Source organism: Juglans microcarpa x Juglans regia, chromosome 3D, assembly GCF_004785595.1.
Source record: "Juglans microcarpa x Juglans regia isolate MS1-56 chromosome 3D, Jm3101_v1.0, whole genome shotgun sequence".
Classification (NCBI taxonomy): domain Eukaryota; kingdom Viridiplantae; phylum Streptophyta; class Magnoliopsida; order Fagales; family Juglandaceae; genus Juglans; species Juglans microcarpa x Juglans regia.
The window spans coordinates 10,172,523-10,244,611 of NC_054598.1; the positions used below are offsets into that span (position 1 = coordinate 10,172,523).

Below are 72,089 nucleotides of genomic sequence, written 5' to 3' on the forward strand. Positions count from 1 at the left end.
AAATAAGTTTTTTCTCTATGGAAAAATTTTCAAAGCTTTGAAGCATATATTATCACTTAATTCTTGGGGTGGGCAGTGGGGGCCCACCCCTCGCTACCCCGCCCCGTCCGCCCTAAACCCCTACCCTAAAGGGAGAATACACAGCTGGGGCGAGTTGAGCTCAATGGAGTCTCATTCTGCCTCCCGCTCCACCTCCCTTATGTATAAAAAATTAAATTTTAAATATTTATTAAATAAATATATTATATCTAGATATATACAATTTGTTAAAAATTTAAAATTGTATTCAAGTTACTAAATTGCCTTAAGCTCTTTTATAAAGGTTGGTTTATGAAGTCAAGACAATATAATATACAACACTAATGAATTTAAATTCTTTTTATATTTACAAAATAAGAAAAAAAATTAAACAAAAAAATAATTTTTAAATCCAATGAGTCGTGTGGCTTAGGCAAGGGGCAGGACGGGGTACGGTTTCGATCCCACCCCTAACACTAGGGCCCCTCCCCCTTCCTCTTATCCCACATGGTGCGAGGCGGGGTGTGGGTAAGGGTCCACTTCTCCCACGCCATGCAGGTAACATCTCTACTTAATTTAATTTCAAAGGACAAGTTAAAACTATAAAAATAGAAATAAAAAATAATGCAAAAATATAACCCACGGATCAGCATTCTGTAGAGCTTTTTTTTTTTTTTTTTTTTTTTTTTTTTTTTTTTTTCCAGCTACTTAATCATCTTTCATCTTTCTTCTTGTCTTTTCAATTGCATCTTGCTTTTCTTCATGTGTAGCATCCAGTTGTCCAATTATGGTATACTTTTGATCTTTGTTCTCCTTTCTTTGTCGGTCCATGTTGCAAATTGAGACAATACTCATTGAATATATAAATTTTATATATAAATTTTCGACATGATCCGATAATTTTTTAATCTTTTATTAGATGCTAACATTTTACATGTCATGTTAATTTTTTGAGATACAAGCCTTGAGTAATGTGCATGTTACACTTCCTCGGTTTGGGGATCACATTTCGTTGAAAACACTGCTTTTTAAACTAATGAAGAAATATATTTTCATTAACTAATTAATTATTTTTAAAGATGATTAGCAAATTAATTATAATAATGGGAGAAAGCTATTTAATTAATAATTGGAGTTGTTATTCATATAAATTACATTGTAAAAGTGTCATAATCCTATATTTATAACCAAATTAGTACAATCATACGAAATTTCCCATTATATGTTTTGTGTTAATAAATTGTTATCATATTCGGATTTTTCCAAATCAACTTATTTAATTATGATGGGATCAATGGAAAAAAGAAAAACAAATAGAATACATTTTTAACTAATGTAAATAATATAATTAGTCTTTCTTTCAAGACACGAAAAGAATAAAAACACGAAATGTCCTCGTAACAAAATGTCAAATAATTAGCATATTACATCAATTCATATTATTATTAAAATATAAAAAAGAAAAAAGAAGTATTAAAATATTATTAAAATATTATTTATTAATATTATTATTTTGAAATATAAAAAAATTAAATTTTTTATTATATTTTATATTAAAATTAAAAAAATTATAATAATAAATTAAAATAAATTGAGACGGCTAAATCTTAAATGCTGCGGTGTTCAACATGTACGATGTGTTTATCTATCAATCAGACAATTGAAAAAAATTTATTATATAAAATAATTGTACGAATCTCATTATTCCGACCGGTCATGTCAGTGCAAAATCCTTTGATTGATACAATTGTCATTGATCGAGAGGGGAAGTTTTTGTCATCAATTCGAAATACGAAAAATAGGTATAATAGAAAAACTTTCATATAAATTACTTCTTTTATTTCCTGGCATTTATCTCAAAATCCAAAAGTTTGCAATGCTAAACGTTATTTTAGGGAGTGAGCATGGCGTGTAGTGTAAATGTATTTAAATAGTATTTTACTTTTTAAATAAATATTTATATTTAAAAAACTTTACATCACACATTATTTATGTGATATGAGTTGATTTAAAAGATAACTTTTAAAATTTAAATATTAAAAATCAAATTATATAATATAGATAATATGCAATGTAAAAATTTTTAAATAGTATTTTTTTTTATTAATAAAAAAAGACTTGTTAATAAAAGAAGATAATGAGATATTTTGTCCAATCAATTCCACCATGCTAAAAGAAGCACACACGAGTATGACCAATAATTTTAAGGATGCATTATATTTATCTTGTTTTCATTTAAAACAAATAAATAAAAGAGTCACGATCGCTTTACTAATCATGTAAAATAATTTATATAGTTTTAGAACGTGTGAGTTCTACATAATTTAATTTAATTTATTTTTTTAAAAAGCAAATTCATCTATATGTATTTACTTTACTTTCAACGCTTTAATCAATAGGATGTGGAGAGGGCATCCGACTGGTTAACCTCTAAGGTGGACTTGGGTTCTTACTTGTGACCAAAGCCCGTATCATTACCAAGAGGCCCAGCCCAATATCAAGGGAATCCAGCCTATAGACAATACCGACTGGATAACTATCTAGTCGGTGGCAAAAGATAAAAAAGATTATCATTCAAATTTACTAAAAGATGAATTCTCATCTCTAAATTTGAATTCAGATAAAGGATAATTATTATCAGATAAGGGAACAAAGATAACTCATGGAGCTCTATATAAAGGAAAAATCCAGGTAAGTAAAGAGACCAAATTATTGTTATTATTATTATCATTTTCATAGCACTGACTTAGGCAACGGAGACATTCCCTTGAATCCTCGTGCTCTCTACTCTTTGGTTGCAGGTGATCGTAAAGTGGTGGCGGTGAAACACGTACATAACAGTTGGCGCCGTCTGTGCGATTTGTTGAGTCTTACACTTTACGCGCTTTTCACATGTCTATCACTACTTGGTCTTAGACAACTAGATATTAGGGAGAAACTTCACAAAACATGGAGGAGAAACTTACAGAAATGGAGGAGATGATAAAGAAACTTTCCATAGAGGTGGATGCACTGCGTAAGGAAAATGAGACTCTCAAGTCATGAAATGGACCATCAGGAGAGGGTGCTACACCCAGTCAGGCTGACAGGGTAAAGATGAAGGCAAATAGTGTGGGAAAAGGCCATCAAGAGAACGAGAAAGCGAAGAAGTTGCACCACAATGTATGTAACTTGATGGATAAATATGAAGAGATGGCCAAGAAGATAGGAATGTCCTATTCGATTGATCATTTGTTGTCTAGTACAAATCTACCGTTTTCTATGGAAATCATGACGATGTCTTTGCCAGCAAAATTTAAAGTCCCGTCAATCAATGGACCTATACGATGGCTTGAAAGATCCCGTGGAGCACCTTGAGACTTCCAAAGCTCATATGACGCTTCACGGGTTCTCAGGGGAAATTACGTGTAGAGTTTTCCCTTTGACTCTAAAGGGATCGGCGAGAGGGTGATTTGGTGCACTATAAAAAAATTCCATAGAAAGTTTTGAAGAACTGGACCAACAGTTCTTGACCCAATTCATGGTGAGTAGAAAGCGCAGAAGACCTGCGCATACTTGTTGACTATCAAGCAGCGGGAGGATAAAAGTTTGAAAGCATATTTGACACGCTTCAATAAAGAAAAAATGATGACCAATGACCAATACAAGAAAATCATGCTAGCAGAACTGTTGGGAGGTATTTGGCTAAGAAGCCCTTTCATGGCCGAGCTGGCCCGAAAAGCCCCTTCCGCCTTACGAGAGTTCATGGACAGGGCTGATGATTTTGTTAATACTGAAGACACCTTGATCGCCTTAACCACCCAACCAGAAAGAATGAGTGAATGGGAACCGAAAGGAGGACAGAGAAAAGACCGAGATGGATGTCAAAAGGCGAAGAGAGACCAACAAGAGTCAAGGTAGGATGATAATTTAAGAAAGCATAATGGTGGTAATGTATGCTATTAAGAAAAAACAAAGGAAGAAGAACCAATCCATGATAACGAATGGCAAACTGAGAAGTACTACACTTATCACAAAATAAGGGGACATAGAACCAAGGACTGCTATAACTTGAAATGAAAAGTAGAAGAAATAAGGAACAGTGGCAAGTTGGAATGATTGATCGCCTTGAACATCACCCCCCAACTGTGAACAAGAGAAAGAAAGAATGAGCATAAAAACGGAAGAAGTAAAAGCCCTAGGCGACAGGAATCACCAAAAAGGGAGAGGAGGTCAAATGAACCTAGGGACTGAAGAACAAGAGCAGATGAAAACTGGAGAAATCCACCTCTGGGCGAGATACACACTATCGCCGGCGGATATGCAAGAGGTGGCCCAACTTTCTCAGGAAGAAAGGCCTATGCGAGGTGGGCAAGATATGAAGAAGTCCATAATATAGAAAGGCCCATCAAACAGCCCTGATTACAAGTATCCCCCACAATATCTTTTGATAAGGAAGATTGTCAAGGGGTTTTATATCCCATGATGATGCTTTGGTGGTGACAATGTTGGTGGCAAATTCTACCACTAGAAGGATATTGATTGACAATGGAAGTTTGGCGAATATGTTGTTCTGGGATGCTTTCAGCAAAACGGGGAATCGACGAAGAACATTTGAAACCAATACCAACTACATTGAAAGGGCTCACTGGAGATGCAGTACAACCAATGAGGTCCATTACATTACCAATATATGTAGGCACAAACACTTATGTTGCCATGGCGATAACTGAGTTTTTAGTAGTGAGAACTCGATCGGCATATAATGCGATCATTGGGCGACCCACGTTGAATGCATTAAGGCCCATTACCTCGACCTATCATCTAAAAATGAAGTTCCCAATAAGAGAGGTGCGGGAACCAAAAGGAATAGGTGAAGTGCGCGTCGAGCAGGTCTTAGCCAAAGAATGTTATGTACAAGAACTCAGACAAGGGCAAGGAGAGGTCAGTATCGTGGATACTGAAGAACAGACGATCCTCCCGTTAGGAAAACATGTAATGGCGGCGGAGTTAGAGACTAAAGATGAAGATGCCCTGAAACACGGGGGGGCAGATGAACCTTTAAAGCTAGTCACCATTGAACATAATCATCCCGAAAGCCATGTGAAGATTGAGACAAAATTGGCACAGGAAGAGAGACAACAACTAATAGATTTCCTTTTAGACCATAAAGACATATTCGCATGGAGTCATAAAGATACGTCAGGGATAGGCGAGAAAGTCATCGAACACGAGTTGAACGTAGATCCAAAGGTATGCCCAATAAAACAAAAGAAGAGAAACTTTAGTACCGAGAAGTACGGAGCAATCGCAGAGGAGGTGGATTGGTTATTTGCAGCTGGATTCATCAAAGAAGCATAATATTCAGAGTGGCAGTCTAACGTGGTATTGGTGAAAAAATCCAACGTGAAGTGGCAATGTGTGTGGATTTTACCGACCTCAACAAGTCTTGCCCAAAATACAGTTTCCCATTACCAATGATAGATCTGATAGTAGACGCAATAGAGGGGCATAAAATGTTAAGGTTTATGGATGCCTACTCGAGATACAATCAAATCAGGATGAAGAAGGCTGATCAGGAGAAAACCGCTTTATAACTGACCGAGGATTATACTGCTATAAGGTGATGCATTTCGGCTTGAAGAATGCTGGGGCAACCTACCAAAGGTTAGTAAACAAAATGTTTAAAGACCAGATCAAAAGAAGCATGGAAGTGTACGTAGATGATCTACTAGTAAAAAGTAAGGAGTTTGACCAACATATAGAAGACCTTAGGGAGGCTTTTCAGGTTTACATCGGTACCAAATGAAGCTCAATCCAACGAAATGCGCATTCGGAGTGCAGTCAGGAAAATTCCTCGGTTTGATGGTGTCAGAGAGGAATCGAAACAAATTCTGAGAAACTCAGAGCAATAATAGAGGTGAAGTCACCCACGAACTTGAACGAAGTACAGAAACTGGTAGGCAAGATCGCAGCTCTGAATATGTTTGTATCACAATCAACGGATAAATGTCTTCCTTTTTTTCAGGTGCTTAAGAAAGCACGAGAGTGAGATGCCAAGTGCGAGGAAGCATTTACTCAGTTAAAAGAATATTTGGTTAAACCATCATTGCTCAGTCACACCAAGCTAGGAGAGTCATTATCATTGTACTTAACAGTAACTCTAGACATAGTGTCTGCTGCGTTGGTACGAGAGGAGGGGAAGGAATAAAAGCCGGTGTATTACGTAAGTAGGGCATTGAGAGGAGTAGAGGCGAGGTATCCAAAGGTTGAGTTGGTCGCCTTCGCTGTAGTAGTAGTAGTAGCAAGGCGATTACGACCTTATTTTCAAGCCTATCCAATAAAGGTAATCACTTCGTTGCCTCTACAAAAGGTGTTGTAGAAACCAGACATCTCAGGACGGTTGGTCAAATGGTCAATTGAATTAAGTGAGTACGAAATCAACTACATACCAAAAAGCGCTGTGAAAGGATATATACTAACCAATTCTGTAGTAGAATTTTCAAATTTCAGAGAAGAAGTCCATAAACCACCTGAGAATAATCCATGGCAAGTGTATGTAGATGGATCAGCCTACCGAGCAGGTGAAGGAGTCGGTGTGTACATAGTAACAAGTGATGGAAAAGAGCCGTATCATGCAGTACGATCTGAGTTCAAAGTGACAAACAATGAAGCTGAATATGAAGCAGTACTCGTCGGTGTGGCGATCACAAGGGTGTTAGGAGGCGAAGAAGTTGAGATAAAATCCGATTCACAAGTGGTAGTCGGGCAAGTCACATAGGAGTATTTGGCAAGGGGATCCAAGCTAATAAAATACCTTCACCAAGTTCATGAGCAGAGCAGAGGTCTCAAATATTTTCGAATCAAGAAGATACATCGAGGAGACAATTCTAAGGCTGACTGATTGGCACGTGCGGCCTCAACAAAGGAAGAAGAAATATTATCATGGAAGGTTGATTTACGAACAATGGCTAAACCAGAGACAGGAGAGGAAAGTTTGCACATCGGAGATAATACGCTAAGATGGGCTAATGATATAAAAAAATATTTGGTGACAGGTGATTTTCCCCCATCTCGGGAAGAGGCGAGAAAATTAAAAGCAGGGCAACCAATTTTACCATAATTGATGGAGTGCTTTACAGGCGAGGTTTCTCAAACCCACTGTTGCGATGCATAACAGAGGAAGAAGCTGAGTGCGTGATGATGGAAGTACACGAGGGGATTTGCGGGAGCCATTCAGGAGAACAATCACTCGCAGCAAAGATTATAAGGGCATGGTACTATTGGCCAAACACACTCAAAGATGTGAATGAGTTTGCAAAAAAGTGTGTCCAGTGCCAGAGTCATGCACCAATACCAGGTGCACCCCCTAAGGAGCTGTGGTCTATAATGTCTCCATGCCCGTTCGCCCAATGGGGAGTAGACTTGGTAGGCCCTATGCCCCTAGCAAAGGAGGAACCAAGTTTATTATCGTAGTCATCGACTGCTTTACAAAGTGGGCAGAAGCTGAGGCGATGGCTATAATAACTGCTCAAAGTGTGACGAAGTTCCTATGGAAGGCAGTAGTGTGCAGGTTCGGAATACCTTAGTGTATCATTTCTGATAATGGAAGACAATTCGACTTTGAACATTATTGTCAATGGTGTGCGGAACTAGGTATCAAGGTCAAGTATGCTTCCCCAGGCCATTCCCAGGCAAACGGACAGGTAGAAGCAATTAATAAAACCATCATGGGGATATTGAAAAAGAAAATAGGTGACAAAAAGAGGTTATGGGCTGACGAGCTCCTTGAAATTTTGTGGGCTTACAGAATGACAGCAAAAACCTCAATAGGCCAAACACATTTCGCACTCGCCTATGGGAATGAGGCGATGGCACCATTAGAGGTTAGGTTACCAAGCTACAGAAGAAAAATTTTTGATTCAGAAGCAAACGTAGCAGGGTTAGAAGAAAGCCTAGACCTATTAGGGGAGATAAGGGCAAATGTAAAAGTCAGAGTTGCAGCTTCTAAAAGGAAAGCAAAGCAATACTTCAACAAGTGAGTGGGGCCTAGATCTTTCAAAGCAGGCGACTTAGTGCTGAAAGAAACCGGTGTGACCTCGGAAGAAAAAGGGAAATTAGGCCCTTGATGGGAAGGCTCTTACATTGTAGTGGCAAGCCACAGACCGGGAGCTTACCACCTCAAGGATGCTATAGGAAGTCAGCTATCTCACCCATGGAATGCAAAACACCTATGAAAGTACTACGTTTAAAGGAAATATATGTAGTTTTCTTTTATTTCTTTTGTTGATTTACGTATGAATATCATTTTCAATAAATGCAGGCACATTTTATCCACCTTTTCTTTGGTTTTGTTTTTTTGTTTTTTGTTTTTTGTTTTTTCCCAATAAATGACCAAAACTTGAAGGGAAAAATGAAAAGATGACGTGGTCAATGAATCTCCCACTAACCTAATAAAAACCTAAAAGTTAAAGCGGTCGAGAAAACCTTTCGTTAATGCCTTCCCGCCAACAGGGGATGTGGTCGAGGATTTCTCCCACGAAAATAATACTTATAAGATTAAAACGGTCGAGAAAATCTCCCATTAACACCTTCTCGCCAGAAGGTGATGTGGTCGAGGAACTGTCCCACGAGCCTAAAAACTTAAAAGTTAAAACGATCGAGAAAATCTCTCGTTGACACCTTATCGACAGAAGGCGACGTGGTCGAGGAACTCTCCCACGAGCCTAAAAACTTAAAGGTTACAATGGTCGAGGAAATCTTGTGACGCCCCGACTCCCACGTACAAAAACAAGGGAATCGTGACGTCAGGATGGTGACAACACGATCACGCATCCCAACGAAATGTGCTCAAGTGTGTGTGCAACATGCAAAGGTGCACAATAAAAGTCACAGCGGATAATATAAATAAGTCAACTAAGTACCAGAAATTTAAATACAAATATTCAACACAATTTATCTTTAAAAATATACAATCATCCCAAATATAATACAAAAGGTAAATACAGTAATTGATAAAAGCATAACTCACTAAACAGGAGCAATCCCAGATCACTCCTCCAACGGAGCCAAGCTAAGGCTCGTCATCATCATCTGCATCAAAATCTGCGATACCATAAAATGGTACCACAGGTAAGTATAAACCAAACAACTCTCGGGATAAAAATACATTAATGCAACCAACAATATACAAAATATATTTAGCCATAAAATACCAATTTTTTCCAGAAAAATGATTATTTCCAACACACGCCAAAAATCCCATTTTTGCCCAAAATATCCGTAAAACATTCTTCCATAAAATGATTCACACAAACAACCCATTTATCGAACACTATAGGCGAGAATCGCAGGCGGGACTCTACTACCGTCCCTGCTTACCACCATCCCTACCGCGTACACCATAGGCGGGAATCACAGGCGGGACACAACCACCATCCCTGCTTACCACCATCCCTATCGCGTGCACCGTATGCGGGAATCGCAGGCGGGACTCTACCACCATCCCTACAGTTCCTTTACACACAATGAATACTTAACAGAGCACTGTAGGCGGGAATCACAGACGGGACACAACCACCATCCCTGCTTACCACCATCCCTACAGTCTCTTTTCCTTTTACTCACATGAGAATCCAATTCCAATAAACACATGAACATGTATGAAATCATGCGAAAACCCAGTTTTCTTTATAAACATGATCATGCATGCAATATGCGATGTACATGAACAAGCCATAACCAACAACCAATAACCACAATTCACAATGCAAACAAACACACAACTCCGTTCACAATCCATCCGACCCCCGAAACTCCTCGGACTCAGTCCGGCAAAACAAACCAATTCACAGATAATATGTGTTAGTGCAAAAATATATTTAAATCACGAAAGTTCTTTAAGGAAAATACTTACAGTGCAATAAAAAAATTTCTGAAGGATCTCGAAGTTGAAAAATGCGACGTTTGAGCAACACCACAATGTAAAATACACTGTGGCCGTGGGTCACAAATACCAACTTTCAAACGGAGGCAAACGAAGACCCAAGATTGATAGGGTAGGGCCTAGGGAGGTCGTTGAAGCCAATGGTGGTGGTGGTTTGCCGTGGGTGGCGGCGAAATGGGCGGTAAAAGACCAAAATGTCCAAATCAGAAATGTAGATGGTGGAACTTCACCGGTGACGGATCGGAGGTGGGGTTGGGTCCAATGGATTGCCAAGAGGTCGGGGATGAAGTGGTAGGAAGATGGTGGCCGGAGGTGGCACGACGGCGGCGCTGGAGCGAAAGGTGGCCGCAGCTTTGAAGGGCTACTGGTGGTTAACGGCGGCGCGAATGGAGGTAAGGTTGGTGGGGTGAAGTCGCCGGCGGCAGGGGAACACAATGGGGTGGGCGGTGAAGGCCACCGCTGGCTCACGGCGGCGCTAGCGTGAAAGTGGCCCGCGGCTTCGTGGGGTGCGTGCGGGCTACCGGCGGCGAGGTAAGGGCTGAGATTTGGGGGGTGAGGTCGCCAGAGGGAGGGGGAGCTGGTCGACCGGGCGGTGTCGCGCACGGCAGCGCGACAGCGGCGGGCTAGGTGAAGGTGACGGATGGAAGAGAGAGGGAGAGAGCTGGTTCGCGCGCACGGGGGAGGGGGAAAAATAAAGAAGAAAAAAGAAAAGAAAGAAAAGAAAATGAAGGAAAGAAAAATGGAGGGAAAAGAAATGAGGTCCAATCCTCATAACTTGGGTCACAAAAATGATCCAACGGAAACGATTTTAAAACCACAAGTTAAATAAAATAATTTAAACGTAATGGTAAAGTCAAATTGAAATAATTAAATCCCACGGTAATTAATTTAAATATTAAAAGCAATTTAAATGCATAACAAAAAATAAATATTTGGAAAGCACATAACAATAATTTTTACCAAATTAAAATCATAGAAATAAACTCACTAAAAATCCAACCAATTTTAAAATAAGAGGATAAATTTTTGAACAATAAAAAATAATCATTCAGTAAAAATACACTAAAATACGGGGTGTTACAAATCTCCCGTTAACACATTCTCGCCAGAAGGCGACGTGGTCGAGGAACTCTTCCACGAGCCTAAAAACTTAAAAGTTATAACGGTCGAGGAAATCTCCCGTTAACACCCTCACGCCATAAGGCGACGTGATTATGAAACTCTCCCATGAGCCTAAAAATTTAAAAGTTAAAACGGTCGAGAAAATCTCCCCTTAACACATTTTCGCCAGAAGGCGACGTGGTCGAACTCTCCCACGAGCCTAAAAACTTAAAGGTTAAAATGGTTAAGGAAATCTCATGTTAACACATTCGCACCATAAGGCGAAGTGGTCAAGGAACTCTCCCACAAGCCTAAAAATTTAAAGGTTAAAACGGTCGAGGAAATCTCCCTTTAACACCTTCTCACCAAAAGGCGACGTGGTCGAGAAACTCTCCTACGAGGCTAAAGACTTAAAGGTTAAAAGCGGTCTAGAAAATATCCCGTTAACACATGCTCGCCAGTAGGTGACGTGGTCGAGGAACTCTCCTAGGAGCCTAAAAAGTTAAAAGTTAAAATGGTTGAAAAAATCTCCCGTTAACACCCTCGCGCCATTAGGCGACGTGGTCGAGGAACTCTTCCACGAGCCTAAAATTTTAAAGGTTAAAACAGTCGAGAAAATCCTCCCTTAACACCCTCGCGCCATAAGGCGACATGGTCAAAGAACTCTCCCACTAGCCCAAAAGGGTTAAAGAGATCAAGAAAATCTCCCACCGATAGGCGACGTGACGCTCAAAATTGTAAACAGCATAAAACTAATACATAAGGTATGAATAACATGAGTTGATATCATGATGCAGGTCACCCAGAAGCAACAATGAATACTTCACAACCAACAGGCAAAGTTCAAAGGCCTCAAAACGGCTTACAAAAGTCAAATATATATATATATATAAAGGCTTTCCAAGTTCAGTTATGTACAAAGCTTCAAAAACAAAATAAAAAAGAAATCCCGAGCGGGATACGAAAACTCCGAGTTAAACAGATGTTAGGATGGGCGGCGAAAAGTGTCAAGTATTTCGACCCGGCCAAGGGAGTCACAGAAATGAAGGGCAATCTCACTAGCGCGAATAGACTTCCATTCCAAAGTATGCAGATTTGTTGTGGGTTCCTGAAGAAGAAGCTCATGGAACTGTTTTACACCCAACTTAAAATATATACCCCAGGCTCGTAATCGAATCTTGGGGGCAGTAGCCAACTGGGAAAGGACCCGATTAAGGTCGTTTTGAGAATTCTCCAAGGCAAGGCCCAACTCAGCCAATCGAAGCTCCAGGATAGAAATCGTTTTCTTGGCAGATTTAACAACTTCATCAAGCTGAAGATATTGATGATTGCTATCTTTAAGAAGGCCCTTCACCTCAGTCAAGTTTTTCTCGGCTTCAGTTTTCATCCCATCGGCGGCCCCTAGCTTTATAAGTAGCTCTCTTTGTTCGTCTCCAAGAGAGGCCAGGCGAGAAGCATATTCAGACTTGGACTTGGCCAATCCTTCAATCTCTAATTTCGCACAATGAAAGTTGGCGGTGAAGCCATCTTACTCTTTCAAGGCACGCTCCACCTGGACAGCCAACTCATCTCGTTCCTTCTTAAAAGCCTCTACCTGAGCAGCTAAGTTGTCCTTCTCCTGCACAACTCCCCCTGCTTGGTTTAGGCGAGTGGCGAGATCATCCTGTTCTTTCCCGATTGCTACCACCTCTTGACGGTAGTGGTCAGCATCTATAGCTGAAATCGCCAACTCTTCCCGGAATGAAGCAACTTGGGCACGAAGGGTAACCAACTTGCCATCGGATGAATGGGAGCGAGCCTCAAGATGAGTCAACTCACCAACCAGTTGGTTCTTCTCACCCTCCAAGTGAATTCAATCATCCGCCAAGTCAACGGTAAGGCGATCAACTCCCTAAAAAAAAAGGATTAAAGATATGTTCTTTAGAATTAATGACCAAAGCATTAAGGAGAACGTAAAAATATCGGCACAAAAATACTACAAAGCTGTTGAACAAATGCATTGATGACCTCTGCTCGGCGAGTGTGTAGGGATGCTGGGGAAACTACCGGGTGGGAACTTAAGGAACTTCTCGGGTTGATAGTCGGCGAGGAAGCGTAGTGAAATCCCCCTGAGGAAGTGCAACTTCAGTTGGAAAAAATAAAGGATCGCTAACAGATGGTTCAACAGGAGGACCCGAGCAGTTTTTGGCCTTCCCCACCTCACCAGTTTCATCCTGGTGGGGTACAGCCTAATCAATCTCGAGATTCCCCTCAGGAGTTGTCAAAGATGGCTCACCACTTCCTTGAGGAGAAACACTGAACGGTGGTGAAGGAATCGAAACCCTGCTACAGCTGATGAGGGAGAGGGCTGGAAACACAAAGGGCAAATCCGGAAAAACGCCACCCGAAATTGTCGAGGCAAGAGGGGAACTAGGCACTGCAATTAACTCTTAAACACTCCCTTCTTCGCCCCCTCCAATCGAGGTAGATCCGAAGGAACATTAGAAGGCACAAAAATGATTGGCGGGGGCGAAGTCAATTGAGGCATAGAAGTTTCAAAGGGCGAGAAGCTCGCAGAAGTGGAAGAGGGCGCTATAAAGAGGACGAGATTAAAAATAAGAATATTCTCTTCCACTGGAGTATTATCACCTTGCTGCTGGGAATCATTAGTCGGAGACGTCGAGGGCTGTGCAGTAGCTTCGGCGGCCGCCTCCTTGGCGATTATACTGTCGAGATCTTCCTTGACTTGCAACATGACGTCATCCAGATAAAGAGGTGGTTGATCCATATAGGCGGCCATAACACTTGGTTTCTCCCAAGAAGTAGCCAACTTGGTGCTCCCACTTTCTTGAGAGGTGATTTTAGTTGACAACTCCTGGGAAGAACTCAACTTGACATTACCGATGGCTAGAAGTGATGCCCCACTCTGTGTTTTAGGTAGAGGTACCAATTTTGTACCTCCGCCAGCCGTCGAGAGAAGTAAAGAACCACTTTTGGAGGAAATAGACTCATTTGAACAAGGCGAGATACGAGCCTTTTTAACATTCATTTGCTTTTTCCCTCCTTCGCCAGGACGTTTCTTCTTTTTCAAATCACCCACCAGCAGGAGGGCACCCAGAAACTCATGCCTTGAGACATGGGCATGACTGAGGACTACTTCTCAACATTACTAGGGGTTAGAAGCGCATCCGAGAGGCACAATTCGGGATGAGCCTAAACCCAGGACTCCACCTGCCTAACACGGGCCTCCTCACGGGGAGAAAGAATCCCTTCAAAGTCATCCTCATTAGGGACAGGGGACCAGCATGCCCTTATAGAGAATTCCTTATTAAGAGCCTCATTGGCGGGGAATTCCAACAAGAGCCAGTCACAAGAAAAAAATTGTTAGTCCAATCCTTCACATGCGAATACTTATGTTCTAAATCAACCAAGGCCGACGGGCTCTAAAATTGTAAAGATTCCCATCCAAGTGCCTAAAACCATGAATGGAGAAAAATTCACGAGCTGTTAGATTTGGGTATTCGTCGCCCACAGGTTCCAGGACCCGTGCCACAAAACACAGCAGGCCATCAAAATTCTCCAAGCATGAGGCACCAACTGAGCCGGAGCAAGCCCTAAGATGTCTAACACGTCGCGAACTGGGTGCACGAAGGGCAGTTGAAGCCCCATGGTAAACATAGCAAAGTAGAGGACAATAGAGACCACCATACCTTTGGCATCGATGGCTTTTTGATTGGGAGTAGGAACCTTCAACTCGACCGAATCAGGAATGTTGAATTTGTTTCAGGCATTTTTCAGTTTGCGCGAAGTGATAGTTGAAGACCAGTGAGAACCCACAAAAATGGAAGCTGGGGGAGCAACAACAATTCGGGAAAGGGAGTTGCGGGGTGGAAAAGAGTCTGGAGCAACAACTACCACCGCCTTACCCTTGGAAGAAGAGGAAGTCATGGAAGGTTGAAGGAAGTCGCAAGAAAAGAAAGATGCAAGAACTCAGAGAAGAGAAGTGCAAGAACTTAGAGAAGGGAAATGCAAGAACTCGAAAAAGAAGAAGAGGGCAAGAAAACATGAATAAGACAGAAGACCAAAAGAAGAGGGAAGATGAGCATTAAATAGAAGTTGAAATGAAGTGACGGTTGACGTGCCCGAGGGGAGGAAATGAAATGGTGTACTGACACGCCTCGAAGAAAGAAACAACACCTAGAATCAAGTCTCATCACGCCATGAGACTTCACAAGATAGCTGGAGAGGGCATCCCGACCGGTTAGCCCCTAAGTGGACTTGTGCCCTTAGTTGTGACCAAAACTCATATCATTGCCGAGAGACCTAGTCCAGTATCAAGAGAACTCAGCCCATGGCCAATACCAATCGGATAACTATACAGTCAGAGGCAAAAGATAAAGATTTTATCATTCAAATTTGCTAAACGATGAATTCTCATATCTAAATTTGAATTCAATGAAGGATAATCACTATCTGATAAGGGAACAAATATAACTCATGGAGCTCTATATAAAAGAAAAATTCAGGTAAGTAAATGGACTGAATTATTGTTATTATTATTATCATCTTCAAATAACTGACTTAGGCATCAGAGGCGTTTCCTTGAACCTTAGTGCTCTCTACTCTTTAGTTGCATGTGATCGTAAGGTGGTGACGGTAAAACACGTCTATAACAAGATGGTAATATATGTGTACAATTTCTGAATAATTAAATGTTTGCTTTATTATTTTATTTTCTTTCTATAATTTCTTAGAAAGTAGAAAGCAAAAATAGAATATTGGCCGTTCAAACCCATAGGGAGTTTGCATGATTAAAAAAAGTGAGGACGTGGCCGGCGGCACATGGGACGTGCATGGCCGTCCGTGGTCGGTCTGGACTACAACAAAATAAATAAATGCAAGATTCTAACGTATCTATAATGGTGAGGATTGATGCCAACGGCTATGATTGGTCACGGATCCCACACTAAAATGAAGCAGTCAACAAAAGCCCTGCCCGAGACTGCATGTGATGGTGTCTCGTGGGATCCTTTATTGATTATTATTATTATTATTATTTTTCTTTATCGTATTATTATCCGATCAGACCTGTCGTTTTTATCATGCCACGCGTTCTTGTCGATTTCATTATTTTTTTTTTCGCAAGCGGAAAAAGTAAAGCCAAGCAGCCTGCGTTCCGTACCCATCGAAAATTCATTATTCTTTTTGGATAACGAAAGACTTTATTTTATTTTATTATCATTTTCAACTATTATTAACACCGAATGCAGTGTATTTGAATGCAGCAGTGCATTGTATGATTCTTTATCCACCAAACACCTATTTTCTACGCAATTTCGATGTGGGAAATCAAATGATTTTAGAAATGATTTTATAATGCTTGAAACACGGATTATTCATTCCCATACATCACAGGATTTTCATGAACCATTTACACCTTCAGAATATATTTTTGTGCTTTAAGCATTCTTGTTTTTATATGAATTACTTTTACAGTTAAACGCATGAACAAGTGCTTTCAATGAGTTTGACAATGGCACTAGTTCCTAGGATCGAATCCCGCAACGGGAAGTACTCAAAATTATTGGTGACCTATTGGCTCGTGAACTATTGACACCCTCGTGAGGTTGGAGTCAAACTATGACTCAAGTTTGACTTGTAGGGAGCGCATATGATTCTCGTTATCTAGACCCTTCCTTTCTAACTCTCTAGCGGATTGAATATTACTGTGGTCACGCCCTAATAGAGAAGCCATCTCTGATAGTCCCTTCCAACCCCTTATGTCGAGAAACATTAAAAATATTTTCAATAATTAATCGTGGGATGGTTCCACTTAATTTTTGTTTTAGTTATGGGTAGATTTTAACTGTTTCAAAAATCATTTCCATTGATTATAGACTGTTCGGTCAGTGCCCCAAAAGAGAGACACAAAATCAAAATCACTTGTGTAATTAAACAAGTAGGTCTTGCATGGACCTTGCACAGTGTGTGAAAATCCATTTACTTTCACATAGATGATGAGACTCGTATATATCGTTTCCATACTCTACTCGAATCGAATTGAATTCTAATCCTCCAAATTATTCTTCATTATAAAATATTTTGTATAGCTTTAAAGTTTATAGGTCTCACATAATTATTTTAAAAAATATAAACCGATATTTATATATTCTAAAATTATATTTAATGTCCTTCGAGACTGTCAACCAATTGGGAGGGGACAATTTATTTTAACTTTGGCCTGCCAATCTTTTTTTCAAAAAATAATGTTAGATAGAGTTTAAAATGTTTAAATTTTATGTATTCATTTTAAAAAAATAGAAAATAAATAATTTTTTTTTTATATAAATTATAAATTTATCATTTAAAAAAAATAAAATAATTGAAATCTGCACAACTTACGAGCGGCAAATATCATCTCTCGTTTTTCAAAAGGAAGCAAGAAATCCGAAATGAAGAACGGTATCGCAGAGCACTGCGGTTGGCGAGTGAGAGCAGATGCATACAAAATCACAAGGGACAAAATTCAGACAACTATCTAATACGGGGCAGACCAAGATGACTGTGAACGGATCAGACATGAAAATTGTATTCTAATACGCTTAAATTTTCCTTTTCCAAAAGTCGGAGACTCCGAAGGCGGTGGGCGCACATGGATTCTACTTCCCTGTTTATTTGTTTTTTTGTTCGTATGCTTTCAGGGCGGTGTTTTGGACTGACATCATAACATGCATTTAATTGGAGTTGTGTACGCATGAAGCGGGATGCTACGCGCGCGCGCGCGCGCTAGGCAATGTGCGCCGTGCGTGCATCAAACTTACGAATACGACCAGTGGCTGGTATCCTAATCCGACGCCAGAGTCCCAGACCCATTTGATTCGTAGGTTCTTACGGTTACTTTCATTGCTTGGCCCAAGAAATGCTGTACCCAAGAATGAATACAAAGATTCCACATGTTGGGGTTTCATTGGCCGCATCACACTCTTAGGGCTTGTTTGTAGGCCTGAGATACAAAATTCTCAGATCATATTTTATTTTATTTTATTTCATCTTATTTTTAAACATAATTTAAATACAAAACATTTAAATTAATCATTATAATTTTTTTAAACTTTCAAATAAAAAATAAAAACCAATTCAAACTTTTTCAAATCTCTAAACAAAAATAATATTATAAAACTATATTATTACAATATTTTAACTTTATAATATTTTTTATTCAACTTTTTCTCTCTCATTTCTTAAAACCCAAAAAATAACCAACTCAAACTATTCCACTATTATTTACAGACTATCTTACTATTATTCATAAAATTTTAATCTCATCTCATCCTCTAAATCAACCTTAATGAAAATGTATTTAATATTAATTATTTTGTGAACAACAACTTGGGTGAATGGTCCCAATTAAGCATTTGCCTTTTGAGGCCCAGTAATGGTACAAGCTTGACTGTAATATATATAGAGACAGAGAGGAGTTTAAGTACAAGGCTGTTTCAATTCATTGTTTGAAGATAAGATAGCATACCATGGCTTAAAAAACAAAATTATGAAAAGGAAATGTTTTGGAACGAAACCAATCAATTCAAAGAAGGTTGTACATTTTTAGGGGACATGGTAGAATTTAATGGATAAATTTACACCAACAGGCCCAAAATGGACCACTGTAGATGGGCTTTCCAAACTCCTTTTTTTTTTTTTAATATTTAAATATTTTTAAAAAATAAAAAATATATCAATTTATTTAAAATCACTTCCTTAATCATTAAAATTTTTTTTTTTTTTTTTTCCGAACGATCAAATAAAAAGGTAAGAATTGGTGGCATAATATCTTCTTCTTTTCGTATTTAGATGGGTGCCGTTCAAGTTTCAACCAGTGGCCACGTCACAACTTTTACTTTGACTGATGATTTTAATATTAATTTTCTGGTTCCAGTCATGAGAATGGTCTTCGGCTTTGGCTTCAAGGCAAAAATATTAAAACTTAAAAGCAAAACCAAAACATCGTATCATCACATGATCCGATATCCATAAGCAAACTTTAAAGAAAACCTCTACAAATGAACTGTATCTTCGTCTTATTTTTATCACGTTATGATAAGGCACAGTCCAATCAATCAATTGGATGTCAAAATTATAGACAACAATTCAATTGCATTATCTTTTCCCGAAGCGGATCAATACCCTCGCTTGCAAAGAAGGTTTTGAATTCAAGGCTCATGGAATTCTTTCCTGATAACACTGAGTGCTATTTGCTTGGTCAAGAATCCGGTATAACATTAGACACGTGTATATTTTTCAATAACGTCTAAATTTTATTAATATACCCTTGCTTATAGCAAAGAAAACCTTTCAACTTTAGTGTTTATAAGCCAATATCTCGGAAACCCATCATCAAGTATAATAAAACTCCATTACATGGTAAGATTTGTATTGAAGAAAAACTAATCAGGAAAGCTTGATAATCCAACTTTATCCAATTGAAATGAACAACTGGATGCTGAGGAAGTTGATCAATGGAAGAGAAAAATGCTGGGGATCCATTAGCACCAAGATTTACGAGCCCATCTACAAGTTTTATTTATACATTCCTTGTGAATGTTTTTGACTCCGATGAGATCTTTGTGATTCAATCCACAATTAGTAGAGAGTCAGTTTTCGAAATGCCAAATCCAATCGGAATGGCCGGAATTTGATTGAAATGGCCTAAATGGGCCGAAATTTGAGCGAAACAGAATATGGAGGTATAGTATACTGGATACAACAAGAATGAAAAATTCTGATCATTGCAGAATGGAATCTAAAATTATGATCCAAATTCCAAAACACTCCCCCCCATCCCCCATATATCGTTTAAATAATCATGTACATAAAATAACTTTTACAATTCTTCTACATACAATTGAGTTGGAGCACAAACTTGCTCTCGAAATCTGACGTGTCAATACCTATTGAAATTATCCAAGTACCCCTGTAATGTAACGGAAATATCTACTAATTCACTCAACAAATTGGTTATTATTCAAGCATGCAATTAATTTAATAATTAAATAATAACATAAAATAAATAAATTACATAACACTAAGATTGGTATCGAAGCGAAACCCTTTAAATAACTCTTTAAAGGTAAAATCCTACAGAGCAGCCAAATCCAGGAAAGTCAATCTTATTATTTGAAAATCAATTACAAGTACTCATCAATTACAAAACCTTTGTAACTTAACTCTCTTACTTGCCCAGACAAACGACCCGTTTGTCTTTTACTGCTGTAGCAGTCAGAACCTCTGGCGATCTTCAAATATTGCCTTTCCTCCTAGAACTCTAGGGCTGAAATCCAATCACACGATCCTCCATGCACGAAGCACGATCACACTCAAAGAGAGATCACAAATATGAAAATTCACGAAGGAATTTTCTCACCAAACAATGCACTAGAAAGTGTTCTAGAAAATATGTAGATCTGAATCTCTGTGAATCCTAACCAGTAGGATCCTTTAAATAAACAATCTGAAAAGAGTTCCAGTTTCAGTAGAATTCTGCTGACGGATAGAATCTGTTGCGAAGACGTCTCCTGACGGATTGCTGACATTTCACGATAATTATTCTCTGCAGTAATTAATTTCTGTTCAGCTTCTGTTCTAGATAACTTCTTAATAGTTCAAATTCTTTCTGCTTGATATCTTCTTTTTGAATCTTCTATCCAGATCACTTGATATCTCCTATCTTTTTGAGCATTCAATCTTGATCAAAAGTCTTTTGAACCTTTATCTATTTAACCACTTATATTAGAATTCAAATATTTATAGATAAAGATAAAGACAAACCTTTATCTATTAATCTATTTATCTTTGAATTTAAATATTCATAGATAAAGATAAAGACAAATTACATTCATTCAATAATTCAAGTATGTGCTAGTCATCTAATCCTAGCCAACAAACTTTTACATCAACACCTATTTTATTAAAAAAAGAAAATAAATAATAAAAGAAAAAATAAACACGAAGAAGAAAGGAATAAAAAAGATGTCCTGTACACAGAAGAACTAACCAGAGAAACCCGTATCCTCCCTCTTCAGTGATTGTAGTGTGCAAAACCAGATACAATGTTTGTGGTTTCTCATTTCAGTGGTTTCTCTATTCCTTTGTCAGTGTTCTTCATTTTTATTCCAGATCCTGAAAGTTGGACCACCTCCAACCAAAGCGTCAGATCCTTCTTTCCCAACCTAAATTTGAAGGTCAGCTGTTTTAATCAATTATGAAATGCATGCTTTAAAGTATAGGTTACGGATCTCATAGAAGAAAAAGTTTAAATTCAACCCATTTTGTGGAAACAAAATATGGAAAGAAAAAGAAAAAGTATAGATTCATTTTTCTTCAACAGGTCAAAATATAATGCCCATTCCAAAATATTGATTCAGTCTAGATTTAGTCCTATACCCATTTTTCAGTCGATACCCATTTCTTTTTTTGCCTTTTTCTTTGTATGAATTCTATAGATTCAATCCATTCCTTTCCATTTTTTCTTTCTCTTAGAATGCCCATTTGGAGAGTTTTACATTCACCACGTGAAAAATGGAAATGATATATTTGGATAAATGATTTAAAATGGGTGTATCTCCACATCAGTTTCTAATTTAAAAGAATGGAACTATCATTTACTTGTAGATTTGTTTGTTGTTGTTGTTGAAAGGGGAGGAGGGAAATTAGGATCATGGATGGAGGGAAATGGGGGAGTAGATAGGGGAGGAGATGGAGCTCGAAGGAGAAGGGTCTTGTACGAACTTAAAACACACTGTCTGAAAAATAATGAAACGAACCGTTTCATTTTAGTCTCTCTCTCCCCGCATTCCACGAATTTTCTCCTGCCCATTCATTGAAATGTCGTATTTAATTTTTGAACTGGCATGCTAGCTTGAGTTCGTGCCCGATTCGTGCACGAAATGGACTGAATCATTAGCACCAAGATTTGTAAGCCCATCGACAAGTTTTATACATTCCTTGTAAATGTTTTTGACTCCAATGAGATCTCTATGATCCAATCCACAACTAGTAGAGAGTCAATTTCCGAGAAAATATCACAATTATTTATCTGATAGCATAACATCAATCCATGCTCAAATGCAGAGATTCTGACTTGGATGCATTTATTATATATAATATAATTTGATGTATATTAGTACATTGCTTCCTTGAATAAAGTAATGGTATTGCATTTAGAAGGTACACTAGATCTCTCAATATGTTTTATAGATTATGGGTAGCATCCTCAACAATTTAAGTAAAGGATATGTCTCTTCATGGACACTCCTTTTGCCAATAAGAGACGTGTGTCTGCACTATTATTTTAAGGTTGCGTTTGAGTAATGAGGTGAGTTTAGATGTTATGTGAATAATAGTAAAAAGTAATAAAAAAGTAATGATAAAATATTGAATAGTAGTGAATAGTAATAAATAGTAGTGAAAAGTAGGTAAAAAGTAATAATAAAATAATAAATAGTAGTGAACTAGCCCTGATAATATATTCTAAACGGTGCTTCCGTTAAAGCCTTAAAAATAGCCTCTAATGAATGGTTGCCATGTCGTCATCCCATGGTACTTTACATTGAACCGCATAACACGACCCTCCACTTCTAGACCCTCACGGTCTCCCCCAAGACCCTCTCCAGAACTGATTTTCTCTTCCAAAAAATCGCTGAAGACCCTTTCTCCCAAAACTAACCCTTGACCCTCCTCTCTCAATAGCCTTGGCGAACATCCTCTCGTCGTAACCCTCGAAGTTGTGACCCCGAAGCCCATGTTAGGGTTCCAGTGTAAGAGGTGAAACTTAGAGAGAAGATGGAGACAAAGATCTGAACTGGAGTTGGGATTGTGTGAAGTAAAGTGAACCAAAGAAGTTTGAAGAAGAAACGATGTCATATCGAGAGTTGGAAGGCAGCTGTGGAAGACCAATAAAATGAGAAGAATAGAGTTTGTCGTGGGTTGTGGAGGAAGGGGACAGCCTTACAGATTATAAGGTGGAAATGGCTGAGGATAACAAGGCTGAAAATAACGTGGAAGAGCCTGAAATTTCACCAGTTGCGATGGCTAGAACTCCTACAGTCAGTACAATGAGGCTGGTGGGTAACATTAAAGGGGAGAAATTAGTGATTTTTGTGGATTCGGATAGCTCACATAATTTCATAGATTTCGTTTTGGTTCCTACATTGAAGTTGGTAGTGGACCATTCGATTGCTTTAAAAGACAAGGTAGTGAATGACCAATGCTTAAGGAGTGGGGGAGAGTGTGCAATGCAGTAAATTTGAAGGTGCAAGGTACTTTGTTTAAACCCTCCATTTATTCATTGATCTTGCTGGTTGTAATGTGGTGTTAGAGGTTCAATGGCTAGAGACATTGGGACCTATAACTTGGAATTTTTCCAAATTGTTAATGAGTTTTGCACATGAGGGGAAAATGGTAGAGTTGAAAGGGTTGAAATTAAAACCATCGGTAGTGGAGGATGGTTACAAGTTGCTCAAGGCTACTATGACTAAGGGCAAGAGAATTTTACTGCAAATTGTGGGTCAAGGAGAGAAGGCTCAAAACCCGAGAGATATGGGGGATGACTTTGCTAAATTGCTGGTTGAATTTGAAGGAGTGTTCAATGAACCTACACCCTGTGCACATGACCACCAAATTGTCCTCAATGAGGGCACTCAGCCCATTACCAATAGGCCATACTGATACCTCTATTACCAGAAAACAAATATAGAAAAAATTGTGGCTGAGTTACTCAAATCTAGTGTGGTGAGGCCGAGTACTAGTCTTTTTTCTCACCTGTTTTACTAGTTCGTAAGGCTGACGGAAGTAGGAGGCTGTGTGTGGACTACTGGGCTTTAAATAAGGAGACAATGAAGGCAAAATTCCCTATACTAGTAATTGATGAATCGCTGGATGAATTGTTTGGCTCGGTTATTTTTTCTAAACTGGATTTGAGATCCGGTTATCACCAAGTTAGGGTTGTAGCTAATGACATACCCAAAATAGCCTTCCGAACACACAAAGGGCATTACGAGTTCTTGGTAATGCCGTTTGGCCTAACTAATATTTTGGCCACCTTTCAAGGGATGATGAATGACGTATTTAAACCCTTTCTAAGGAAATTTGTGTTAGTACTTTCTGATGACATATAGGTGTACAGTAAGTCAAAATGGGAACATTTGGAATAGGTTTTAACCTTGCTGCAGTAGCATTGTTTGTTTGCTAAAAAGTTGAAATGCAAGTTTGCAGTTGAAGAAATTGACTATATATGCCACATTATTAATGCTGGAGGAGTAATGGCTGATGCTTCTAAAATTGCAATTATGTTGGAGTGGCCTGTGCCTAAGAATGTGAAGTCTTTAAGGGGATTCCTATGGCTAACAGGGTACTATAGGAAGTTTATAAAAGAGTATGGAACTATAACAGCCCCACTAACTGCATTGTTGAAAAAGAATTCTTTTGTGTGGGATATGGAGCCAAGGAGGGCATTTGAGGCACTAAAACATGTTGTATCATTGCCCCCAGTGTTAAGGCTTCCAGACTTCAACACCCATTTCACCATTGAATGTGATGCTTGTGGCATAGGGCTTGGAGCTGTGCTAATGCAGTCGGGACAACCCATTTCCTATTTGAGCAAGACACTAAAAGGGAAAGCGTTGTTATTATTTACTTATGAGAAGGAGTTGTTAGCTCTTGTTACAACAGTACAAAAATGGAGAACCTATTTACTGGGTCAGTCCTTTGTGGTAAAAACAGACCAAGAGGCACTTAGGTTTCTACTTGAGCAACGGGTGGGCATTGAGGCTCAACAAAAATGGGTGGCAAAGTTAATGTGATACAACTTTTCTATCAAATACAAAAAATGGGAGGAGAATAGAGTGACTGATCCACTTTCACGAAAAGATGAAGGGTTCCAAGGGGCTACTTGTTGTGCAATGGTCTCATTTCCTACTCCCTTATGGGTGAAGGAGTTGAAATAGAGTTATCAAGGTTTGGAGGAACTAACTGATCTATTGAACCAACTCAGGTCTGAGCTAAACAATCCAAGGGGTTTTTCATTGAAACAGGGGTTGATTCTTAAAAAAGGGAGAATTGTGTTGGCGAAGATTTAGATTTCAAGAGGAAAGTGTTGTAGTATGTCCATAATAACCCTCAACCAGTCTATTCGGGTTACTTGAAAACATATTAGAGGGAAACGAGACTTTTACTGAAAATGAATGAAAAAAGACATTAAAAGGCTGGTGAGGGAATGTGATACGTGTCAGACCATAAAATATGAGACTATCCATCCAATGGGGTTACTCCAACCCCTACCCATTCTCAACCAACCTTGGACTGACATATCACTAGACTTTGTGGAAGGGCTACCTGTTTCAAAGGGGTATAGTGTAATACTGGTGGTGATCGATCGTCTTACAAAGTATGGTCATTTTCTTACATTAGCCCACCCTTATGCTGCTCAGGTGGTAGCTGTGGAGTTCATGAGGAATGTATTCAAGTTATACGGGTTCCCTAGGTCTGTGGTGTCAGATAGGGACCCGATTTTTCTAAGTACTTTTTGGAAGGCCATATTCCAATCTCATATTCTTACGGATCTTCGCTTGACTTTAGTTCAGCTTATCATCTTCGGTTGGATGGTTAAACTAAAGCCTTGAATAAGAGTGTGGAAGGGTATCTAAGGTGCTACACAGGATCTAAGCCTAAGGTTTGGTCTCAATGACTTCTCATGGCTGAGTGGTGGTATAACACTAACTATCACACAACCACTAAGATGACCCCCTTTGAAGCAGTCTACGGCTACCCACCCCACACTCTTATATCATATGTCCTGGGTACTATTCCTAATGAAGCAGCCGACCAAGTTCTACGCAACAGAGATCAAATAATCAACTTATTAAAAAAAATCTGACAGAGGCTCAACATCGAATGAAATATTATGCAGATAAACAGAGAACTGAGAGAGTTTGAGAAGGGAGACTGGGTTTACTTGAAACTTCAACCATATCGATAAAAAATCCTAGTTTTGAGAAGCAATATGAAGTTATCACCCAGGTACTACGGGGCCCTTCTAAGTTGAAGAGAAGATAGGAACTGTAGCCTATCAATTGAAGCTTCCCGAAGGCTCCAAAATACAACCAACGTTTCACGTCTCGTGCCTCAAGAAGAAATTGGGTTCATAGATCCCTGTTCTTCACAATCTTCCTCCCACAGACCCCATAGGTGAGATCCAACCTAAGCCTGAACAAATTTTGGAGCGTAGAATGAAGAAGCAAGAAGATAGGGCAGTAACCGAAGTTCTTGTGAAATGGAGTGGATTGACAAAGGAAGAAAGCATCTGGGAAATTTTGTGGAGGCTTCAAGCTCTTTACCCGCACCTTATGGGTAAGGTGATTTGAAGAATGGGGGGGGGGGGGGGGGGGGTTTGTTAGGGTTCTAATGTAAGAGGCGAAACTTAGAGATAAGATGAAGACAGAGATCTGAACTGAGCTGAGATTGTTCGAAGTGAAGTGAACCTAAGAAGTCTGAAGAAGAAACAGTGTCGTATCGAGAGTTGGAAGGCAGCTGTGGAAGACCAATAAAATGGAAATAATAGAGTCTATTGTGGGTTGTGGTGCTACACACCATTTAGTGTAGTGGTGCTGAGCACCATTTTTTATTAAAGGTTTCTATGATATGTAGTTCTTTTATATGCAGTATTTTATATAAAACAGTGTGTATGGTCAGTGAGTTAGTTTAGTGTGCTACATTTTAGTTTAGAGTTTTTACCCAATTTGTTACAAGGGTGTACGTCGACTTTAAGAAGAGACTGAGGTGCAGAGAAGATCATTCTAGAATTTGCTAGTTGAATATTGTAAGGAGGTTAGAAATCCCTCAGAGATTTCCTTATCTAATATACGTATGGCCCTTTGAGGCATTTTCTCAAACAATTTGTATTCATTTCCATTTCCTTTCCTGCAACATTCCAACGATACACACATCATTCCCTATTTACATCCAATCATCACATCACCATCACAACAGGGTTCTAACAACCCGACGACAGGATTTGGTGTCGCGACCCTCTTAGCCTACGACGAGACTTTGTGCCGTTATCCTCTCGATCGATGACAGGATTTGGTGCATTTGGGCATTTTCCTCTGTTCTTTTCCCCAAATTTATCTCTGATTTGATTAGAAAATTGCATTTGGGCATGACATTGTGAATTTTGAGTAGCTGAAATTAGGGTTAGAGATCACTATATCTTCTTTTCCTTGTGTTTTATTAACGTATTCTATATATTTTTCTCTAATTTGATTAGAAAACTACATTTGGGCATGATATTGTGAATTTTGAGTAGTTGAAATTAGGGTTAGTGATCATTGTATCTATTTTTTCCTAGTGTTTTAGTAATGCATTGTATGCATTTTTTTCTCTGATTTGATTAGAAAATTGAATTTGTGCATGATATTGTGAATTTTGAGTAGCTGAAATTAGGATTAGAGATCATTGTATATATTTTTTTTCCTTGTGTTTTAGATTTTACTAATGCATTGTATATATTTTTGAGTCAAGATTGCATTCTATAATTCGAAAACAAGCCTTAGAAGCCATATTCAAGTTCACAACACTCAAGCTTATAAGTTGAAATTTTGTTGATTGTCCTTATTGTTAGACTCATATCCTTGGTGTGGTTGGGATGCACTTACTGTGTGTGGGTCTACCTACCACCCGGTTGGGTGGACAATTGGCTGCATCATTATCTTAACTTCATACCATCAGAATTCAAAATTCGAATCTTCAATACAAGATAATCATATTACAAAATTAATCAAGAAATACGAAATAAGATCCTGCAACAATCTGAACCAAAGCACACAATCTGAAAGTAAAGATAGCCTTAGGGCTTGTTTTGATAAAAAAACGATCTCATCTCATCATTACAACTTTCTCAAATTTTCACACAAAATATAATAAACAATTATATTTTTTCAAATCCCAAAACAATAGTATTATTAAAAAATAATATTCTAACAATATTTTATTTAATTCATATAAAACCATCTCATCTCATTTCACTATCCAAACGAGCCTTTTACATATCTATATCTATACCACTGTATATGGAAACAACCAGTGGTGAAGTTCCAACAGAATCATCTCACATATCTTTATAAATTCCAAAATTATTTAGCAAGTGCAAGTACATGCTTTTAGCCATTAAAAATATAGGGGTCTTTATCTTCCTTAAACTTGACTTCTTGTCCAAAATTAACAAGGTTGAGATAGATATCAAGCTTACGTTTGGCTTAAATGGAAAACTCCCAACTTGGATCTAAAATTCAGACAGGTAAGGTTGGAGGTCAAACTCAATCGAGGCCGACTGAAACCAAAATTTTGGTTAATGTTTGTCAATTTGAATATACAGGTATAATTAATATTCTCACCGGCCAAAAGAAAAAGAAAATAAAGTAAGATGCAAATGATATATTTTTCTTCATCTTCTTAGATCTTTATAGTTTCTTAGCTATATTTTTTCTTCACTTGCTCAATAATATTTAGCCATCTTCTAGTATTCATGCAACATGCAAACCAGTGCACTGTTCAGGGGTAAGAAAAATGGACCATTCAATTAAAAAAGAATGACCGACCCATATGAAATAGCAAACAATCAGAAATACCCTAAACAATTTTCAAGTTTCTTCCTAAATGACTGATTCATATGAAATTTAAAACCAAACCATGTAAGAGGCAGAGGGGACGGAGGCTAGGGTTATAATCAAGCCGAGCTGAGCTGAGCCGGTCTTTGGCTTGCCGAACTCGGCTCGACTCAAAAAATTGGAGTTCAAGATTTTTATTTAATTTTTGTTTGAGCTCGACTCGATAAGCTAAATTCTTAACTCGAGCTCGAGCTCGACTCAAGTTGTTTATTTTTTTATTTTTTGAATAAGATTTAATAATTAATAAATTAGATAAATAAAAAATAAAAAACCTAATATTGAATTTGTACAACTAAAAAGTAGAACCTCTATTGAATTATAAGATTTTAAAAATTTATAAATAATTAATATCTAACTAGTTGATATTTATCCATAATAAAAATATATTATATGCCTACATAAATTAATAATACATACACATAATATGATAACATATATCTATTTCATATATGGTTCCCACATACTAGTATATGAAATTATTAAATCTTATTGACTAATTATTGTACAAATTATAAAATATAGCTATGAAACATATTCAATATATAAGCATCAGTAATTAGGTTCAATATTATATATTTAATTATAAAACTGTTATGCTTATATTATTAGTTAATACATATATATATATGTATATATACATAAGTGTATATATATATTTATTAATATATGAATGAGTTTTAATCGAATCAAGCTAACGAGTTGACTCAGGTATAAACGAACGGGCCTTAACGAACTTTAGCCGAGTTGAGCCGAGTTTTGTCGGGTATCTGCTTTCACGGGTGATCTTTTATTTTTCACGAGTTGAGGTCGATTCTAGTTTAACCAGGTGAGTATCGAGCAGGCTATCGAACAGACTGATTTATTTATAGCTCTAACAAAGGCAATGGACAAAGAGGACGATGGCGATGGCCAACTCGAAACTGATGGAACTTGGGTGGCTGCATGAATATTGTGGTCTCTTGCGACAGGGGAACTTGGTGGGCAACGAAACTTTGTATGTAAAACACCGTTGTCCGTTTGTAGCGGCAACGAAATTGGTGTCGTGCGGCGGTCTAGAATTTGCTATGGGTTCCCAAAGTTCACTTACAAATTGGGTGAGGCATTGAAGAATGCTTTGCTTTGTTAAACCTTCACTTATGTTGATTTTATCGAATGTGAGGAGTCTCATAATATGCAATGGAGTATTGTTGACATGACCAGCTATTATTGGGATTTGGGGTTGTTAAAGCCCCAAGAAAGGAATGACTGTTTTGAAGAGGAATTATTATTCTAACACTCATTGACAATTTGTGTCGATATCGTTACTCCAATGATTCATTGACAAATTTGATAATTTTCTTTATTGTGTCTGAACCCATTTTATACTTTCTAAAAGCTTATGATTTATTTTAAGAAAAATGATAAATGCACAAACAATTTTATATTTAAGAAAAATGAAACACTCACAAACTTAATTTGATACTAATCATTTCACAAAGAAAGAAATTAGTACCAACTTTGTGAGTGTTCCATCTTTTACCCTGGAAAACTCTAAACGCAAGCGACTTTGCGCACCCATTGTGCACGCGTCAAGCATGGGACCCACAAAATGAAAACTCATTTCTTCTTTCTGCCCTTGGCAGCATCTGAAGCCTTGACTTCTTCACCTCACAGATTTTCTTAGCCCTGTTCTTCCTATCCTTTAGCTGCTTCCTTGACTTTTCTACCTTGGTATCAAGTTCATTCCTGATGAGCCTGTACTTGGGTTCATATTTTTTTGCATTCTCAACAGAATCATAAATCAACCCAAAACCAGTTGATTTTCACCTCCAAAATGAGTTTGAAACTTGAAACTAAAGATCAAGTTTAGGTCTTTTACTTCGTACATCCTTGCCAGCTTCTCCTTTAGCTCAATCTTGGAAACATTGGGCCTTCCTAGATGAAGGACATCGATGACGAATTGCTTTCGGGAGAGGAGCTCGTTGGTCATGAACTTCCTAGTTCTGATGGTTACTGCCTTGTCTGCCATTTTGGTCATTGAAGATTGGCAATCCGACTAGCGCACAAGGGCTATAGAGGCATAAGCACAAGCACAAAGACAACAGATAGCTCAGAGAGTTCATATATTCTATCCTGCTCTCTACTTCTTTCGGGACATGGGCAAAGACTTCCCCCGATTGGAAACAGACCACCTCCTCATCAGTGAGAATCAATTTGCTGCTAGCATCCTCCAGATTATCATTCTTTTTCTTGGCAATTTTGATCTCAACCTCAAGCTTGTGAAACCTGGTTGTTTAATCTTCCAAACTTGTTGATGTTCTACTGGTCTTTTCAAGTCGAAAAAAGGTCTGTCATCAGTCTCCCCAACACTACTTTGAACAATGATGGTGACTAGCGGCGCGTAAGGAAAGCCTCTCCAATAGTTGAGCAAGTTGACAACTTCCATAGTTGGGTAAGAAAGTTTATAGGAGCCTTAATGGGTTTGTAGAATAAATCAACCACTTTCAACTTTGTCCTGCCATTGAAGCTCAAGTCCAATTGCAATATAATGAACCAAGCTGAATGCGGGAGAAAAATGGAACCGAGCTTCTTAGAAGTTTGGATCAGTAGTCTAATAGTCTCTTATCAATGTAATTTTCAATTTTTTTTTAATAAAACAAGTTTCAGTGACCACGTCAGTATGGGTGCACAAGAGGTGCGCGAAACCAACTGTACGTAGCAGCTCTATTTTCCTTGTGAGTGGTATTACTCTTATTTTAATCACTAAAGTTAAAACATGTGATTTTTATCTCAAAGAAATGCAAAAAAAGAAGTATAAAAAACCAGTAAAAAGGCTGGAGTAGTGAGTCACGGAAAGCACGTGAACATACTTACAAGTCACATGCTATTCACTCTCTTTTTGCTTACATCCATTCCTCCCAGCATGCGTCATGCTGACCAATATCAGGGAGCCGGAGGTGTAGCTTAACCGTTACCACCGGTGGCCGGAAAAACCAAGCGAATTAGAACAACCCACTCACGTCTCACTTTCAAATCCCCGAGAGCCAATCCCTCGAAGTTAAACTCTTCTCCTATTTCCCCACTTTCAGATCATGCTTATTCCTATTTCTCTTTCTTCTTCCTTTACGTCATCGTTCGCAACGCATCTCACGGGTTTATCTTATCCTTTTTCTTTTTTTCCCGTTTTGTGTATTTTTCAGAGTCAGAGAGAAAATCTGAGCAGGGAAGAATTATTTTTTTTTCCTGTTTCTTGTAATAAAGAAGAATGAGAACTGGGAAGGGTAATCAGGAAGACGAGTACGAGGAAGAAGAGTTCAGCTCCAAGAAGGACGGAACTTCTTCCACTGATAAAGACAACACCAGCAACAAAGGTTTCTCTCACATCTAGACATCCCTTCTGTTTTTTTTTTTGCCTTGATATAGTATGTATTATGTTAGATCCAGGTCTGGGAGGTCCTTAAAGTTTGTTTTGAAGCCAAGCATGGTGCAATATTTTCTGGGCTAAAGTTGATTTCGTGTGGGTGTGTGTGTCTAGGCGTTTCTCTTAGAACTCGGGTCGTAGGATTGTATTTTCCTGGAGGATGTTTGCTCTTAATTCTTTTGGAAAAGGATAATTTTTATATTTTCTTGCATTATTATTTTTGAGGCCTCAATCCTAATTTTTGGGAATGCTGGGCTTGGCTAATGGCTGCCTTTTTTTGGCCTTCAAATTTTGTAGTCCTTATATTGGGATTTTGATTATGAAACTAGATGCTAAGGACAATGACAAGGCTACTGCGATACGATCAAAGCATTCAGTCACAGAGCAGAGAAGAAGGAGCAAAATCAACGAGAGGTATGTTTGACTGCTACCAAAAAGTTGTCCAGTAAGGTTTAATAACCGTGAATTTAAGGGCCATCTGTTATGATAACAGTTGCTATATATTTCTTGAATGTTAGGTCCTTTTGGCAGGAATGGAATTAGCTGCCATACGCTATTATGAAGTGTTTTCTTGTGCATGTCTATGCATGCATTGTGAACATCTAATATTAAAATGAGGCACACCATTGGAGTTTACGTTGGGGGTAGTCTAGGACTGATATTAGGCTGTGTGCTGTAGACTGAATGTAATACACAAACATCGTTTTTCCACATCATAAGGCTATATAGTTTCATGTAAGTTTTTTGTTGATGTCATTATCTTCATAATTGCATGCTTTTTAATTTGTTTGAGATCTGAGAGAGAAATGGATTAAAAGACTATAAAGTCTGTGACAGACTGTGCCTGCATGAAAGTCGGTCTTCTTGTTCATGGTTCCATATTTCATCAATTATCAGGATCATGTCATAATCAGGTGACGTATGATGTCTTTTTTCATTTATCTTGTTCACTGGCAAGAACTGCAAAGAAAATGGAAGGCCTTTGACAACTCTCCAGAACTATTGAAGCTTTTCTTGATCTCTTATAATGGAGATAGTATGCATTGTTTTTAATCTCTAAGGAGACCCCTTAATTTTTTGAAAGCTTGAATTGCTGTCCCTCTTCTTTGGGAAAACTTTTATGTTGTTCTATGAATGTTTGTCAATAAAAAGGTTTTGAGCATGCGTTTCTAATTATATTCTTCTTAATCTATCTGAGTCGGGCCAGCTCAGATAGATCTTTTAACTCGCTTCGAATATTGTGGCGTGAGTTAGAGAAAAGGAAGTAACACTTGCAAAGCTTGATTGAGTCTGGTCTATTTGAGTGAAAACTGTACATTGTTGTGGGGTGGCATCAGACCAACCATAGTTACATGTCAAAGTGGTCAAGTTTCAAGTTTTGATTTGATAAATTATGGGTTTCAAGTTTCAATTTGGAGATATCATTTGGAGGGCGGATCATTGTGGAAGGGAATTATTGACGCTAGATATGGTGTCGCTTGGGGTGGTTGGTGCTCTAACAAAGTGAGAGGGGGGGGGGGGGGGGGTATGGTGTGGGTTTATGGAACTTTATATGGAAGGGGTGGCCAAGCTTTGCAAATCAAATTCGCTTTGTAGTTGGTGAGGGCAATCGAATTAGTTTTTGGCGGGACGTGTGGTGTGGAGATCACACATTGGAAAGGGCTTTTCCGGCTCTATATCGTATTGCAGTTAATAGGGAGGCTTTAGTGGCGGATGTGCGGTTATTTTCTCATGGTGCGCACCAGTGGAATATTTTTTTTAATAGAGATTTTCATGACTGAGAATTATCTATTGTTTCAGATTTTTTCAGCCTACTATATTCCGCGGGGACTCCCATGGCACAAAGAGATAGATTGAAGGGGAGGTCTAATAATTACAAGATATGTACAGTTAAGGCGTATTATAGCATCTTGACAACACAATTTGACAATACTCCATTCCCCTGGAAGAATATCTAGAGGTCTCGTGTGCCTTCTAAAGTAGCTTTTTTGTTTGGAATGCCGCTCTTGAGAAGATATTGACCACGAACAACTTGAGGAAAAGAGGATGTGTAGTGTTAGATTGGTGTTACATGTGTAAAAAAGAATAGAGAATCTGTGGACCATCTCTTACTACACTGTGAGGTAACAAGGGTGTTGTGGGATGAGATATTTCAAAGGGTTGATGTTGCTTGGGTTATGCCTGTGAGGGTAATGGATTTGTTGGGTTGTTGGAGGAAGATGCATGGCTGTCATCAAGTGGCAGTAGTGTGGAAGATGATTCTGTTGTGCATTTTGTGGTGTATTTGGACAGAAAGGAATGTGCCCTGCTTTGAAGATAAGGAACGCACAATGACCGAGTTGAAGAATTTTTTTCTCCACACTTTAATGTGTTGGTTTTCTGCTATTGTATTGCATGGAGACAATGTTCATGATTTCTTGTCTTTAATTTATCGCTTATAGAATGTATCTAGGTGTTCTTCTGTATACTTTCTGTGTACAAGGGCTATGCCTATTTCATTTATATATATAATATTTATCTCTTACTTATAAAAAAAAAAAAAAAAAAGTATTATGGGTTTCTCTACTAAGAATTCGATGCTGGGCTTTTGAGAAATTTTGAGATGTTTGAACTGGTAGTTTACCAGGAGACGTCGATTAATGGTATTAGACTGGTGTTATATGTGCAAGAAAGATGGTGAATCTGTTGATCATTTGTTTCTACATTGCGAGGTGGCTTGGACTCTTTGGGATGATTTTTATACAGGACTTGGTTTATCATGGGTTATGCCCGGCAGATTGTTGGACTTTCTAGCATGCTGGAGAGGCCTTCGAGGAAATACACAAGTTGCAGCAATATGGAAAATGGTCCCTATATGTATGTGTTGGTGTATTTGGCGGGAGCGAAATGATAGAAGCTTTGAAAACCAAGAGAGAATAATGGAGGAGCTGAAAGTTTTTTTCTTTAAAACATTGTTTTCTTGGGCGGGGGCTATTGTTTGTAATGGACTTAATGTCCATGATTTTCTTCTTTCAATTGTAAATTATAGATAGGTATTTCTCATGCATACTTCCTGTGTACTTGGGCTTTGCCTATTATGATGAATAAAACGTCTTGATTACTTATAAAAAAAAAAATATATTTTACATGTTATTTTTGTCTTTCAGATTCCAGATATTGAGAGATCTTGTACCCCATAGTGATCAAAAGAGAGATACAGCATCCTTCCTATTGGAGGTACTTTTTAGTGAATGAGCTATTACTCTCTTTTTTTTTATCCCTCCATGTGAATGAACAATTACTCAGTTGTTAAAATTAGTTGTTACTTTTTGTGATTAAATGACTGAGATCAATGCTCCCTTGCAGGTGATTGATTATGTTCAATATTTACAAGAAAAGTTACAAAAGTATGAGGGTTCTTGCCAAGGATGGAGTTCTGAGCCCACGAAGTTGATGCCGTGGGTAAATTCCTAACGGCTTTACACTATGTTTATGTGTAATGTTGACCTTCATGCATTTATTTAGTTGAATTCTCACATGTTTGTGTCTTTGTACTTTTTGAAATGTGATTTATCTCTGCATTAAATTTTTTTTTTTATAAGTATCTCTGCATTAGTCAAGTTAAAAGAAGCCTCTGGTATTGTGGCTGATATATGAAGTGCCTTTAGTTGCATGGACTGTTTAATGAAGGATGATGTAATGCTCTGGTGAATAACCCTTTTCACTTTTGTTAAATATATGTAATTTGTCTAGAAAATCATAATCCGTATAGATTTGTTTTGAATTTTGGTCCCTTGTATAATAGCTATATCTGCCAAGATAACAACTCTCTCTCCAATAAACACACACACACACACACACACACACACACACACACACGCTTTTGTTAAATATATGGTTATCATTTTTTTAATGTTTGAATTGTAAAATATATGTAATTTATGTCCCGATATAATAGCTATATCTGCCAAGATAACAACTCTCAGACTCTCTCCGACACACACACACACACACACACACTTTTGTTAAATATATACTTATCATTTTTTTAATGTTTGAATTGTAAAATATATGTAATTTATGTCTAGATATAATAGCTATATCTGCCAAGATAACAACTCTCTCTCCGACACACACACACAGGCGCACGCACACACACACACACACACCGCGGTGAAACGAAAGCATCAAATCTAAAACGTTGTGTTCCCATTGATTTACCCCTGAGATATGCTGAATTTATCTGGCATTTATTAACTGATTTAAGTGGTGATTTGTTCCAGTTAATCAGTAGTTCTTTTTCGTTACTGTTAATGGAATTTTACTAGTGTTGAAGAGGAGTTGGGGAATGCATTTGAATGGGAAGCTTATCAGCCTCAGATTTCTTATCACTGTTATAACTTATTTGCTTGCCTGCTTGAAACAGAGAAATAGTCACTGGCGTGTTCAGAGTTTTGTTGGTCACCCGCAAACAATAAACAATGGTTCTAGTCTGGGATCAACATTTCCTGGGAAGTTTGATGAGAATAATGTCTCTATGACCCCAACCATGCTTACAAGCACACAGAAAGCTAGAGAATCTGATCCTAGCAGGGATATCAACTGCAAACCAATTGATCGGCTACCTGAGTTTGCAAACGAGGGATCACCTTTGCCCATGGCTCTGCAGGCAAACATGCCTCCTTCTGTCAGAGGTGATGGTGTGCTAGCGCTTCCTCTTCAGGGACCAGTTTCTGATGCACATACAACTGAGTTTTCCATGACCTGTGAAACACTGAACCAACAGGACCTGATAATTGAAGGAGGAACAATTAGCATCTCAAGTGTTTACTCTCATGGGTGGGTAATTATACAAACTTAAGGAATTTCTTGTTTAGTTTTTTCCCCCATAGCAATGAGTCTTCTTGAGATTTTGGAATATTGGGTATGCAAGCTTTATATTTTGATGACGACTATATAGTCCTATAATGTTTGCTTTTCTCTATTGAGTTATTGTACCCTTATGCTTGTCTCAGTTATGATGCATGACTTAGGTTATAAGAAGCTACAGTACGGTTCCATCGAGGCATATACCTTGTACATTTATTTGCTAGCTCATTAAACTTCTTGGTTGTGAATTTTTTGAATAGGGAAAACTGCCCCGAGACCTTTAAACAAAATAGTTCACTTTAGGCTTGCAGTCCCATGCAGTGGACCGTTCAACTGAGGAGATATGTCAACTTGATACAGAGGAAAGTCTATCTGTTTCATTTAGCTACTCAGTTAATCCAATGAATCATAAATGCATAATGTAGCAAATAGTAACAACCATTTTACTGAGTAAGTCAGCTATTTTGGTAAGGTTTCTCTTGGGGGAGATGGTTCCTTTAGCACTCTTTACTCAGGATATGAAGAAACTGGTCACCCATTTCAAGTCTCAGTAATGTTTTAAAGGCTCATATATGTCACCTGTTTTAAAGTTGTATGGTCTGGTCAATATTTTTGGCTTGTTATGTGTTGAGTTGGTTTGGAGAAGTTTGTGACTTGAGTTTATAAATGGTGGGGGTAATATTGAGTTGAATTGGATCCAAGAATCTGTTTTCTCAATATGGTATATAAGTCAAAGATGGAACGTCGATAAATGTTTTTCAGGCCCATTTCCATAGAATGATGTTTTGGTTGTTTTTATTGCATTGTTCTCGTATTATCAGATTTGCAATTATGCTGTTTTGGCAATGCTTTCATCTTTTTTCAAAAGTTATTCATTTCTAACTTTCAATGAAATCGTTGGAAGGCTTAGGATTGTGTCTTGTTTCCATTACTGCTGCTTCTTGTTGAATAATTTCTTCTATATCCAATGATATCAGACTAAATGTATCAGATAAAATGTAGAAGTTTTTATACAGTCCTTTCTTCGGTATCCAATCATTTCTTAGTTCTCTCTCTGAGTATTTTTGAAATCATCATAATTCTGTTTATTTCTGTTAGGAGATTCATAGACTGCTCTTAGTATTTGGCCCAGCACAGAATTTGGCTAGTCGTGGCTGACAGATTAGAGCTAAGATCCTGCTGGGCGAGCAAGACTTTTTTATTATTTTTCCTATTTTAAAAATATTTTATGGCTTACCTAACACATTATCTGGTTCTGATGGCATATGCTTACATCATTTTGCTCAAAGCCTTTTAATAGGTTTGGGTGCTAAAGTATAAGCTGATAATAGATTGGTTTTCATGCTGGCCAGGCTGCTGAACAATTTGACACAAGCACTGCAGAGTGCACGGGTGGATCTGTCACATGCCAGCGTCTCAGTGCAGATTGATCTTGGGAAGCGAGCAAACAGAGGCATGACTTCTGGAATTTCCATTCCAAAGGTATGAATCAGGCAATTAGTTTTTATCTGGAGAGTTGGTTAAACAAGGGTTAATGGTTCAATGTCATCCCTTCCTTTGCCGGAATTACAGTATACGGACAGATGCACAGAATGGGCATGGACAAAGGCAAAATAAAATTAATCTGTTTGCCTTTGTCCGTGCACATTCCATGCAGTTTGTCGGTAAGATGTAGCATGACTCAACCAAAATTTCTAGTATTCCATGCTTCTCGTGCAACTGGACTTGTTATTTCTGTTCTCAGTGGCATTTTTCAAAGCCAAGTTTTGGCTGTCAAGATGCAACAGTTTGTTGTTACAAAGAACTGTCTGTAACGTAATCATTCTTTGATTTTCCAGGATCACGAGAACCCCCCTTCTAGCCATCAAGAAATGGCACATCTAAGAGATGCAGGCAGCAGCAGAGAGGACTCGGATCAAGCTCAAAAGCGGCTGAAGACATGAAATCAGCATGGGTATTCCATGAGTCTCCTAGATTCTACTAGTTAATTTTCTACTGTTTTATGATATCTCCTGGTTATTGTACATACAAGCTGTGTCTTCACTTATGTTGGGTTTTAACACTATTTCATGGGACTTGTCCAGATTGTTCCATGAATTATAAACTTCTTCGGGACTTCCTTCTATGAATCGATTCGAGTGATGCCAACCCCTTTACTCTCATTGTAACATAAGCAATATAATGTGTCAAAATGGAGCCATCTGCTAGCCATTTTTCCAGTACATTGTTGGTTGAAAACAAGGAAATGGTAAAAATTAGTGAGGTTGCTATGCATTTCATTCTTTCTGGAAGAAGAAAAAAAATATGGTGCAATACGAACGAAATCAGATGCCATCAAGATTACTGTGAGGAATTAAAATATAAGCATTTTATTTGAATAAATGATTCAATCCATAGAAGCAATCAATAAATAAGGTAAAATTTCACTTAATTATGTAAGACAATAAAGGATGCAACCCTTATACTAAATAAAATTGTGAAAAAAGGAGAAAGCAACTTCAGCATATTTTTTCTGAGCAAAATTAATGATGTTCGAGTACCATTAGTCCCCCACAACGAATGCTCTTTAATTATTTTGAACCATTTGAATTTCAACATGAAAATTGAAGTGCAGTGCCAGTATGGATGAGGGGGTTCGACACCTGAAATCAAAACAGAACAAAATTATTTAAACCTGCATGATACAAAGAAAGAACAAAAATTACAGGATAAAGAATTTAAAACCATATAAATTAATAAGCATGGAGAAGAAGTCTACCTTGTACAGAGAGAAGTCTTTTCGTTGTTCACTCATCAGTATCCAAGGAGCCAGAATCTTGTTCATTCATATGGTGATATAAAGAAGAACCCGGACTTTTGCATAATTTCTCCAATTGGATTAGACGGCTTTTCCACAAAGCACATCTTGTTTATGCATTGGATAGAACTTTCATCAGGAAAGCATAATCGTAAGCCGTTTCCTCGCATTGACCATAGCGTCCACCTTCACCAAAATGTCCTCCAGTCATATTAGTCTTCAGAATGACTGCACGAGAACATTCAGAACATGTACTTTCTCGTACTTGAGCCACCCATTTTGCAGCTTCCCAAACTCCCACCCTGAGAATGAAAAATCAAGAATGCATGCATAAAGAAGGGAGAAGATTTACGTACACACATAAGCATGCATATAATTATTGATAACAAAAAGCAGATATAAATTTGCCTCGAGTCATTAAATGATGCTGTAATGAGCATTGAAGGATAACAAGCGTCACGAGTAATGTTATCATAAGGAGAGTAACTCAAAATAGACTCAAATTGGGACTGAATCCGAGGATTCCCAAATTCTTCATAATCCAGTAAGGTGAGAGGCAAATTAGGATCCAACAATGTGTTGCATATATCAAGAAATGGAACCTGTAAGAAAATTTTACCAAACATCAGTACCAAAAATTTAACAAGAAGAAAAACTAATGATTCCAATGTACAAAATACCATGAATCACCAAAGCAACTATGTTAAAGAAATGCTACGTAATAACACAGCAACGGTTGCTTCTCACTTTTGCAGACAAATTAGCACAACAGATCATCAACTTATATGTTATTCAAAAACTAATATATATTATTCAAAAACTAATTAATTTAAACTTTGGAAGTTAGCATTCTTTACATCTCATTAATCTTACAGAGCATAAGAAACTAAAGAGTAAAATTGACATAAAATACAACACTTCACTTCGCTGGATAAGAACACTAACAAATGCATGGTAAAATATTTCGCTTAAATGTCTAACCTTCAAAATAGCAGCACAAAAGAGAGTTGGGTACATATTGATAGTTGCCCCTACAACTAAACATCCTGCACTGTATCCAATAGCACCAAGCCGATCTCTGTGAACATAACCCTCATCAACCAAGTATTTGGCACATGATCCAAAGTCATACACAGAATTCTTTTTGTGTAAACCACTGCCAGACTTGTGCCAGGAAGAATCACCACCACCACCACCCCTGCCCATACAAAACTTCTTGCATCAAACAAATGCATATAAAGAGAAGCAATGTCACACACCTGATTTCAGCAAAGGCAGCTATCGAGTGGCATCTCATGTGAGAAATATTCAATCTCACAATTTAAGTCTAAATAGCACTCAAACATATGCCGCAGCGATCAATGTGAAGTGGAAAAAACTTAATGCACCAACCTCACATCAGCAAATGCCAACACCCAACCACGATCAAGTAAACTCATGTGGTCTGCACACCAGCTTTTTTCTAAAGTTTCCCCATATGCTCCATAGCCATGTAAAACTCCAGGAGACAGGCCCTTCTGCCAGGATTTTTGAGAGTACAGGATGGTCAGAGGAATCCTGACACCATCACAGGAAACAACTTCCTTCCTTTCACAATGGTATGTACTGGAAAAGTCCTTCCATCTTTGTGATTCAAAATTCTGGATATTTTCTTCATACTTCTGTGAAGAAACTGTATCGAGCATGTAAGCTGGTAAATTACCAGAAACATTTCTCACTTCATCTTGCTGCACAATTGAGTATAGATGTCTTGACATGTCGTAATCAACAATCATATCGGGCATCTGTGTATTCCAAAAGAAGGGATTTTACATGTCAAAAACAAGGAGCACATACTCATTCACATTTGCAACTGTACAGTGTAGAAGACAGGTTGTAACCTTTAGTTTCCTTTTTATTTCTATTTCCATCCCATCATTTTCCAGAAGAAAATACACACATGTACTATTTTCCTCCATTCCAATAATATATATTTATATATATATAATGCCTAACCCGAAAGCATAAAAAAAATTGTAGAATTATCTAGTCCAAAAGCATCAGAAAGTGGTAGAATTATTTTTTTGATAAGTAAAAGAATTTTAAAAGAATTGAAAGTGGTAGAATTATAAATCCACAAGCTTTCCTACTTAATTGACAAAATGCACAAAACATTTGACCATTTCTCATACATACATATGTACATCATACACATATTTGGGTGTGGGGATGAGTCGTAGAATATTGAAGCAGACTGTGTCAGATCCATTGAACTCCGACAGTTTACCAATCAAAGTTTTGTAAAGAAATTGTTTTTTATTTCTTAATTTAAATTGCAATTTAAACACAGCACAAAACAGTAAACAAAGATTTATAACCATATTCAAAGATCTGAAGAAGATTCTCAGCTCTCTTGTCGTCAAACTAGACCCGAAAAAGATCATTTCTACATATACAAATGGTGATCCAGAATGCAACCTACACTCGAATAAACTGTTTAAGTTCTAGAACACAGAATTTCATCTGTAGTAGAGATGAAAGTGACTAGATCAGAAAAAGAAAGTGATGCAGCAATCAGTATAAACCCATATTTACTTGAGGAAAGTGGCCTGGGGGTTATTTTCTCTTGAATTCTAAAAGGAAATTGTTTCCATGCACATGATCACCCAAATGGCCAGCTTGAAGTACTATAAATATTCTACTAACCTTTCTATACAGCGAATCACTATATATATAGAGAGAGTATGATAATTTCATAACTATGCTTATTAGAAGTCATACCACTAGTGAAGAAACCACCACGCGATACACTGAGCTCATGAAGTCATGGTTTGAACCTGGAATGACACTGCATGGATTTGCAGGTAAAGGGAAATACCATGGATTAAGATTCTCAATCTCCACTTGTTCCTGCAAACCAATTCAAGGTGAATATAAAATGAGAGAAAATACTTTCGTATATGAAAGAAGCAAAAGATAGTTTTATTATTTTATGTTTTTGTAAGAGAATGTACATGTTAAAATCGAACCAGCCATGATACAATCTGAAATGGAAACTAGAAACACCGAGAGAAGGGAAAAGTCAAGCATTTGTATTGATTTGTATTGATCCAGTGTGCCGATGACTAAGTATATTGACTACAATTACTAACACAGCTACAAGGATGCAAATTTTACACTTTCTAATCCACTACATATTCTTTGGTTCTCCCCTTATGTACCTATATATTGATGGTGAGTGAGAGCACTAATTTATCATTAGCATGGGCAGATCTGTGTGACGTATCTGTTGTTTTTATAGCAAGAATAAGATGTAAAACACATTGCATGGCTTGCTAAAATACTTATCATCAGAACAGTAGTGAAGGTATTAATAGCTCAGTGGTTATGTTGATCATCATTAGTAAATGCAGAAATTCCCGTTACTGACATAAGATTGCTCTGCATGATGAATTCTGCCCAGTTGGTGGAAAATTTATTTTTTTTCTCTAACATTTACAATTTCCTATCTTATTTTTTTTCCAAGTAATTTCCTAGAAGTTATTTTCATTTCCTTCTTTTTTTCTCAGCTATCTTATATTTGTTTTGTTCTGCAACAAAGATTTCTACTTGCAGGTTTTTGGTAAAAATGGAAGTAGACCTACATGAAAAGATGCAGTGTGAAAGATAACAGTTTAGTAACATACTAATTCTTTATACGTTTCATCTTTCAAATTTATTCTCTCTCTCTCTCTCTCTCATTCAGGGAGATGTTGACTGTAACAAAATAGCCTTCAAAAGTAGAGTATATAAGGCAAAACCCAGATAAAATAATGTTAATCTTTACTTTTCACATTTCTACTGGTGAAGAATAATGTAATAAGAACAAACATAAATACCTTATAACCAACATTAATAGGTAATTTGATGGAACAAAATGTAGGAGAACCCTTCCTATTGATAGAAAGCACCAGATGTCCATGAAAAATGTCCATATCCTGTATGCTAATATCTTCACCTGGAACTATGACATTCTAAAAGGAAAAAAATAAGTACGTCAAAGATGGTGAAGGTAGACAGATAATATATAGAGGCAATTGAACAGTAAATTAGAAAATATAGATATCATGGTCAGTAAACCTCACCTGCCAATTTGCTAACTGTATATCTTCAACTCGGCTTGTTGCCAGGTAATAGTTTCCATCAGAAAAGTCCTTATTCTCAGTCAAAGGAGCATTTGTAAGAACATAGAATAAACCATAGTGATGTTCCACAAAATACTGTACACCATGAACACGCTCACGAATTCTGCACAAACCATCTAGCGGGTTTGCAGCATCTATTAAATAAATCTGTCATAAATAAAACAAGACATGAGTCTCATCATATGAGAATAATCTCGATTTAGATGCTCAAAAAGGAAAACAAAAATTAAGTATGCAATTTCCTTCCTCGGATGAAGTCCTTGAGTTTGAATTCACAGTTATGAACTTGCCATCTTTTGTGCTTGTTATGTCCACACAATAGCTGGAATCACTTTCTGTAAATACTGGGACATCTTCCATATCATGAAATCCTAGTTTTCTGCAGAGAACCCTGACAGAAAAAAAAAAAAAAAAAAAAAAGGTGAGAAACTATCTTGACCCCAATAAAAAAGGATCCAAGATAGCCTCCTTGCCTGTAAGGTCGTTGATTATCATCTGATACCGTATAAAACAGAGTATTTCCATCTTGAGCCCATGCCAAGCTGACAACCCCATCAACTGCTAATTTTGAAATAACGCATCCACTTCTAAGGTCCTTAATTTGAAGCATGAATCGTTCATGGCCAGTAATATCAAGAGTGTATGCAAGAAAATTGTGGTCTGGTGAAATTCGACATGTACCCACATGCACGTAACCTGCAATGTTGAACACCAATATAATTTACATTTTAGCATTTTTTTTTTTAAAAAAAAAGGAACACATACATGCACACAAGCGTGCGCACGTGCACACACACACACACACACACAATGAGACATTAATCATGTCAGCTGCCTTAACACAAACAGATTAAATGAACCATGCATGTGGGGCTAAGCGACTGAAAGGCATATCTCAAAGTTTGAATAACTCTAGCTAGAAAGTTAGACTTAAAATATTAGTACATTTTTTTTAATAAGTAGACTACAAAATTTAAGTACATGAAAAGGAAGCCGAATTTCCAAATATCCATGAGAAAGAAAATTTTAGTGCTCCTCTCACTAAAGAGTTAAGAGAAGCTTGCCATATTGTTCTGCAATTTGATTCCAGTCTAACAAACATTCCTCGCTTTCAAATCCTCTTCGTGCATAGTGAAGAAAAGTATTCACCCAGCCACTTCTCTCAGTATCTAACTTCCTACACAGAACTGGGTATTCCTTTCCCTCTGGAATGTATTGGTAATACAACCTGCTCAAATGCAAATGGACAAAAAAAAAAAAAAAAAAAGAAGTCAAAAGAATAATCACTCCATTGAAGCAGAAACATAAAAAAACTAACTGCATCTTATTGAAAGCGGCGTTAATCTACCATCTTCATCAGTCTCGCATTCTCCTTATGGAGCTCACTAGGAATGCAAATCCTAATTGCACAAATGCTCAAGTCCTAATTATCATAGGTTGGAAGGACGCAAAGTTTATTTAATGCTTTCCAAGGAATTCAACCCACATACTAACATGATACAAATTAACTTTGCTGGCCAATTGATACCCATGCGCTAGGGACTCGACCATGACAATCCGAAGTTCTTAATTCTCTACACCATGAAGCATCAATAAGCATCCCTACCAAGTCAAAATAATACCTACATATTACCACTCATTACAAAAACAAACAGAGAAGCGCACGCGCTCAAACACAAAATTCGCCAAAAGAAAAAATGGGGAAATAAAGTGGCAAAACTTCTCCAAAAAGACGAAATGGGTAGGTGGAAAATGAACAAACCAGGGTCCCCATCGCTCAGGAGGAGTGGAAATGGTAGTGGGCATTCTGCTTGTCATCTCACAAAACAGTTTGCGTTGCAGATGGAGGGTGTCAGCCATGAAAGATTCAGCGTAAGAGTTTTCTCGGCTGAGGTACTCGGAGAGATCATGATCGTTGGTGTCGGACATCCAATGATAAGGATCCTGCCATGTCCTCCCATGAGCCGTTACTGTGAATGGGACTTTCTTTGGAACTGGAGGGTCACCGGGGGGTGATGAGAACTGGTGGCCCCTGCAAAGCGAGGAGAAGAGGGAGGAGGATATGTTGGGGATTAAGGAAACACATAGAGGAAAGGTGTAGGCTTTGATCGAGTACTTGGGGTTTAGGAGGAAGGCAAGAGCCATAGACATCGGATGATGGAGAATCTGATGGGGTTTAGTGGTGCATTTACACCCTTCGTATTTCGTTCTTTTTTCTTTTTGGTGTGTGGATGTTTTATTTCGATTTTCTAAAACCTCTCTTTGATTTGTAAATTCAAATATAATTCTCTAATTTGCTTTAATAATAACTAATTTTTTTAATATCAAATAAAAAACAATATTATTCTTCATCTTAAATTGATTATGTCAAGTCACATAAATTGATGTATTTTGTGATTTTCTTATAAAACCATTTACATGAAAAATAGCATTTATCCAACTAAAATAGATTAATCTTGTTGAGAAATTCCTGGTCATAAGCCATTCTAATGAACATCCTCCTGACATGTCACCAAATGAGTCTTTAAAGAAGTGAAAAATCCATCATTTTTCTACAAACAAATATATATTTTTATTTGTTTATTTGACCTTAATTAAGCAAATAAAGAACAATGAAAGCAGTATGAAAATCCATTTCTTGGCATGTCTGTGGCATAAACTCCAAAGTTTCTCTTCCTCTTCCACCTGAATAAACAGTAAAAACATGGGGATACTGGATAGATTTGAAAGGGTGCCAAACAAGGTGATAGCATAACAATCTCAGTAAAGCAGCCAAGAACTGACTGTTCCAGCTGAGATGCTCATAAAAACCAAATACACTTACATATAAGTGGATTTTTAACATTAAAAGAACCATACATGAATCAACGGATTTAAATAATCTGTACAAGGCAAGTAAAGGTCCAGCGTCCCCAAATTTTTGCACTAGCTTGCCACCATCTATATTGCACTAAAACAAATAAATGAACACAGATAACTTGTAATTCAAATCTGCCCAACCATATAGCCACTGCACCTCCCAAGAAGTCGCGACATGAAATTTGACATTTAGCAGCTACTGCTCATCCTCAATTCCTTTCCCTTCACCAGGCGTTATTATTAGTTACAGAAAAACTCTTGCCACTTACTGCATATTTCCCCTACAACTGGCAGTGCTCTAACCTTTTGCAACTGTCTATTTCTTCACAAGCTTCTCATCTTCAACGTCCTGTAAATTGCCCATTTCATATCAAATAACTTTCCAACAAATCCAAGGTAACAATCATTTGGTGCAGCTAAATAGTCAACGGTTATTCGGCAATTAAGTTCTTTTATCTCAGTTTTGGTTGTCATATTAAGTAGGAAGCTTTTCTTTTTCCTTTTTCTATATTTGAAAGAATTAAAATTCAAGGTGAAGCACAAGGCAATAAATTAAAATACGTAATAGAGAACAGAGAATCGCGAAAGCAGTAAAATTTACCGAATTTCCAATTTTGTCAAAATCATCGTCAAAGCTCCCTTCCTCACCCTCATCTGAAAGACCATGTAAGATAATCAACAAACTGAAGGTAGAGGGCACGAAGGAAACATTAAAGATGATGAACAGATTATCTGCCAGTCTAGTTCATGGTTGCTTCTAAATTAATCATGAGTTGTGAGTTCCATATACTTGATGTCCTTTTAATTTAACAGGATTTTTACTTATAAACAAAGCAGAGTTTCAATATACACCAAATTGTTCACAAGTTCAATAACATTTGATTGCTTATTCGTGTACACAAAGTCCACAATTTCACTACGAATATATTGGACATAGGTCAAAACTAGCCATGCTTCAAAGCCAAACATCTCAGCAATCAAAGTGATAAGTAACATGGAGTTCTAGGTGTCAACAACAGAATCAGCTCATAGTATTTTATTTTAATTTTTTAAATGTGTGCAACTATTTTACCAAGCATTTAAAAAATTAAGGAACCGAACTTCAACAAATGAACTCACCTACCCAACGCCAATGTGATTCTAGTTCTGTCTTTCTATTATGCTACCTCATTGTTTCTTGAAATGATAGATGATATTGAGAAAAAAGGACTGGAAGACCTATTCCACCATTCTGGTTTTTTTTTTTTTTTTAACAATCGATACCATTATGGATGATTGATCAGGTGGAGAACCATAAACCATAAGCAATTCCAGCAGAATGCAGCATGCCAAGCTCCAGAGAGTGGTACGCCAATGTGCCAAAATGCACATTCAGAAGACATAGAATGTATCTAGCTCGATGTTCCAAGGACCAGTTGTTTAAAATATTGCATATTCTAAACCATGAAATAAATGGAGGAAGGGATATATTAATTTGGAACGAGGCTTTGAATATGAGAATACAGCAACTGAAAAAAATGGAACATACCTGGACCCCCATCACTGTCTTCAAGATCTCCCAGAAGAAACGTGTCCAAGTCCTGCTCAGCTGATGATGACTTGGAAGTTTTACCCTTAGAGGAGTTCTCAATCCCTTCTGCTTTCTCATATTCTTCAGAAGTTTTCTTTACCTTATCATCTTTAACATCCTCTGCTGCTTTGAGCTTCAAATCCTCCATGTATTGCTTCTCATACCTGATAGTTAGCTTGTAAGCATTGAGAGAAAGTATGAGCTGTTTTCATTTTGAAAGTAGCATTGAGAGAAAGTATGTGCTGTTTTCCTTTTGTAAGTAGCATCGAGAGAAAGTATCAAGTTATATCACCATTACAAAGAAAAAAAAAAAAAAAAAAAAAACAAAAAAAAAACAAAAAAAAACAAAAAGAGAAACATCCATGCCTCAGTTTTGCCACTTCAGAAATGGAGAGTTTATGAAAAAAATATATTATTAAAATTATTAAAAACTACTTTACACAAATTACCCAAACAAAGTATCTTCACATCAAAACCAAACTGGCTGAGTCCTGATAGGATTTTGGTGGCACAAGAATAATCACAAGTAGAAAGTAGATTTGACTTATTTTGAAAAATTGTGATTTTGTCAAATAAACATTGAAAAGTTTTTTTTATAAGTACATAAACATTAACATTTTAAAATTTATACTATGGATAACAGATTCATGTGGAACATCTAAAAGCAGCATACTAGACAATGGTACTCTTGTCAATTCCTCAATACTATCACATATAGATTGTATCATCAGTATACCTTCTGAATCTTATGCGCATGTAGACATCATTGTTCAGGAGGTTAAGGTGTTAAAACTCCTCTTGCTTATATAGTGTTTTAAGTTCTTGTGATATAGATGTCGTGTTCAATATTAAATTCTTGATGTAACTCAAACATGAAAATTGAGGTATAAGTTGCACAGGAAGCAAATATATAGCAGGTTATCAAAGTTCTTTAATTATTCCAGAAGTGTTAAAAACAGCAGCTGGATTGTGGCAGAAGCGTCCAAAGTAGAATTCCATTGTACTTTGATCTATTCCTCACTAGTGTGAAAATTTTTCTTAATTGAAAAAATGATTCTCTTCCCATATCTCATGTAACATTATTGCATAGTAAATGAAAACTTTTCCACGGGTTAACATTATATCTCAGCACACACAGCAACATTAACAAATTTATAACAAATGTGGGATCTCAACAGAGCCCAATGCAGCATGTAAAATCTCGCAAGAGTCCATAAAAAAAAAGTACTTTCACTCAAATAAGTGCTACTTACGGAGCCACATGGCTGCTCACAAGTGTGAAATATATTCTCCAGAATCTTCTTTCTCTCATAACACGTGGGCATAACTCATATCTTAATCTTGAAATTTCCTGTAAAAGAAAATTTATTACAACAGCTCTACAAGTTCTGCTTTTACAATACATACTACGTGGCATCTCATAGCCAGCAGAAAACTCAGTGCTAAACTTGAGGACAACAAATCTCTTCCAAAAAAACCATTCAAAATAACAAACATCTGTCTCAATACAATTTTAGCATTTATTTAGTTTTGATAAGTAAGAAGTAAGTTTCATTGATATGAATGAAAATAAGCATAGCCCATGTACACAGGGAGTATACATAAGAAAATGCCTAAATACATTCTAAAAGCACTAAATTAAAGATAAGAAATCATGCACATTGTTTCTATTAAGGACAATGGCTGAAAACCACAGGAGTAAAGTACAATTTTAGCATTTATTTGGAGAAGTAAAACTTCGAGTCAAAGGACAACAAAAAGAAAAGTAACAATGTGATACCAAGAAATCCATGATTTCATGAGCAAATGTCTGATGGATGTCTGCTTCATCTTAGACTAACATACTGTCGTTTTACTTTTATTTTTAATGAAAATTTTATCCACAGGCGCCACCAATGTTATATCAAAGTAATAGTCACAAAACCAGATTTGCCTCCGCTCACGCTAGGCATCTCTAGCCATTGAGCCTCAGATACAAGGACAGGTTCATGGATTTTGTCCTTCCAGACAGAGGGACAAGTTCTAACGCGAGCAGCATACATGATAATGACCCATTGACCATCTAAAAGCATTACGGAGAACGTAGAGAAGTAGTAACAGATTCCTCGTATTCTTTTCCAGAGACACAACGTGCACGCCCGTCACATGCAATTTAATAGTACATTCAAAATTAACATTCTTACATATGTTTACTATAAACAATCAAGATGGAATTCAAAACAAAGAAAACCGAAAAAAAATATCAAGTACGAAACTAATAACGCAAAATTTGAGTTAAGCAATGAAAAACGTTAGAAAGTGGTTAAAATAGCGTCCCCGTATTCTTTGCCAAGTATCAGCATCCCACAACAACTCAGACCAGTATCGAAAATCCCCAGAAGAAAATGCGCAAAGAAATGTCTGCTGAAATTAGAAGTACTTCGAAACCCCAAAGCCAATTGTCAATCTGAAAACCAAGAACAAATAACCACGCATTCTCGACCATATAATACACCTTGACAGTAGTGAGAACCACAGTGGCATGCTTCTCCTGCCACTCCGACAGATCTTTCCTCACGTTCGAAGCTGTCGTAGCCACATCAGACGCCTCTGCTTCTTCTGCATCTTCAACACCAATTCCAACCAATTCATCGATTACGAAATGAAACATCCCATACAAAATCCAAACGAAAAGAAAGAAAAGTACAAAATCAAAATGGAATTCACGGATTACCTTGCATTGGGAAATTCCGGAATGTAATAGCGGTGAGTCCTTTAACGAACTCACGCAGATCGTCGGTGACCCCGAACTTTTGGAGCTCCGACTGGGTGTACGCGGTGGGGGCTGATGAACTGGCGACGGAGAGCGAGGAGAGCTGGGTGGGGATGATGTCCGGTAGGGAGAGTGAGAGGGATTTGATCTGGATCTGATCAGCCTGCTTGAGCGCGGCAGTCTTGATCTGATCGGCCTTCTTGGAGGCCTCGGCAGCGAGCTCCTTGGATTTCTTGGCGGTCTCGGAGACCAGGTCGGAGATGGAGACGGAGTTGGTAATAGTCTGGGATTTCTTCGCCGCTTCTTCTGCGAAGATCTTGGCTCTCTTCCATATGTCTTCCATGGCTCTCCTCCGCCTGAGACTCTTTGAATCTCCTTGATTCTTTACTTCTGGCTCATTGAATTCTTCATATTAATGGAAAGCGGCTCTTCGACGACAGCGTTTTGTGTGGTCTTAGAGAGAAGGTTTTGTTTGGTCTTGGCGGTGGTGTGTAAATGGTGCTCTAAATAAATAGAAAAACTCTTTTTATTAGTTATTATTTACTACTCTACACCTCACATCTTATAAAAAATATTCCTATATTCTATAAAAAATATCTTCACAAAACCACACATTATAACAAAATTATAGGTATACGACGTGAGAGTGAACAGTAACTAATTCATAAAATTCTTCAAATAAATAAGATTGCTTGAAAAATTATTATTATTCTTAAAAAAAAAAATATTATAATTGATTGTTAAATGACACGACATTTATAAAGCTCCGCCTGACCTATATAAACTTGAATATTTTCATATTATCATGTCATATAATATTATCTCTATATTTATAACGAGTATAATTTTAATATTTAAAGAGATTAAAGGAAACCATGTTCATAATACTAAAATAGACATGTTACTTAATTCTTATAAATACAATCACTGATATATCTATATATAAGCTTTATAAAATATATTGGCAAAAAGTAAAAACTTGTTTGTCAAAATTTTTATACATAAAGTTATATACTTAATATAAATAAATTATTTATATGAGGATGAGTCAGCTCGTGAACAAGCTCGATCTCGTTCGAATGCTAAATGAGTTGTACGTGAACATAAAATTCAATTCGATAAAAGTTTAACCAACAATTGTTTGATACACATCGATGGAGATAAATCCAGAGTTATATTTGCTTTCATAATTATCAAATTAACTTATTTGATTTTCATAATTATTAAATTAAGAGATTTGATTTTCAAATATATTTATCTTGTATCATTTCCATGTAATTTTTTTATAAATAGAGATTAATACATTGTATTCTATCACAATTGAAATTAGAAAAAATGTAACCTTTAAATTCTCTCTTCTTCTCTCTTCTCTTTCATCCTTTTCTATTATATATTATTTGCTATCGTGGTGGAGCTTTTGGCTAACGTCATACTGACTATTTTTTAAAATTTTTTTCACTACCTTTATATCTCACAAATTTTGGTCATATAGTTGACCAAAGTTATATATAGCCCATTATCAGCTTAATCTTTCGGTCTATTGTTAGCATTTTGTTAGCTTTGGCCCAATGTCAACTCATTATTAGCCACAACTCTAGATTTGATGTCCTAGCTGCCAGTTACTTCATTACCAATGTCATTCTTATCATCTCATCGACGATTAATAAACGAATATAAAGACTACACTCAATTCAAACTCACATAATTCTTGGAGTTGTATCTTCTAATTATCTTTTTTTTATATGGTTAATAAAGGAATGCAAATCTCCGTTTTAAAATGGTTGGCAGCAGTCAAGTTATGGTTATTGGTGAACCATAGAAACCCTTTAGGTTGATCAATCGTTAGCTAATCTCTCTAATATCACAAAGTTAATTAATTATATATGTTAACGTCGTGTTTCGTACACCTTTGAGTGAGTTCTAGCAACTCGGGTCTTAGGTCCTTATACCTACACACTCGACGGTTCCTCTCCCGAATTTAGTGGCACGCTTATTGACAGTTAGATTTGGCACTTAATTGCATCCGTTCAATTCTCCTAGCATTGATGGTGTTAGGCGACTCTTTCTCTTCACATTGCATCGTACAGTACACATTGCGAGATTCATGCTAGTTTTGCTGGCCTTGTGGAGTGCGTGTGCTCCCACAATTTGGGATCCCAACCATCATTGAGGTCTATTTAAACCTCAATACCTTCATCATCTGGCACCTACTCGCATTCCTTGCCATCGTTTTCCTCTTCAGAATCCCATGTGTTCCTGAGCTCTCTTTTCTTCCCTTATTCCGCGTATTTCTTACTTCTCCTTCCTTTGTTTTTCCATTCCCATGGCTCCCAAGAACCATTCCCGTGCTGCCCCAAGGTCTTCAAGTATGTAAATCCTCTGATTCCTCTTATGCTCTCGGGGGTTTATACCCTCTCGAGGTCCGTACCGAATCCAAACGGTTTGATGAGTTTTCCTGGATGTCGGTGGTGCCTCCAAGTGAGTTGGAGTCTTTGAAGTTTGCTTTTAAGGTGCCCGACATCATGGAGTTCAAAGTGTCAGAGACTCAAGAAGGAGCGGTGGACTCAGAAGGCTACTCCTCGAAGGTAGCCCTATATCCAAGCATGTTCTCTAGTAGCCTTCGACTGCCCTTCGCAATGTGCTAGACCACTTATGCTTGGCTCCAACACTCCATCCAAACACATGGAGGATTTTGGTGTATTGTTGTGTCATCTGGCAGTGGGTGCTGGAGGAGGTGCGTTCAGAACATCCTGACCAGACCGCTTGAGAGTTCCTTCTCACCCACAACCTTTTGAGAAAAAACAACAACAAGTGCATCTTCCGGTCCATCCATGCACTAACTCGTCTAGAGCCGCAGTACAATCGGGTGAAAGGGTGGACATGACGTTTCTTTTTCCTATCGGGCAAAGGGTGGGAGTTCTCGATCGGCCAGGTCAATTGCCGCGACTATCCCGTTCGCGCCATCTGAGGAGTTGTGGGCGAGGACAAAAGCTTTCGGCTGTTGGCCACTCTCGAGGAGATGAGTTAGATCGAGAATGTCAGAGCCTAGGTGAAGGCGCACCTGGATGATGTTTTCTTCAAGGCCTTATTGGATGAGAGTAGCCTCCGACGATACTTGGCACCCCCGGCCAATATGTGTTTTCGGACTATATCGATGCAATCGACCATTCTTCAAGTTTGTAGGCATTCAAGGAAGAGGGGGAGGTTTTCGCTAAAAGTAGCTTTGACTCAGCTCCATTGCCCCCCTGCCGAGGCAGTCTTTTGTTCTTGTGCTTGTTCGGCAACCAAAGCCATCCTTGGAAGGGGAGGTAGGCCCTCCCCGTCTCCCAAAGCCTCATCTTCTTCTTATTGTTCTCCGCGAGAGGCAGACGATGCTGAGGCCCTTCAACATGTTCAGGCTGACCCTTAATGGCCGATGTTACTCGGCCCAGGGGACCCTCCCAATCCCTTCGGAGGTTCCTTCTTTGACCTTGCCCGACAATAGGCGGGAATTTGTGGAAGTTTCACCAGGGTAAGCCTTAGTAGAAACGGCGTCGCCATTCCCTTTATTTTTTTTTTCTAAACTTAAGAAGCAGAACGACGTCGTTTCATTTATTTAAGTGAAATGACAAATTAATAATGGTGTATATATATATATATATATATAAAAGGCTACTGACGTCTGTTGGTTTATCGGTTTTTGGCCGGTTCAAACCAGGACCGAACCGGTCGATGCCAGTTTACTTAATTTACCACTGACGGCCGACCGGTTCCCTGCTGGTTTTGGCTGGTTCTGAACTCCGGAGGCCGGCCTGAGTTGGTCCTAGTCGATTGGTAGGTTTTTTGTACAACCCTATAATACATGGGCTTTTGGCTCCCCTCTTTGTCTATCACCAGGGCCGATGAAGTCGCATATGGGGAGATTGACAAATACATGATTAGTGTCTCTCCACATCTAGGTTGGCTGAAGAGTGGAGGGCCGATGAGGTACTTTTTGAGAGCCTCGAATGCCTGGTCGCACTCGTCATCCCATGTTCACAACTTTTGTAATACCTTGAAGAACAGTAGACACTTGTCAATGAACTTCAATATGAATCTATTGAGGGCCGCCACCCGATCAACGAGTTTTTGCATTTTGTTGATGTTCTGAGGTAGGGCCATATGGAGTATAGCCTCCACTTTCTCCGGGTTAGTTTTGATTCCCTGTTCTAAAACCATGAAGCCCAGGAACTTCCTGGAGCCCACTACGAAGGCACACTCGGGGGGTTGAGCTTCACTAGTACATGCACAATACTACAAAGGCTTCATGTAGGTCGGTGAGGTGTTGTTCGGGAGCCTAACTTTTGACTAGCAAATCGTTCATGTAGACCTCCATATTCATTCCTATCTGATTGTTGAACATGTGGTTGAACAGCCGCAGATAGGTGGCCCCTACGTTTTTTAACCCGAACTGCATGACCGAGTAGTAGTACAATCCCTTATTAGTGATGAATGAGATCTTTTCCTCTTTGTCGGGGTTCATGTGGATTTGGTTGTACCTGAAGTAGACGTCCATAAAGCTCAACATGCAATGGCTCGCCGTAGAGTCGGCGATCAGATCAATGCGGGGTAGCGGGAAGCTGTCTTTCGGGTAGGCTTTACTCAAGTCGGTGAAGTTGACACACATTCTCCATTTGTCGTTTTATTTTTTCACCAGCACCATGCTGGATAGCCAGTTCGGGTAATGTGCCTCTTGTATGAAACTTGCCATGAGTAATCGGTCGACTTCGACGACGATGGTTGCATTCTTCTAGGCACTAAAGTTTCAACATTTCTGTCTGATCCCCTTGGCTTCTGGGTCCACACTCAGGTGGTGTTGCATAATCTTTGAGTTGATCCCAAGCATATCCCCATGATTCCAGGCAAAGGTATCTTGGTGCTATTGCATGGCGTGCCTTATTTCGAGCGCCATTCCACTGCAAATCCTTGTTGTAGCTTCTAGGCAGCTTGGGTCTAGGGGGATTAATTCTAGAGGTTCATTTGGTCCACCTTCCTGAGAGTCTGTTCATCTTGGATTTCTCTGTTCGTCTGGCGTGTTTGGGCAGGGGTAGAAGGATGTGGTCACCGTCCGGGCAGTGGACTACATGCACCCTACCATCCATTGGCTTCAATTCCTACATGTAACACTCTCACGCCAGGATTTGCTCTCTTCAAATTTTTCCTACTCCCTGGAGGGTCGAGAATTTCATCTTTAAGTGATAAGTAGACGTTACCGCCTTCAGGCTGTTGAGAGTAGGTCTGCCAAGTATGGCGTTGTACAATGAGGGGGTTTTGACCACTAAGAAGTCAACCATGGTCGAGGTCGTACAAGGGGCTCTGCCTGCTAAGACAGACAGGGCGATGGTGCCTATTGGCTGGACCATGTCCCCTAAGAAACCTTTCAGTGGCATAGGAGCTGGCCGAAGTCAGGCGTTATCAATCTCCATTCGGGTGAAGGCTTCCCAGAAGAGGATATCGGTGGAGCTGCCAGTGTTGACGAGAATCCTCTTAGTGGTAAAATTGGCGACTAGCATAGTCACCACCAAGGCGTCATCGTGAGGATTAAGGACCTCCTCCTTTCTTCCTCTCTGAAGGAGATGAAGGGGGTCTGCTCACCTTTCCTGTGTTTGGCGGGACGATACTCGGCTGAATACACCTCTTGGTATCATGCTTGCCTAACATCCACATTTCGACCGGATGATGTTGCACCCCTGCTAGCAAACCCTCTCGCGATGATTTTGATTTCGCCCAACGGGGGACCTACTTGAGGCGGCATGCTGGGGCAACCGTGCTATGGTCTCCGCTCGACTACCCTTTGTCTTGGGCTTCCCTTCGGCCTTCTCTCTTGGTCTGTTGGCCCATTTTGTACTTCTTTTTCATGATCTTCTCCTCCATTCCCGCTCTGATCTCCAGCCAGGAGGATACTATAGTCTTGCTTGTTCAATTTGCTCTCTTTCCTCTTTCAAGGAAATGCAATCTTATGTGTTATGAGTATTAGACTGATGGTAAGTGCAATATCATCTGTCGTCATGTGCTCCTTGTTGAACCTGTATAAGTATGCTTTTAGACCTTTGTTTTCCCCTTGCTTGATGGTCAGGAAATACACTATGAAGCATCTCATTCTTCTGCTTGCCATAAACTGTGTAAGGAATAGATGGACCAACTCCCCGAAGTTGTTACAAGCCACCTTTCATGGGAAACCATGCAGAGTCATGTAGGTTTTGAAGGTCTCCAGGTGTTCAAGGGGGTCTCTGGTCCCGTCGTACATATTCATAAGGGGAACTCAGAACTTAGGTGGCAGCGGCACGACCATCACTTCCGCATTATAGGGTAGGCCCATGCTAGTGAGTAGTTGATCACTGATGACGACGTGCCCATATTTTTTGCCATCTCTTCGTATTTCCCTTTGTGGTTATGTAACTCGTTTTGCATGTTTCTTCTTTCTTCCTCCATGTCACCTCCCCCTCCTGCATTTCTGGATTCTGCGTGCTCACTATTGCTTGGCTCTGCATCGTTTTCTGGTTTGTTGGTGTCCACCTTGAGCATCTCTTTTTCCTTCCGAAGGGTCTCTACCTCAGTAGTTAGTTTTCCCACCAGCTGCTCCATTGCTGCGAGCCTTGCTTCCATGCCTGCCGATGGTGCTTCTTCTTGCCCCAGACTTGTCTAAGAACGGGTTGTCACGGACATGTGAAGGACACGTGAAGTCTATAGGGATCCCACAGACAGCGCCACTGTTGACGTCGTGTTTCGTACGCCTTTGGGTCAGGTTCCATGAACTTGGATCTTAGGTCCTTATTCATGCACACTCGTGAAAACAAAGAGAGGGGGGCCTTGGTGGAGGTCGAGGAGTCTTTGATGCCTAAGTCAGTATATCTCCTTAGTAGTTCATGCTTGAGTGCGAGAGATCGGAGAGAGTTTCTCATACTTGGGGGTCGGCTTTTATACGAGGTTTTTGAGTAGAGACATCTTGTACCTTACCTTAGGGGGCTCATGTCATTTCGACTATTATTTGCTCATAATGGCTCCTAGGATGGCTCCATTAATGTGATATAGTGTTTAGGGAGCGGCGCCATTAATGTGGCGTGACTCCCTAATTAGACTTTAGCCTGCGAATGATTATTACTGAGTCTTTACATACTTTCTGTCAGGAGATCGAGGGTCTTCCGCATTTCTCACTCACATGCCTGTACAGGTTCTCGAGGGCTAAGCGTTACTGGGGTGTGTCAGGACAGTGAGTCTCATTCATCCCTATCATTCGTGTTTCCCACGTGAGGGTTGCTTCACGGGTTGACTTTGCTTACGGGCTGTGTATTCCGCAGAGACCTAGTAACATCTCTTAAAGGAGGGTCGTTGGCTAGGTTGAGCTCTCCCTCATTTTCCCGAGGTCCCTCGTAGGCTTGTAGTGGGGCTTACAAAAATCCCCTTAACATATAGTCGTTTACTAACATTGATAAATGCATGGTAGCTAGCACGTACAAGGTAGGACTGTAATCAAGCCGAGCCGAGCCAAGTCGTTCTTTGGCTTGTTGAGCTCGGCTCAACTCAAAATACTCGAGCTTGAGCTTGAGTCCAAGCTCGACATTTTTTTAATTCTTTGTTCGAGCTCGACGGGATAAGCTTAACTCTCAACTTGAGCTCGAGCTCGAGCTTGAATTGTTTATTTTTTTATTTTTTGAATAAAATTTAATAATTAATAAATTAAATAAAAAAATAAAAGATCTAATATTGAATTTATTCAACTAACAAGTAGAACCTCTATTTAATTATAAAATTTTAAAAATTTATAAATAATTAATATCTAACTAGTTGATATTTATCCAAAATTACAATATATTATACGCCTACGTATATTATTAATACATACACTTAATATGATAGTATATATCTATTTCATATATGGTTCCCACATACTAGCATATGAAATTATTAAATTTTATCGACTAATTATTATACAAACTATAAAATATACCTATAAAATATATTTACTATATGGACATAAGTAATTAGATTACATATTATATATTTAATTATAAAAGTGGTATACTTATATTATTAGCTAATACATATATATATGTATATATACATAGGTATATGTATTTTATGTATATATTTATCAATATATGAATGATTTCTAATCGAGTCGAGCTAATGAGTCGACTCGAGTATAAACGAGTAGGCCTTAACAAGCCTTAGCCGAGTCGAGTCGAGTCAAGTTTTGTCAGGTAGGTGTCATTTACAAATCGAGTGGGTATCTGTTTTCAAGAACAAGTCCTTTTTTTTTCACTAGTCAAGTTTGATTCAAGTTTAACCGAACGAATATCGAGCGGACTATCGAACAGACTGATTCATTTACAACTCTAATCACGTACGGAGATTAGTTGTTGGAGTCAACATTGATCATATTCCTATATTGATATAATTTTACGGTTCTTGAAATATGTACCCCGATTTTATTAGTGATAAAATGTCATATATATCTTAATTAGAAACTAACGATATTTATATATATGAACAATACTTAATTTAATGATACGATGTAATATTTATGTACTGCATGCATGCCTGCAGGCTGGCGCGACAACGTCTATATATACGTAGGCTTTACCGCGAGTAGTACACAAAAATAGAAAACTTCGATCGTTTACTAACAAGATCAAGCCTAGAAACTTAATTTGTTGTAATTCCTCCAAATACATGATTAATTAACATGGTTTAGTACATGATCTCGATCGATCTTGAAACGTCCGTACTCTTAATTGTATATGTTGGCCATGTACGTCTGTGACCCACATTTGATATTCTAGCAAGACAGATCATGATCAGAGAACTTAAACCTACGTACGTATACGTAGGGTCCTCAGTTTCTAACAAATCCTAGGGTTTCGCTCCGTAATGTCGGCCGCAGGGAGTATAGTAGAAGACAATATTCATAATTAATTTCTTTAGCTCGATCGACCGGGAATGAAATAGTACTATATAAATATGCATGCATGGTCTGCTCAGTGCTGCCTGCACGTTTCATGGACCAACCGGCATCGACTTGTTATGTGTAGGACGTCGTTTTCTTACAGGGGAATAATCCGTAGTGAAAATTTGTGACGTGTCTGACTCTGCCCCCTCCACCCAATATTCCTGCCCATGCACTTCAACTTCCTCTTTACCGGCGTACGACTTACCTGAGGATCAACTTCTCACATTATTTTCTATATATAAGAAAAAACTACTTAAACCTAGCTACTTTCTTGGTATGTCAACATTGAAACAATCAAATCTTTCTCTAAAGCAAGCTGTTTAGGACAAAATATTATATCTATATATATATATTATATGATTTGTGTTTAGTTCGCTCTCGAAGTATTTTAGAATCTTGTAAATAGTAGTGAAATAACTTAGTCAAGATATTTTATTAAATTTTGATAAGTGAGAAAGAAAAAGTTTATGAATAAAAATATTATAAAGTTAAATACTTGTTTGAATATAATTTTTTAATATTATCTTTATTTTGAAGTTTGAAAAAATTATATTGATTTTTGTGTTTTGTTGTAAAATTTATAAAACTTGTAATGATAGGTAATGATTAGATGAAAGAAAAATTCTACTCATCATCCTTACACCACACAGTACTATACGTACATAATTTTTGTATTTTTATTTTTCTCCTTACCAAATATGTGGTGTATAGATGATGAGTAAAATAATTCCTTTAGTTTAGCAAGAATAAAAAAAAAAAAAAAAATCAAGTGTGATATGTAGATGATGAGAAAAAGGGTTCTTAGATGAAAATAGTTGAAAAATTGAATCTGAAATGTGTTTTGTGTTTGAGTACTGATATTTGAAATGGAAGTTTTGAGAAATTTTCATGTTAATTATCTCGCTTATCAAATGTACCTAAATGTCAATTTGATTTCTGTACGAAAGATCCATGAATAGGGATCGAGCATGCACCAGATCATGATCAGAATAAACACAAGAACATATCCTTTTGCAAATAGAAAAATGGGATAGCTTGAGGCGAAGGTTTCTGACTTTACATAACGTATTTGCCATTGGAATGATATGCTGCTAGCTGTTGGATTAGAGATATAAAAAAGAAAACTTTCGCTAGTTAATTGGTTTTCAATGAGAAGAAGTAGAAGATGATTACCTGTAATAACGTATCCTTCTAATTGTCTATTAATATTGTGTGATTGTAAATCGTGACTTCCATGTTCTTTTACGGCCTGTTGCTCAGGAAAATAAGAGAGCATATATTTAAGTTAAGATGCATGCATTCACAGATGAAATGTTCCTAAAAATGTTATGACAATCACTCATGATCGATCATTAGAGTAATTACCTCAGAGAGTCTGAGCTTCCTTGGCAGTGGCCGCAGAGAATGCTGAAGTTGGTCATTCGCTGCTAGTACGTAATGCAAAGCAGTGATCAGATTTTTAACATGAGAGAGAGAGAGAGAGAGAGAGAGAGAGATTGCGTAGTACCCTTTTCATAAGATGGTTGGGCCTGGATTGCAGAGAAGCAGATGGTGTAAACAAAGCGGAGATCGGGACAAGTAGTACTACACAGAGCGTAGTCATAAGTAGTATCAGCTTCATTACTTACACGTACATGCGTTAGCAGCTTGGAGGCTTATAAATGCATGAAAGACCTTATTTTTTAAGGGAGTGCAATTGATTCTATATATTTTAGCAGCGCCCTGCAGACGTACTCTGGTAGTACTCATAACTTAATATCTAATAATTATATATATATATATAGCCCTGCATGCATGCCCAGCCGAAGGCTCCAGGAAATTAGGGGTTTGATTTATAAGCAAAGAGCTGAGATCAGGGCGGGGAGGAAACCCGCACGCATTGTACATTTATGCCATGGAAATCCCCTTTTTTTTCAGAAGGCTAGCATCGTCGTTACGTACGTTGGTTTTAATTTATCATGACCAGGTAAATATTACAATAGTACTGGCCGGGGGCCCTCGATCTCTCATGTTTCTGTCTATTTAATTATGTCAATTAATTAAGGACGAACAACGTACGGCTCGATCAATATTTCTTTGATGACCTTATTTATGAAAATATTTTATAATAATTTACCCAATCTACTATAATTTCCATATATATATATATATAATATTTAAAGGGCAAGCAGGGCCAGTTCATGTACGTAGGCACCCTACCATTTAATAATTATTTAAGTACTAGTAGTCTAGTGTTAATTATATGATCCCTAGTATTTCGCGCGAGTGTTCTTTGAAAGTGAGCGTTATATGTTATCAGCTTCACATTTCCAATTAGGGGCAATATATATATATATATATATATGACATAACACCATGTTTTCTGGTTAGGTACAATGTTTTGTTTTTGAGGTTTTATTAATTATAGTTTTAACATGGAACATATAGAATTGATCAAGTACATCTTTCCTATTGTAAATATCAAAGTAGTACTGAGGGGAGAAGAAGCTAGCTTCCTAGCTTTAGGCCGGGATCGAATTATCTCAGTCAGCATGGGACATGGCGCAATTTGATTAATCTTTTTTTTTTTTTTAAATCAAATCATATGTTTGTATTTATCAAAGAGTTTTGCTACACAACTGCCCACTGTTTACGCAACTTTCGCACTCCAGCATAAGTGACTTTCTTCACTTCTTCAGAAATCTTAGAGAGAAAATACTGAAAAACTCAATATTTGGCAACTACCAATGAAATCAAATCAGTGGAAGAAAAATTGGTAGGTAAATTGAATTTGGATGGGATTCAGCCAGCTCCATTTAGATTGGGACCTGCAAATTTTTTTTGGCCTTGTGTAATTTTTTTTGCAAATTAGTTGTATACAAGAAATCACAAAAAGAAATCAACCAGATAAATCAACACAACCAGTCGCAATTTCTAGAAATTGTAATCCTTTGTTCTTTCTAATTGCTGGCTTATGAACAGATAAATCTTTTGTTCTTCATTTTGTGGAATGATTTGATACTAGAAATTGTTGTGAATGAATCTAGGTCCAGAAACAGGGTTTTGATTAGAAAGAATCGAAAAAGATTGGATTGCATCAGTGGAACTCGAAAACCCCCTAGGATGTGGATCCATTGTCGCCTCCTTTGTAAATCTTCAATCAAAAGTCATCTTTTTTTCCAAGACCTCCATCAGAACTCTGCTTCAAGAATGACTTCCTCTTGCTTTTGGCCCCCACCTTAAAAAAAAAAAAAAAAGAAGCAAGCTTCCTTACATGAACACACCCATGGCTTCCTTACAGCTTTTGCACCTTCGTATGTGCAAAAAAAAAATACATGAGATCAACCAAAAATCAACTTTTTTGGAAAAATAATGTTACCATGCAATCTGGGTTGGTGACTTGGTGTCCATGCGGGAGATCTAGCTTGGCCGGTGACATCTGGAGGCAGATTTGGGTTGAGGGAGAGAGAACTGTAGTTGGGGTGAGGGGCGTCAGCCTGCTGAGGAGCTTCATTGACTGGGATTAGTGGCGTCGTTGGCTGGGGTGAGGGTAGGGCTCATTTTCAGAATGATGGAGAATGGGAGAAGAGTAGGGAGAAGAGTAGGGAGAAGTGGCTGGGGTGCTCATTTTCGGGGTGATGGAGAGAGGGAGAAGGGGAGAAGTGTGAGTAGCAGAGATAAGTCAAAATCCTAAAGAAATCAATGAACCGGTAAGGAACCGGATTTGCCACATTAGGAGTGTGGAGTGTGATCCAAGAACCGGAGGCTGAGTAGAGTTTTTCTTTATCAAAAGTTAATCAATACACAACTTATACTGTATAACAAAACTAAAATAACCCTCTGGGCCATCTTCTATCCGCACTTGTTCTTCACTTTCATCATAAGCAAATTTTGTTAGAAAATGAGCTACCTTATTCCCTTCTCTATATGTATGTTGAACTATCTAGCTAGACTTTTTACAAATAATTCCTTTTATATCTTTGACTAACTGCCCATGCCACTCCCAATTGTCTTCTGCACTGTTGACAGCCTTAACAACTCCCAATGCATCCCCTTTAAAGATTGCCATTTCCACATTTAGCTCTGCACACAACTCCAGGGCCATCCACAGATCTGTAATCTTAGCTACTACATCTGAACTTACCTGCTTCTTTGGCATACGTAGTGGGACTTGCACCTCTCATTCTTCATCTCTGATGACCACACCTACCCCATCTTTCTCTGATTTGAATTAAATGCAGCATTCAAATTCACATTCACAAAACCTTCTCTTGGAGCTTTCCACTGAATCATGTGCCTCTCTACTATGGTGGATTCTGATATCTTTCTTTGGTTGTCCTAAGCTTGTTGAAATTCTATAACCTTGGTTCTAGCCTGATCAAAAAGCACTCCAGGACTAATGAATTTCTCCTCAAAGATATATCTAGTTCTTCTTAGCCATATATGTCTCATAAAGAAGCTGCTACTTCTACACTTTCCTTTGGGAGTTTCAACCATTTTCAACCATACTATATTCACATCCACCTCATTCGATTTCCACTTCTGCACTGGGCTCTCCCTTTCTACCCATACATCTATAGCAACTGAGCAACACCAGAGTGCATGACACACTATCTCTTCCTCCCTCATGCATATGGGATAGTAAGGATTATCCACCACTTTCCTCTAGTATAGGTTTCTTCTTGTTGGTAGGCAATTGTTAAGAAGGTCTTCACCACTATCCTCTAGTATAGGTTTCTTCTTATAGCTTTCCATAAGAAGGTCTTCACCAACCCTAAAACATCCAACTCCCACAAAACTCTGATCCATCCTTCTTTAAACGTCTTTCCATCTGAGGGTTCCCCTTTAACTTTTTTCCTCTGCTCAGTTCTAGATGGTAGCCACTTTTAACATTGAACAAGCCATTCTTGGTGTAGGCTCATATTCTTTTATCATTTAAACATGTTTACTAAGTGAGATACTGCATACTATCTCAGCCTCTTCCTCATTGAAAGTTGCCTTCACCATTTCAGCATTCCACCTTCCACAATCTCTATCAATCAGTTCCACCACTCTTGCCTCAGCATTGAGATTTTTGATAGGGGATTTGAATTCGATGAGAGAACTGACTTGGAAGTCATTTATCCTCCTAGATTTTAATACTGAAATCATTCCCAACTCTCCAGACAAGTCCTTCCTTTAACAGATTTAGAGATCCCCACAAACTTCTCCAAATCATTGAAGGGCCACTCCTCAGCTTTGCATCAAGTACATTAGTATTCTTGAAGTACTTATCTTTGATAGTCATGGCAGCAATAGAATCAGGCTTAGTTAACACTCTTCAACATTGTTTTGCTAGAAGAGTTGTGTTGAAACTCTCTAGCTCTCTAAAGCCCAGTACCCCAACAACTTTTGCATACCTCATCTTCCCCCAACTAGTCTATTGTATCTTTTTGTCATTATTTTTGTATCCCAACCAAAATCTAGCCATTACACCTGATATCTCTTCGCATTATCTTTTTGGCAATCTGAACACACTCATATGATAAGTGGGTATAGATTGGATAACAACTTTGAGCAAAATCTCTTTACTAGTTGGGATAGAAACTGGTTTTTCTAGTTGTTAATCTTGTGCCAAATTCTATCTTTAATCCCTCTAAAGGTGTTGTAACGAGACCTTCCAACCATTGTAGGTAAGCCTAGATACTTCTCATAATTGCTTTGCACCCTTACTCCTAAATCTTGCACTATTGGATTCTTGTGAGCAATTCTAGCTCTTGAGTTGAACATAATAGTTGTTTTTTGCAAGTTCATACATTGTCTAGAAGCCTTTTCATACACCTTCAATATGTGCCTTACCTTCTATCACTCACTCCCGTTGGATCTCCCAAAAATTATGCAATCATCAACAAACAGAAGGTGTGTAACTTTGATCCCTCCCTTTACAACTGCCACACCTCTTATCTCTCTTTTTGCTTTTGCCTCATTTATTAGGCTACTAAGGCCTTTAGCACATAAAAGAAAGAGAAGGCGTGTAACTTTGATCCCTCCCCTATCTTAAACCTATCGAAGAATAAATGACCTCACCAAGTCTCTCATTCACCAACACTGCATATATTACTGAGGTTATACAATCCATGATCAACTTTATCTACCTTTCAAAAAATCCCATCTTCGTCATTATTACTTCCAGGTAAACCCATTCAACTCTATCATAGGCTTTTGAGATGTCCAATTTCAATGCCATACTCCCCATTCTACTCTTGGACCTCGTTTTCATTGAATGCAAAATCTCATAAGCTGCTATTACATTATCTGATATCAGCCTCCCTAGTATAAAAACACCCTGGTTCTTTGAAATGATGTCATTTAGCACTAACTGGAATCTGTTTGCAAGAGTCTTGGCTATAAGCTTATACAAGACATTACATAAACTTATTGGTCCATAGTCACTTACTTTTTTTGGTTTTGGGACCTTTGAGATCAAAGCCACATGGGTAAAATTTACAGATTTCTCTAATTCACCCTTATTCAAAAAGCTTAAAACTGCCTCACACACATTGTCATCCACTTAGCTCCAAAAGGATTGATAAAAGCATGCTCCATACCCATCAGGACCAGGAGATTTCAAGGCTCCCATTTGCTTTAGTGCTGCCTCCATCTCTTCCCTGGAGAAACTTTTTTCCAATTCATCATTCATGTTGATTGTAACTCGAGCTTCAATAGGTTGCACACCGTCTGTTATTTGTCTACTTGTGGGAGCTTCTATTCTGTATATCTTGACATAATGTTGTTTGAGAGCCTCAACAATCTCCTCATTTTCAACTTTCATATCTGAGTTTAAATCCATCACTGTGAGGATTTGGTTCTTCTTTCTTTTATGATTAACACACGCATGGAAGAACTTCTTGTTTTTATCCCCCAATGAATACCAGTTCCTCTTTGCCCTTTGTTTCCACCTTGTATCCTCCTGCTCTAATAAAACCCCCACTTCTTGTTGTAGCTTCTTAAACTCTTCAGTATTACAAGGACCCTCAACATCTTGTAGCTCTTTTATTCTATCAGTTAGCTGCTCAATATTATGGCTTCTCTCTCTGTCCTTCCTTCTGAAGCTTCTTATCAATTGGCCACTGCATACATTCAGCAAGTTTTGCATCTGTCTCATAGGCTTCACAAAATAACTCTTTGCAGACCACACTTCTTTTTTCATTTTTTCACAATCTTCTTCCCTTATCCAACTGGCCTCAACTTTAAAGGAGTGCTACCTCTTAGTCTGCTTCCTATTTTCCTTAATCACAGATAACGCCATTGGTTTATGATTTGAGCTTCGTGTAGTTAAACCTACCACTTCGATCCACTCATTGTTTGCCACGAATCTGTCGAGTCTCTCTTTTGTAAAAGTATGGTCTGAGTGTTTATTACTCCATGTGAATGGATTTCCCATAAAACCAACATCATACAAACTATTTTCTCCTAAGGCCTCATGAAACTGAATGATTAACTTTTCCGCTCTTCCCCCCCCCCCCCCCCCCACCCTCCCCACTTTCTCATCATGGGACAACACTTCATTAAAATTACCAGCTACACACGATGCTATCTCATGTTGGTTTTAGTTTTGTCAGTAATTCCCATGATTGCCATCTCTTGTTTGCTTCAGGATGCCCACAGAAAGCTTGTGAACCACTAGGCTCCATCTCTCCCTTAATTAACTTTTGCACTTATATGCCACAGTGAGAAACTCTGAACTTCTACCTCATTTTCATTCTCTCAAAACAAAGCTAGGCCACCTCTCTTGCTAATTGCATTGATCACCAAACACCCCTCCATACCCAACCTTATCTTCAATTTCTCAACTCTTGCTGCTTTTATTAGAATTTCAATGAGAAACACTACTCTGGGCTTCTTCTCCTTCCCCAAATGGTGAAGGTCCTGAATTGTCCGAGGGTTCCCAAGCCCTCGACAATTCCAACCTAGGAGATTCATAATGACTGGCAGAGCTGCATGACAACCTCTGCCATGGAATCTTCTGTTTTATTGACCACTACTTCACCCCATTCTTTGCATTTTTCTTACTCCCTAACCACATATCATCCTTCACTTCACTAACAACGACTCTTTTTTGCAATTTCACAAGAGCAGTAGACTCACCTCAGGGGGTCTCCCACGGGCTCTTCTCTTCCAGTTGCTAGTATTCCCCTTCTTGGCCATTCTGATGCTCCTTAGATTAACTTGCATACATTGATCTGTGATGGTTAGTTCTGCATCTTCCTCCTCTCCCATTCTTGTAATTTCAGTGGGATTATCAGCATTGCTAATGGGATCTTGTCTTCTAACCAGAACCTCTCCCTTCATCACTTCTCCTACCATCTCCCTCCCTCCTACTCTTTTTCACCCTCCCTTCCTCACATGTCTTCCCATCATTCTTTCTATTATTTTCACTTTGTTTCTCTCCCCCATCTATTTTTCTTCGATTTACTTGAGGAGCTCTAAGCCATGTTCCAAATTGTGTAGTAGTTTCATTTCCAAGATCTCCTCCCAAACAACCCTACTTATCATGCAATATACATCCACACCAAAAGCATAGTTTAGGTAACTTCTCATATTTGAACAGAATCTACATCCCCTTTCCATTGAATGTCATGGTTCTTATAGAGCCTTCATCCACACTCCGCTTTGACCCTTAAACATCGACCCCATGCCATATTATTACCCTGGACGTCCACCTCAAATGCCTTCCCAATCGAGCCACCAATTTGTTCACCCAACTATCTGTTCATAGTGCCCAGTGGGAGATTATGCATTTGAAACCTAAAGTTCTCTCGAGTGAAATCCATTCGGTGAATCTGAGTTGATCCATCAAAGGATTTTAGAACAAATAGGTAGTTATCAAATAACCAAGGGCACCCATCGAGCACCCTGTTCTTATCTTCCCAATTCATAAAAAGTAATCACGAAACAGTTAGCTCCCATCTCATGAAAAACCATCAGCTTACTTACTCTCCAAATTTTCTCCATTGTTGATCTTATAACTTCCTTTCTTACTGATCTCTCAAAGCAGATTTTCCCTACCACACTTCTCTTCCCCTTTTCCTTCCAGACTTCCTGTTCACTTGAGTGTATCTCTATCGACTTTATTTCTTCTTCACTCAGCTTCAATCTATCCCCAGATCTCTTCTAAATCCTCCATTCTCCCTTTCTCCGGCCATCGTAGTGAGCAGAGACTCCTCCTCCCTACTTCCCCGAAGGAGGATAGACTAACAAACTTCTCCTCTGTCACTTTTTAAAAAGTGCTAGGAGAAGACTTCATTCGAATTTTATATGTAATTTGATTAATCCTTGGTAAACTATATATACTCTTGTTTTTACAAGCTACGTGGCTAAAATAGTACATGGAAATTAAACGTTTCTAAGATTAATCTGTCCATTGATGAACAGTCTAATAATGATGATTTCAGAGGCCCTCCATTCCATTCCCTCGATAGTTTTGGAAAAGGTTGGCCATAATAGCTATCTACGCATATAAACATGGAAAACTTAGCCGATCGAATTGTGTTTCGAAATAGCAAGACCAGTTGGATTTTGGCAATTAACCCTTCAGTGCAGCCAGCTTTACAAAATGATAAATTGATCCTCAATAAGGAGGCCTTTTTCAGAACAATTATATATAGAACATTTTCCCTGTTTACATATCAGAGAGTTGATATACGAGCTACTTTTCTTTTTTGGTATGCAAACATATGTTTTCATCGCTGGAAATCGAACTCAGGTCTGTTGATAAACGAAATGCTTGGAGTGAGTATAAACATTAGGAAACAAAAAATAAAAATAAAGACTTGCTTCTATACTGGAGAAAATGTATATAGGTGCAGATAAGCAGAAAATTATAAGACATTGCTACACCTCATGAACTTGCCTGCATGACACTAAGACACTACTTCACATGTAGACACCACAAGAGAGAAAAGGAAGTATATATTTTTCATATTCAATAAATTAAAATTTTTTTTGTGATGTATAAAACCAGATCCTAACCCTATGCATAGAAAAGACTCATTCAGAATTTACAGCAAAGAAGGCCCTGCCTCCAACATCTATGCTTCCGAAAATGCCTCCGGTCAGCTTTTGCCATTCTAACTGGACTGCTATTCCATTCAGACTGTAATCTGTAGACATGATCAACCAATTTGCATATATCAGTGATAAACTTGGATATATAAAGACAGGAAAAGGAATAAGTTTGCGGTAAATTACATGGGAAAGGCAAAGGATCGCGTGCTGGTTGTGCTGCTATCTGACCGAAGAGAGATACTACCAGAATATCCCATTGGACCAGAGTAATTTATAAGACTCGATAGAGTACCTGCTGCAGAGCAACTTTCCTCTCCACGACCTACTGCAGAAAAACTTGTCTCTCCTAGAGCATGTTGATGCCGCCTTGAAACTGTATGAGCATCAGAAAAGCCGTTTTCAACCTTTGACGTTTTTTGAGTTTCATGACATTCAGTGTCACCATTTTCAAGACCCTCAAGTCTGCCACTAGCTGAAGGTTCTAAAGAGTCAAAATTGAAAGTGATGCTACCACTTTCCACCTTGCTATTGTAAAATAACTCATTGACAGTACTACTACTGTTTGATAATTCAGTGGCAGGAACAAGAGTAGGGCTTGCCAACATTTGATCCCCAGTGCTATTGTTTGATTCTTCAGCTGAAGAAACAAAATCAGGGCTTGCAATCTTTGGATCCACACTCCTATAGTTTGATTCTTCCACTGCATAAACCAAAGTTGAGCTCGCCGATACCTTATTCCCACTGCTATTGTTTGATTCTTCGACTGCAGAGACCAAAGCAGGACTTGCCAAGATTGGTCTTTCACCATAGACCTGCATTTAAACCATTGGAATCTACAATTTATCCTCAAATACCAAACCTCTCTCAAGCATAAACATGATTTTACCCAATACCAAACTGAATTTGAAACTTCCAGCCAAAGGTCATTCTAGTGCTACACACATCGCCATGTGACCATTACCATGAACAATTTGTATTGCTATAGTTGGAGACTCAACAATTGGAGCTTCAACCGGTCACCTTCTGATCATTAAAATCAAGTTTTTTTTTTTTTCTACACTTTTTTTTCTTCTGAGAAGAGATTCTTTAGATGTACGGTAATTATGGAAACCATTCTATGCCCCTGAAAAACTCAGATACTCCAGTAATAGTCTCATGCAAGTGGGATGGTTCCCAGTTGAATAAAAAACAACAGGAAACTATTTCTTACTAACACTATAACATGAAAAACCCTGCCAAGATAGTGGATCCCATGCAATGATGGAACATTGGGAATCAACCCTTAATTATAAGATGATTTCTTATATCACACTATGATTTTGACTAAGAGGTGCATACCTGAAAGGGCTGTTGTTCAACTTTATTGCTGTCATTATTCAAACAATCAAATTGGGAAGCACACACGCCGCTCACCACCATTGGAAGCATATTTCCAGGGAAAAACATCTTTTTGGAGGCATCAGTCAGAATACTACCAGTGGCATCTTCCCCTGTCTGCATCGAGTCCTTGGAATCGTATTGACTAGTAGAATCCTTGTCAGAATCATTTTCTGCTGAAAAATTTAATCCATCTGGACCAGAAATATCAATATCTTCTTTTTCTTTTGCCAATTCTTTGTTTTGATCCTTGTCAGGCGGCAGAACAATGCACACAGTTTTCTTATCTCTACCACTCTCAAACATGATCTTCTCGCGGGAAGGCACGCCTTCAGCAACGCAGATGTCTTTGACAACATGGTAAGTACTCCCTTTGTAGCAAACTGTCAACTCTGGCAGTTCACATTCCATAACACCTTTGTCCATAACAAAATGCAAGTCCTTGTCAAATGATTCTGTTTTTTGGGAATATTGATTATGTGATGCAACAAAATCTTTGACCTCGTCTTTATTTTCATTGTTTATATCATCCATGCTCATAGAACAATCAAACTTTATGGCAGTCCAACCATCTCCGTCATTTGTAGCA

At 38.2% G+C, this 72,089-nt stretch overlaps 4 protein-coding genes and 1 pseudogene across 9 annotated transcripts in view; 1 reads left to right on the forward strand and 4 right to left on the reverse strand.

Annotated features, from left to right (window-relative positions):
- Positions 1-30,295: 30,295 nt before the first annotated feature.
- Positions 30,296-30,770, reverse strand: LOC121256477 (annotated as a pseudogene).
- An 827-nt stretch (positions 30,771-31,597) lies between these two features.
- On the forward strand, positions 31,598-39,207 carry LOC121256479 (transcription factor BIM2-like). The gene is made up of 8 exons (XM_041157286.1): positions 31,598-31,776; positions 31,920-32,090; positions 32,470-32,554; positions 35,287-35,356; positions 35,486-35,581; positions 36,546-36,958; positions 38,341-38,470; positions 38,827-39,207. The coding sequence occupies exons 2-8, from the start codon at positions 31,985-31,987 to the stop codon at positions 38,929-38,931; spliced, it is 1,005 nt and encodes a 334-aa protein (XP_041013220.1). The 5' UTR covers positions 31,598-31,776; positions 31,920-31,984; the 3' UTR covers positions 38,932-39,207.
- Positions 39,208-39,393: 186 nt separating this feature from the next.
- LOC121256478 (protease 2) lies at positions 39,394-46,163 on the reverse strand. Its single transcript, XM_041157285.1, has 12 exons — positions 45,711-46,163; positions 45,013-45,176; positions 44,422-44,644; positions 44,195-44,339; positions 43,889-44,095; positions 43,643-43,777; positions 42,546-42,674; positions 41,178-41,569; positions 40,767-40,983; positions 40,194-40,387; positions 39,747-40,087; positions 39,394-39,630 (listed from the first exon to the last, which is right to left on the reverse strand). The coding sequence occupies exons 1-11, from the start codon at positions 46,097-46,099 to the stop codon at positions 39,898-39,900; spliced, it is 2,385 nt and encodes a 794-aa protein (XP_041013219.1). The 5' UTR covers positions 46,100-46,163; the 3' UTR covers positions 39,394-39,630; positions 39,747-39,897.
- A 583-nt stretch (positions 46,164-46,746) lies between these two features.
- Positions 46,747-51,633, reverse strand: LOC121256480. Of its 2 annotated transcripts, none has more exons than XM_041157287.1 (6): positions 51,091-51,633; positions 50,872-50,981; positions 49,631-49,728; positions 48,336-48,541; positions 47,409-47,461; positions 46,747-47,156 (listed from the first exon to the last, which is right to left on the reverse strand). In XM_041157287.1, exons 1-6 carry the CDS (start codon positions 51,470-51,472, stop codon positions 47,124-47,126), a joined length of 882 nt encoding a protein of 293 aa, XP_041013221.1. In that variant the 5' UTR covers positions 51,473-51,633; the 3' UTR covers positions 46,747-47,123. The 2 variants fall into 2 exon arrangements, with proteins under 2 accessions (XP_041013221.1, XP_041013222.1); XM_041157288.1 differs by having other exon boundaries at positions 50,872-50,975; positions 51,091-51,627.
- An 18,242-nt stretch (positions 51,634-69,875) lies between these two features.
- The window catches only part of LOC121256481, a 5,221-nt gene continuing 3,007 nt past the window's right edge, over positions 69,876-72,089 (reverse strand). For all 5 annotated transcript variants that reach the window (XM_041157289.1, XM_041157290.1, XM_041157291.1 and 2 more), the window contains 3 exons: positions 71,462-72,089; positions 70,307-70,935; positions 69,876-70,218 (listed from right to left, as the gene is read on the reverse strand). The exon at positions 71,462-72,089 is cut by the window's right edge and continues 178 nt beyond it. In XM_041157289.1, coding sequence (XP_041013223.1) covers positions 70,110-70,218; positions 70,307-70,935; positions 71,462-72,089 — 1,366 coding nt within the window. In that variant the 3' untranslated portion in view covers positions 69,876-70,109. The remainder of the gene's footprint in view (positions 70,219-70,306; positions 70,936-71,461) is intronic.

Bases quoted from the DNA above. Each gene is read 5' to 3' on its own strand.
- LOC121256479 (XM_041157286.1), top strand. From the start codon at position 31,985: ATGAGAACTGGGAAGGGTAATCAGGAAGACGAGTACGAGGAAGAAGAG. The intron at 32,555-35,286 runs GTATGTTTGACT...TTTGTCTTTCAG, and splicing joins AGGAGCAAAATCAACGAGAG to ATTCCAGATATTGAGAGATC. The intron at 35,582-36,545 runs GTAAATTCCTAA...TGCTTGAAACAG, and splicing joins CCACGAAGTTGATGCCGTGG to AGAAATAGTCACTGGCGTGT.
- LOC121256478 (XM_041157285.1), bottom strand. From the start codon at position 46,099: ATGTCTATGGCTCTTGCCTTCCTCCTAAACCCCAAGTACTCGATCAAA. The intron at 40,984-41,177 runs GTTGGTGCATTA...TTGTATGGGCAG, and splicing joins TTGGCATTTGCTGATGTGAG to GGGTGGTGGTGGTGGTGATT. The intron at 40,088-40,193 runs GCAAATTTATAT...TTTCATTCTCAG, and splicing joins GCATCATTTAATGACTCGAG to GGTGGGAGTTTGGGAAGCTG.
- LOC121256480 (XM_041157287.1), bottom strand. From the start codon at position 51,472: ATGGAAGACATATGGAAGAGAGCCAAGATCTTCGCAGAAGAAGCGGCG. The intron at 49,729-50,871 runs GTGTATTATATG...TTTCTTTTACAG, and splicing joins TGGTTCTCACTACTGTCAAG to GAAATTTCAAGATTAAGATA. The intron at 47,157-47,408 runs GTAAATTTTACT...GGCAATTTACAG, and splicing joins TTGACAAAATTGGAAATTCG to GACGTTGAAGATGAGAAGCT.